This window comes from Dipodomys merriami, unplaced genomic scaffold (genome assembly GCF_024711535.1).
Source record: "Dipodomys merriami isolate MVZ:Mamm:240054 unplaced genomic scaffold, mDipMer1.0.p SCAF_33, whole genome shotgun sequence".
Taxonomy (NCBI): domain Eukaryota; kingdom Metazoa; phylum Chordata; class Mammalia; order Rodentia; family Heteromyidae; genus Dipodomys; species Dipodomys merriami.
In genome coordinates this window covers 14,632,244-14,692,470 of record NW_027204826.1, presented here as the reverse complement: position 1 = coordinate 14,692,470, position 60,227 = coordinate 14,632,244, and the positions used below count along the sequence as shown (strand labels likewise).

General features: G+C 51.3%; 1 protein-coding gene across 1 annotated transcript; it reads left to right on the top strand.

The window, feature by feature from the left end:
* Window positions 1-1,514: 1,514 nt before the first annotated feature.
* St8sia2 (ST8 alpha-N-acetyl-neuraminide alpha-2,8-sialyltransferase 2) lies at window positions 1,515-46,392 on the top strand. Its single transcript, XM_070043186.1, has 6 exons — window positions 1,515-1,612; window positions 21,204-21,266; window positions 24,300-24,428; window positions 28,350-28,607; window positions 32,374-32,667; window positions 42,033-46,392. Exons 1-6 carry the CDS (start codon window positions 1,515-1,517, stop codon window positions 42,316-42,318), a joined length of 1,128 nt encoding a protein of 375 aa, XP_069899287.1. The 3' UTR covers window positions 42,319-46,392.
* The last annotated feature ends 13,835 nt before the right edge of the window (window positions 46,393-60,227 follow it).

Genomic DNA, 60,227 nt, shown 5'->3' with positions numbered 1-60,227 from the left:
CTCGGCAAAACCGTAGCACAAAACCAAACAAAAAGCAAAACCAACAAAAATGCACCAGGCGGTTGGGTGCTGGTGGGTCACGCCTGTAATCCTAGCTACCTAACTCAGGAGGCCGAGATCCCAGGATCGTGGTTTAAAAAGCCAGCCAGGGGAAGGAATGAAACTCTGACCTCCAATTAACCAGCAAAAAAGCCCTAAGTGGAGGTATGGTGCAGGTGGTAGAGCACCGGCCTTGAGCAAAAAACAAAAAAACCCTAAGAGAGCTGGCGGCCACCAGAATAAATACCACGCATAGACACACAAATGTATTATTTTTTGGAAAGTTAATTGTCTAATTCCAGTTAAACTCAATGGGGCCCTTCCAGCCCTAGGCTAATGGTTGGTGTAAAATGTAATCTGAGCTAAATGGTCTGACAGCTGAAGGGCGTGGTGGGAGTGCTCCTGCATTACCTCTGTTGAGTTTTATTTTTCTAGAAGGCTCTTTGACCACAGGACAGGACTGGCAGGGAGGGGAGCGGGTGATGGGTCATTCTAGAAGAGGAGAGCTGCAGAGATGAAGCTCACCTAGAGTCGTCCCCAGCGGGGCCAGGACAGATGGACGCTGAGCGGGTCAGGCAGAACCGCTGTTCCAGAGAGAGCCACAGGTTCTAGTCCCTTCCCCGGGGGGGTGGGGGGGTGGAGAGAACCCGGACCATGGGCTCCCAGCCTTGGTCTACCCGTGGGGGAGAAGATGGCACCTCTCCCGTGCAATCCTCTCTCCCAAAGATGGCCTGCCTTGGACCTTGATCCGCATCTTTCTTCCCCCTCACCCCCCCCCACCCCAATCCATCAGCGGCCCTGGGATTACGGTTTTGTGTTAGGGAAACTTTGAGCAGCGGCCCAGGGCACTGGACAGAAGGAGGGCGGGCGGGTGTGCGCTCGGGTCCCTTCCGGGGCGGGGGTGGGGCCTTCCCGGGCCTGGCCTCTGCGCTCTGGGGTGCTGGGGGTGGCGGGGACCGGAGAGGCCAGGGGGGCCCGGAGGGAGAGGCAAGGGGTCCAGAGGAGAGGCCAGGGGGGCCCGGAGGGAGAGGCAAGGGGTCCAGAGGAGAGGCCAGGGGGGCCCGGAGGGAGAGGCAAGGGGTCCAGAGGAGAGGCCCAGGGGTCCGGAGGGAGAGGCCGGGGGGGGGGGGGCCGGCTGGACGTTGGAGTTGGTGGGAGGAGGCGATCCGAGGCGCAGCAGCGCAAAGCTGTCAAAGTGCGCGCGGGGCTGGGGAGGGAGGGAGGGAGGGGAGGGGCCGGGGAGGGGTCGGGGAGGGGGGAGGGAGGGAGGGCGGGGCGCGGAGCGCGGGGCGGGCGCGCGGGCTCTCAGCCGCGGCGGAGCAGCCCCAGCGGCCGGCGGCGGCCGCCAGCTCCGGGCCGGCGCGCGGGGAGTCGGCGGGCGGCGGCGCGCGGCGCGTGGCGCGTGGCGCGGTCCCCGCCGGCCGCTCGGCCCCCGCGGGTCCCCGCCGGCCGCGCACCCCCCCCCCCGCCCCACCATGCAGCTGCAGCTCCGGAGCTGGGTCCTGGCCGCGCTCGCGCTGCTCGTGGTGCTCCTCCTGTTCGCGGACATCGCGGAGATCGAAGAGGAGATCGGGTAAGCCGCTCGCGGGGCCGGGGACCCCCGCCCCGGCGCCCCCGCGGCTGCACCCCGGAGGCCCCCCCCCCCGCGGCCCGGGACGGTTTGGAGAGCGGGCGGAGGGGGCGCGGCTGCCTGCGGGGTGGGGTGCGGGGGGGTGCGGCGCCCGGGCCCCCCCCTCCCTCGCCCGGCGGGGACCCCACGCGGGGCGCCGTGGGGGGGCCGGGCGCGGGCGGCGCCGGGGCCGGGCGCGGGGCGAGGCAGGAGTTTCTTTGTCTCGGCTCGGCCGCTTTCTCGCCTCGGCAAAGTGGGCAGGGGGCGCGCGGGGACCTCGGGGCCGGGGGGGGGCTCCCGGGCGAGCGCCGGGGTCGGGGGGGGGACCGCGGCACGGGACCCCGGCCCCCCTCTCCGCACGCCGCCGCCGGGGATCGGGGCGTGGGGACCGAGAGGCGGGGCGGTCGGGGTGGGCGCGAGACCCCGCGGAGCCGCCCCTGCCCGCGCGTGCGTGCGCTGGGGGGGGGGGGGGGAGAGGGGGAGTCGGTGCCCCCGCCCGGGGGGGGGGGACCTCGGAGCTCTGCCCCCACCCAGGAGCAGCGCGATCGCGGCTCGCGGTCTCTCCACGCGTGGGGCGGGGCCGGGAGCTACACACACGCACCTGGTCCCGGCCCCGGACTTGCAGCGCGGGACCGGACGGGGCGGGACGGGACGGGACGGGATGGGACGCGGGTCCCGGGGGTCCCGGGGGTCCTGCGGGCCGAGCCGCGCGCCCCACCCGGCCGCGCCCCCCTCCCCACGCGCGCCCCGCCCCCCTCTCCGGGGAGGAAGGGGGAGGAGCACCCCGAGTGGGGCGGGCGGACCGTCGGGGTGCCTGGCCCGGCCCGGCCTGGCCGGGGGGAGAGGGCGGGGAGACCCTGTGCGCCGCCGGAGCCGTGGCCGGAGCGTCCCGCGCGCGCGCGCCTCCTTTGTCCTGCCCGGTCGTTCGGCGGCGATCCCGCGGACCGGAGCCGGGGCCCCCCACCCCCGGCCGGGTCCCCCCACCCCTGGCCGGTCCCCTCCGGAGCGCACCCCCCCAGCCGTACCCGCTCCCCCCTCTCCGCCCCCCCTGCCCCCCCACCCCCCCAAACTCCGCAAACTTTCACCGGCGCGGCGCACGCGGCAGTCCGGGCGGGTCGGGTGCGGGGTGCTGCGCCCGGGTGCGCTCAGTGCGGCGGCTCCCGCACAGGTGCCCCGCGTGCCCGGGTCCCGCTCACACTTGGGGGGGAGGGGGTGTTTGTGGGGGGAGGCATCCTTCCTAGCCCAACGTTGGGGCGCCCTCTTTGATCCCTGGCTGGGACAGTTTGCTCTCGGGGAGACACAGCCCCACAAGGGGCCTGGCAGGAAGGCTGGCCCTGCACCCCAAGCCCCGGGCTGGGGAAGGGAAAGGCCCCGAAACCCTTACTCCAATCAGTCCCCCCACAAAGGCCCAGAGTGAAGATGGGGCAGAGCACCAGGTTTGAGGGGAGAGGGAAAAAAAACAACAGCTCAGGAACAATGCTCAGGCCCTGAGTTCAAGCCCCAGGACAGGTACCAAGGGATGTGGGGAGGCTTTTGATCTTTGGATGTGGTCCTGACCTGCCTGAGGAATCCATAACCCGAACCCCTGAGGGCTTTTCCTCACTGCTCTCTCCCGACTGTCCTTTCACTCATTTAGACAAGGCTGTGAGTGAGGGGAAAAAAGCAAACTCAGGAAAACCAGTTCTCTGCAAAGCACCCCCCCCCCCAAGAGCCCTGCCTGGAAGCCAAGGAGCGAACTCCAAGGTCAAGGCCAAAGGCCCTGGGCAGGGTGCACAGCTCTTGCATTTTAGAAGCAGTTTGGCCCAGGTGGTCAGCTGAGGGCTGGCAAGTGCCCTACTGGGCTTTAGATTCTGGGTGTCACCTTGGGGGGTCTACGCTACCGCAGTGCTCCCAGAACTGGCTCGCAGGAGTTTTCAGTAAGTGCCTGGTGGATGGGTGTCCTGCCCGTCTGGCACAGTCCAGGGCACCTTGGGGAGACACAGCGGCATCCGTGAAAAAGGATAGGAAGGAGAGCTGTGGCTCACAGTGGTAGGGTCCCAGCCTGGAGCTAAAGGCTCAGGGACAGCGCCCAGACCCTGAGTTCAAGTCCCACAACCAAAAAGAAAGAAAGAAACAGGATAAAACCGGGCTCTGGTGGCTCACACCTCTCATCCTAGCTACTCAGGAGGCTGAGATCTGAGGTTCCATTGAAGTTCCAAGCCAGCCCTGGGCAGGAAAGTCTGTGAGATGCCCATCTCCAATGAACACCAAAAAACCAGAAGTGGTGCTGTGGCTCAAAGTGGTAGAGCACTGGCCTTGAGCTGAAGAGCTGAGGGACAGCGCCCAGGCCCTGAGTTCAAGCCCCATGACAAGAAAGAAAGAAAGGAAAGAAAGAAAGAAAGAAAGAAAGAAAGAAAGAAAGAAAGAAAGAAAGAAAGAAAGAAAGAAAGAAAGAGAGAAAGAGAGAAAGAATGAGAGTGAGAAAGAGAGAGAGAAAAGAAGGAAAGAACAAAAGAAAGAAAGAAAGAGAGAAAGAAAGAAAGAAAGAAAGAAAGAGAGAAAAAGAAAGAGAGAAAGAATGAGAGAGAAAGAAAGAGAAAAGAAGGAAAGAACAAAAGAAAGAAAGAAGGGAAGAAAGGAAGGAAAGAGAAAAGAAAAAGAAAAAAGAGAAAGAAAGAGAAAGAAAGAAAGATCCTGAGGACAGGAAGGATTCTCCAACCTCCCCTATCCTGTCAGAGTTTGACCATGAGATGTCACAGCATTATCTGGGACATTCTATGGGCCCAGGCCCCTGGGTTGGTGACTGCAGGGCAGCTTCTACAGGTGTCCTCTGTCCCCTAAGGTCCTAGTCCCCAGTGAGCTTGTTGTGAAAGAGGCGAGGCGGGCCTTACAACCCCCATCACCACCGCCACTGACCGCACGTGACCACACGGCCAGCCCGCACTTCCGTGTGCTCCCCGGAGATGCCCACACGTGTCACCCTCATGGCCACCCAATGGCCCACTACGGGCAACACCAAGAAACGTCTGTTGAGCCTCAAGCTCCACACGCTGTGGTAACCACTGCGAAACACCCGCTCACTGACCCCTTTCCAGACCCTTCCAAGCTGGCACCACTGCTGTTTTACAAGGAAACTGAGGCTCAGAGAGGTCGTTCAGCTGCCCAGGGATGAAGCTTGACCCCAGCTCTATGGGGCACAAAGCCTGTAGCCCTGAACACCATGCTAGGCTGCCAGGTCCTTTTGAGTCGTGTCCCCCTGCCCTGTGCTAGAAGCAAGGCTGAACTCTCCTGCTGCCCCGCTTAGTCATTTCCAAAGAGAGGCAGTGAATGAGGAAGGAGGAGGAGGACTCGGGGACCTGGTCTCCCTAAGAGGTCTGCATGTTGCTGGTGGACACAGGGACCAACTCCAGCCTGCCACACAAAGTCCCCTGCCCTGGGCGTGAGCATGCTGGATGCAGAGAGAGCATGCTGGATGCACGCAGGGAGGACAGATGGCAGACATGCAGAGAACCATCCCGCACCATCCCCAGGCTGATTCCTGCTCCCTTGTTTCCACACGCCCCGATCATTGACATCCGGGCACCTAGAACAGGGGTGGGCCTTAGCAAAGACATTCCACAACAACTTGTCCCACTTCAGCTGGGTCTTTGAAACGCTCATCTCCAATGACCCACCAGAACACCGGAAGCCACGCTGTGGCTCAAGTGGTAGAGCGCTCCGCCTTGAGCAAAAGAAGCTCAGGGACGGCGCCCAGGCCCTGAGTTCAAGCCCCAGAATGGGCGTGTGGTGTCAGTTATTTCACAATGCCAGAGGGTCCGGATGTATCTTTGCAAACACACTGTGCCCGATCTGGAAAAGTACAGACAGGGGCCAGTGGGGGGGGGGGCGGGGGAATCTCTGTGACCACCAGCTGGGACTAGACTTGGGAGCAGGCAGTCTCCACTGCCATCGGCCATCAGCAAGGTGAGCTGGGCCTCTAAATGGAGGAAGGGGTCCAGGCAGAAGTGAGAAGAAAACAAATGATCTTCACCCATCAGGTTGCAGTCCAGGCACTAAAGAAAACCCGGGTCGTGCCCAGGTGATCACAACTCTTATCATTTGGGAAAGGCCAGTGCCCTTGCCCAGGCTGGTGTATTCCACTCAGGTATACCCACAATCGCAGGATAAACTCAGAGAGCAGGAAGGGCCAGCATCAAATTTAAATTGTAAATAGATATCCACCCTAGAAACAAACTCCACACGGAGGGACCGTCTCCTCTCGTAAAACAGGGTTGCTAGGTTTTTTGAATTGTTTAGTTGTTGCTTTAAAAAAAAAAAAAAAACAACGAATTGTGAATGTTGTAAATGGCAAACTATAAATACTTCTCCAAGAGCGTAGACTTCCACAAAGGCTCCTTCAAGCAGAACGTACAGCGCCATAACTCCCCTCCTCTCTTCAGCCTCCCTGGCCTTTTGCCACTCAGTATCACAGATTATGTCATGATTCCCTACCTGGGGGCATTTGCATGTGCTCTTTCCCCTTCCCCTGCCCCCCACCTCCTCCTGGCACATGCTGTCCTTTCTGTCCATTCCCACCTCCATCCCCAGTCCCTTTGTCCCCCCCCCCCGCAATCCTGCATGTGTATGGCATTCCCAGACCCCAGCCTTGTCCCCTCACAGCCCCAGTTAGTCTCCCCTCCCATGTGTGAGTGTGACATCCACTGCTTTTGGGCTTTCCAGGAAAAGCGCCCAGCCAACCCACCTCCAGAAGCTCTACACCCAGGTAGATAAGAGCTAAACACCTCCCGCTTGTTCAAGTCAGTCGGGGCTTTCTTTTGCACCTCCACTGTGGAGGCCACAGCCTGGGCTTGATGCTGTTCTTTGTCTCAGCCGTGGGAGGCTGGCTAATGGGGGAAGGCATTGCTATCCTCACTGTACCACAGTGGAGTCCACGGAGAAGCTTGCGAGAAGGCAAAGGCACCAGAGCCTCCAAGCTTCTGTTGGCTCATCTCTTTGCTTTCCAACAAGCCCTCTCTCCCCAGGCGGCCATCCAGAGCTCCACATCTCTACCTCCTCCTTCCTCCTAGTCTCTAGGAGGACGCCTTCAAGCTTTTCTCTCTTGTGCAGGTGCCAGTGTTTGAACTCAGGGCCTGGAGCTCTCCCTTCACTCGTTTGCTTGGCCAGTGCTCTACCACTTGAGCCACACCTCCAGCCCAGTGCTGGTCCATTAGAGAGAGAGTTTTATGGATGTTTCTGCCCAGGCTGACTTTGAACCACGATCCTCTGGACTTTAGCCTCTTAAGTGGCCATGATTACAGGCATGAGCCACACTGGCTTTCATTTTAAAACACTGGTCCACATGGAATTGTGGTGTGAGATCAAGAGGCGGACAGCTGTGCGGATCTAGATACACTCAGGAGAATCTGATCGTTCAGCTAACTCCAGGAGAAAAAGAAAAAGAAAACAAAAAGAGACAGATGGCAGGAGGTAGAGAATAGAGAATCAGGAAGCCACCAGCTGGGGGAGTCCGTGGGTGTCTCTTGCTGAGGTGGAGACAGGTACCACCCAGGGCTTGCCAGGGTGAGGCACTATCTTCTGTAGCTTCCTGCCTGCTAGTAAGGCTTGCTTCCTGCCTTGTCAGTGCTGAAGCCTGGGGGGGAGGGGTGTGTGTGTGTGTGTGTGTGTGTGTGTGTGTGTGTGTGTGTGTGTGTGTGTGTGTGTGTGTGTGTGTGTGTGTGTGTGTGTGTGTGTGTGTGTGTGTGTGTGTGTGTGTGTGTGTGTGTGTGTGTGTGTGTGTGTGTGTGTGTGTGTGTGTATGCTTACATGTAAAATCCTAGGGCTCGAACTTAGGGGGCTGTCCCTGAGCTTTTTTGCTCAAGGCCAATACTCTACTACCTCACCCACCACTCCATGTGTGGCTTTTTGCTGGTTAGTTGGCGATAAGAGTCTCACTGACCTTCCCGCCCAGGCTGGCTTGAGCCAAGATCCTCCAATCTCAGCCCCCTACATAGCTAAGGTGGCAGGTGAGAGCCATGGGGCACTTGAGGTCCCTCAGTCTCCTGAGTGGTACTGAGATGGTTTTAACTTCTCCCCAGTCGCTCACAATTCCTCAGCCAGCTAGGACGCTGCCTGGCGTCCTGGCTAGGCCAGCCCGGGCAGGAAAGTCTGTGAGTCTTTATTTCCAATTAACTACCAAAAAGAAGAGGAGGAGGGGGAGGGGAAGGGGAAGGGGGTAAGGAGGAGGTGGCTCAAGTGGTAGATGTACCCAGGCCCTGAGTTCAAGCCCAAGAACTGGCACACACAGAAGAGGAGAGGAGAAGAGAGGAGAGGGGGAAAGAGAGAGAGAAGATGCTACCAGTTCTTGAGACCAAGTCGCCTGAGGTGCTCAGGAATCTGGGGCACAGCCTTGTCACTCACACAGTTTTTGTTCCCACAGAGGCCCCAGGCCTTCTGTCTGCATGGAATAAGTTCTCCCCAGAGCTGTTCCCAGTGGCAGACATTGGGTCACACGTTTGGACCTATTACTGGGAGATGGAAACGTTTATTGGCAACTGGCCTTAGACTAAGTGTCCTGGCCTTTCTGAGCCTTGGTTTCCTAATCTGCATAAAGGTTTATCCCTGAGGATGAGGCAAAGTGCAAGTGACCAGAAAGAAAGAAAGCAGGGTAGGCTTTGGAAAACAGTAGGACATTCCCTCCAAAAAAAATCACAACTCATTGTCCTTGGGTCTAACCATCTAACTCCCAGCTGTGTGTCTGAACAAATGGAAAGCAAGCACTCGAACAGACCCTGTACAACCCTGCAGCCACTGTCAAAAACCAAAAGGTGAGACTTGCTGACAGACAAAGAGGGAAACAATGGGGTCCATGGTTCAGTGGAAGATTCACTGGGCACCGGTGGATCATGCCTGGAATCCTAGCTCCTCAGGAGGCCGAGATGTGAGGATCGTGGTTTGAAGCCAACCTGGGCAGACAAGTCCGTGAAACTCTTATCTCCAGTTGGCAGAGAAAAGCAGGAAATGGAGATGTGACTCAAGTAGCAGAGGGCCAGCCTTGAGCAAAAAGCTAATAAGAAGGAGAGGCCCCGAGTTCAAGCCCTAGTACTGGCACACGCATGCACATGCGCATGCGCAAACACATACAAATATACAAATACAATGGGATGTCACTCAGCCTGCCATGTTGCTAGGATTACAGACGTGAGCTGCGGGTTCCTGGCTCACCCAATATTTTTACTGTAACATGTCCATGCTTAAACATGTTTAGTCACACAGTACTTCCCATCGCAGTAGCTAGTCCAATAAGATGGATACAGCTTCATTCTAGAAGCACTAGGCTGCAGCAGACTAGAGGGTCTGGGTGTGGAGGGGTAAGCACCATCTAAGCTTGAGTATTAGTCACACAACCATGAAATCCCTTCACAATGTATTTCTCAGAGCTTGTCCCGTGTGACAGGGGACCGTGTACTTGCTCTGCCGGCCTTCTCCGGGCCTTAGTGGCTCACACCTAATCATCCTAGCTACTCAGGAGGCTGAGATCTGAGGATCATGGTTCAAAGCCAGCCCAGGCAGAAAAGTCCCCAAGAGACTCTTATCTCCAGTTAACCACTCAAAAACCAGAGGTAGCACTGTGGCTCAAAGTGGTGGAGTGCTAGCCTTGAGCAAAAGAACTCAAGGACAGGCCCTGAGTTCAAGCCCCACGACCAACAAAACAAAACAAAACACCCTACAGACCCATTGTGGGGAACAGGTAAACCACAATGAAGGTAGAATACCTGCTTCAAAAAGCCAGAACAAAAGACCTGACATCTCCACCGCTGGGCTGGTGAGGTCTTGGGAACCAGAGTCCGGCCACATCAGCTGACTCGCTTCCTTCCCTCTCTCGGTCCTCCGAAATGAGGCTGAAGGAAGGCACGAGACCAGGCTGGGAGAAACCTTAGCCAAACATCGAATGGTCTTCAAAGACTCAACGAAGGCTGCAATGTGTCTAGAAATAGCGCTGACCCAGGCCTGCCATGCCTGGTAGAAATTTCCAGAAACGCTGGACTACCAAGCCCTTCTCCAAAGTGTCATTAAGCCCCTGCCCGCCCGGGGAACACACACAGTAACAGTTTCCCAGAGTTCTGGTTGTTCCCGAGCAGGCTTGGTGGCCTGTCCAGCCCATCATCCAATTCCACACTGGTTCTCTCCTCAAACCCATCCACCAGGCACCGGTGGCTCACGCCTGTCATCCTAGCCGAGGTCTGAGAATCACAGTTCACAGCAGACCCAGGCAGGAAAGTCCATGAGACTCTTATCTCCAGTAAACTACTCATAAGCCAGAAGTGAGTGGCTCTGTGGCTCAAGTGGTAGAGCTCTCGCATTGGGCAAAAGAAACTCAAGGACACTACCCAGGCCCAGAGTTCAAGTCCCAGGACCAGCAAAACAACAACAACAACAACAAAAACAACCATCTGGGGCTGGGAAGGTGGCTCAGTGGTAGAGCGCTTGCCTTGCATGCGTGAGGCCCTGGGTTTGATTCCTCAGCACCACATACGCAGAAAAAGCCAGAAGTGGCACTGTGGCTCAAGTGGTAGAGCACTAGCCTTGAGCTGAAGAGCTGAGAGAAAGCACCCAGGCCCAGAGTTCAGCCCCCACAACCAACAAAACCAAAACTAACCATCTGCCTTTCCTGATAGAAAAGGCCTTTGGACAGGCCAGCCACTTCAAATGTAATTCTGTGTATTCCTGTTCTTACCTTGCATTTAGAGCAAGGGATATCGGTATTCCATTTATGGTCGTGACATAAAGATGCCTTCTGTGATAAATCCGTTTACCTGTTTTTAAGCAAATCAATTTCCAGCCGTGGATTAAGTCGGGAAAGTTTGAGTTCGGGAACTGCACGAAGATAGAGCCAGCAAAGGATGGACAGGTATGCAGGAACGGCTCAGTGCTTGCTTGTCCCCCGTGGGGCTTATCCACGGAGAATAGTACGGAGCTCACGGAAACCATCCGCCCCTCTGTCAGGGAGATGGCCTTGCATGCAACAAAAGAATCCCAGGATAAAAAAAACAACCCCACGTGGCGATTTAGCGTGTCAAGACTCTTCTGGGAGAAGAGGACAGCCCAGCCACAAGCCAAGAGGCCCACCTGCCCCGAACCATCTCCCAGCCTTCCAGATTGCTCTGTCTCTCAAGCATCCCTACATTTGTTTGGTCCCGCCTGCTAACCTGTAGCTGACTAAGGGCTAGGACCACGGCAGATGTGTACCGCGATGGATTTCTGTCTCCTTGCTTTGTGTCTGCAAGAGAGTCAATGCTTAGGGGGAAAATCAAGGAAAGAGGAAGGAGAAAGCAAAGGAAGAAGTTAGATCTTTGGTCCAGGGCTGGGAGAGAGGGCCCTGTCACCAGCAATCTAGAATCATTTACAGATTTCTTTCTACAGCCACAGGACAGGAAATCTGTCGGCGTGAGAAGGATTTACAGCTCCCTAAAATCTATCGAGTTCCCTCTTATTTCTAAAGGCAGCTTGATTCTGGGAAGAAAGGCCGGTTTGGGCAGAACTGCATATTCCTAGCATGCTGACCCAGGGGTCTAGACAGACCCCCCTGCACACAGAAAGCAGAGACACAGACAGAAGGGTGTGGGAAGCGTAAGCAAACGGGCGGGTTGGCCCCCAGCAGGCTGAGATGGGGCGGGGAGCTAGGAGGAGGACAGAGCTGTGGGACTTGTGAGTGTACCTTCAACCCCCTGCTCCCTGGGACCCCCGGGACCTCAGCCCAGCACCCGTGCATTGTCACCCAGTAGGCACTGGGCGAGCGCATGCTGACGAGATCGGAAGTGAGGGCTCCAGCTCCGGCTGCCTGGCTTCTCAGGAGAGTTTTAATAAGAACCACACCAAAAACGAAACGCAGACAGGAGGAGCAGCTGCCGGCCCGAAGCCGCGCTCATTATCTCTCTCCTGCCTCACAGTTTACTCATTTTTGAGGCGCGAGGAGAGCCAGCTTTGCATACTCGGCTCGTGAAGCTAGCACTTGGGGAATCACACCGAAGCTCCTGTGCGGGGTTCTCTCTCGGCTTTGTTTTGTTTTTCACAATATTGGATCGACAAAGCATTTCTGTCAAGGAAACAGAGTCTAGGTCCTGTGCCTCCCAGCCAGGTGGTCAGAAAGCTTCTGTACACACACACACACACACACACACACACACACACACACACACACACACACACACACACACACACACACACACACACACACACACACACACACACACACACACACACACACACACACACACACACACACACACACACACACACACACACACACACACACACACACACACACACACACACACACACACACACACACCCCCAACAGCCTGGGCCTAATGCAACCTTGTGAAGCCCTTCCTGGAGACAGTGTTTCTCAAGGACACAGGGTTTCAGCCAGGCATGGGGGCTCACTCCTGCAACCCTAACTGCTACTCAGGAGGCTGAGATCCAGAGGGTCGCAGTACAAAATCAACCCGGGTAGAGAAGTCTGTGAGACTGGATTTCCAAAATAACCAGCAACACACCAGGATGGAGGCATGGTTCAAGAGGTAGAGTACCAGGCGAGCAGGCAGGAGACCCTGAGCTCAAACCCTGATATCACATACATATTTACATGCATACCAAAAGAGAAAGAAGAAAAGAAGGGAGGGGGGAAGGATGGAAGGAAGGAAGGAAAGAAGGAAGGAAGGAAGGAAGGAAAGAAGGAAGGAAGGAAGGAAGCAAGGAAGGAAACAGCATTAAATCCTCACCCTCTAACGGCTCTCACTCTTGAAAAGCAACCACCCCGCGGTCAGCCAGGCTGGCAAGGATCAACCGGTTTGTTCCATTCTGAGGACAGTAGCCAGCACTTCAACAACACTTCAATTAATATCCACCTCCGTGCAGGGTTTCCCATGCTAATCCTACCAAAGTCCTGGCCCACAGGGAGTGATATCGAGACCTAGCGAGGTCTGGGGCTGCAAAACAGGCTATTGGGGACCAGAACCCTGTCCCCCGACCCGGAGCAGAAGGAGCAGACAGGGCCCCCAAAGACACCTTAGATACCCAGAAGCAAAGCAACTGCAAAGTGTTCCTCATCCGGGCACTGCCCCGGGCTTTTCTCCAGAAAGGCGTTAATAGGGATGGCATGTGTATGAATGCAGCCCATCACAAAAGGAACAAAAGGGAGGAAAGAGGGGCCAGGTTGGATGCGGACAGAGTGCCTTTCAAGCGCAGGTTCAAGAGCAAAGGCTGCCCCGGCAGGCAGGCGCTCCGGCTCTCTTTAAAGAGCATGGATTATCTGTGCCAGGCGACATGAATGAAATGAGACGTCTCCAAGGCTAACGTCCGTGCCGTTGAGGTTTTGTAGTAGCGTGTGTCTCTCCACAGCCAACCCAGGGCAGTGGAGAGGGATACTGTCCCTGCTACGTGGGGCCTAAATGACCATCAAGGAGGGATGCTAAGGAACTGGGCAGGGGAACGACTGAACTGCCCCGTAGACAACTTTTCCTAAGCATCATGTTTGTTTGTGTGTTGGTGGTATTGGAGTGCGAACTCTGGGCCTTGGGCTTGCTGGTCGGGTACTCGACTGCTGAGCCACGGCTCCAGCTCTGTCTCTTGCTGGTGTAGACGTTGCTTCCCGCCTCAGCGTGACCCCAACCTTGATCCACCTGTGCTAAGGCCCGTGCTAATGACAGGGGTAACAGGCAACAGTGGCCAAGATCGCTCCATGGAGAGCAAGTCTCTGTTTTCTGCGCATGCTGACACTAAGACACGCACCCCCAGCTCTTTTATGCACCGGTTCTTTTGAAATGAGGTCTTGGCACAGGTGCATGTCTGGACTGCCATCAGCCCATGCCACCAGTTCCCATGTAGATGGGATGGCAGGCGTGTGTCACCACGCCCAGATTCCCCCATGGAAATGGAGCCTCACAGACAGATCCTGGAACTATGATCCTTTCCATCTTAGCCTCCCCCCCACCCCCCAGACAGAGGCCACCGTGCCCAGCTATAGATTGAGGAGAGGAGGGTGATGTCTCCCAAACTCTTCCGTGAGGACTAGCCTGGAATCTTGATTCTCACCTTCCTGATAGACAAGATTACAGGCCAGAGCCATCTTACACTCGGCTCCTAAGCATAGCTTTTAATGTCTGGGTCACATTTTTGTCCTTTTTGGGGGGAGTGGAGTGAGCGGCGTCTCTGTTAGCTCCCCAGGTGCGGCAGGTGACACGCAGGTGCAGGAAGCAGCTGTGTCCTTCCTCGGACACATGAGGATTGATGACAATAATGCAACCATAAGCTGAATCTCTCCGTTGGTCGGCTCTCAAGAAAAGTCCTGAAACCTTTTATTTTTGAGCCTTGGGGGTCCTAGCTTTACAGCCAAGTAAGGATTTTTTTTTTTTTTGAAAAAAGCAACTCTACCAGGGCGCTAGTCTTATTACTGGCAACTGGTAGGCTCAAACAAAGGAAATCGTGGCGTAGGTGACTCGTCTCTTGGAGTCTCCAGCTCCTCCTTGGGCAGTACCTCGGCCATGTGGCTACCTGGGAGAAGGGAATCAGGGAGTGCCCTGTAGCAGGGGTGACTGGGACAAGAGACCCTGGCCCACAGTAGAACAAAGGTCTGCAGAGTGAACGCAAAGAGGGTGCAGAAAGGCCTGGCGGTCCAGAACTCCTCAGAGAAGTCATCTGAGTCAGGCAGTCTCCTCTGCTCCAGGGCAAACACCTTTGAGCCTTAAAAGGCTCTGGTTCCTGGGTTTTGGAGGGTAGGGAGTTTAGATGCAGCGTTATCATGGACATTTCTATGTCGAGTCTGTCTCCTTTATACAATGGGTGTGGGTGGGAGGGCACATCCCATGTGGATTGATAGCCCTGCTTTATATCTCTTCTCTGATCCGTGCCACCATTCACCCTGATCTAGATGATAAACTGTATTGCCCCCCCCCCGCCCCCGGCTATAGGTGATGCACCGTTTCACAGCAAGAGAGAGAAAGCCTCCAGGAGTGAGCATGGTGAGAAGGGCTTGGCGTCCGAGTGACTTGTTTACTGGCATTTTTCGATGTACAGATGCCGAGGAGTACTTCTGTAGAAAGCCCAGGAAAATTGGCTGGAACGTAATCAAAGCCTTAGGTTCTCCGAGATGTTTTCTGAACTTGAGCAAAAAGGAGAGCCAGGAATGAAGCCGCTGCCTTTCTCACACACCAACGAAAACTGATTAACAAGCAAAAGTTTGCCGAAATAAAAGCAAACGGATAAATCACATCAAGCTAGTCTTTAAGGTGAAAGAAGTAGGGATGGCAAGAAAAGTGCTGAGCAGTCTGAGAAAGGCACAGGGATGCGAATGGCAGGCAGCCTGGTCCCCCGGACATCGTGAAAGCCCAGTGCCCAGAGCTCTCACAGCCCTCCCATCCATACTGCTGTGCCTCTGTCTCCACATGGCCCAAGAGCTTTGGTACAGGAATAAGGTGTCCCATCTAGAAAAGGTCTGTTTCCAGGGCTGCGAAGCATACCGGACAACTGGTAGACCTGTCGTGAGCAAGCACCGGAACTGAAGAAGAGAAACTGCACATTGCCCTCGGTGCCATTGAGAATAAATCTGGATTTGGTGCTAACCGTATATGGAAATGTCACTTGTTGCCAGGTGCCGGTGGCTCACAGCCTGTCATCCTAGTTACTCAGGAGGCTGAGATCTGAGGATCGAGGTTCAAAGCCAGCTCAGGTAGGAAAAGCTAGGAGACTCTTATCTCCAATAAGCAACTCTGAAAACGCTGAAGTGGTACTGTGGCTCAAGTGGTAGAGCTAACTAGCCTTGAGCAAAAGAAGCTCAGTGTCCAGGCCCTGAGTTCAAGTCCCAGGATTGGCACAAAAAGAAGGACGGAAGGAAGGAAGGAAGGAAGGAAGGAAGGAAGGAAGGAAGGAAGGAAGGAAGGAAGGAAGGAAGGAGGGGAGGAAGGAAAAGAAATGTCACTTGTTCATTGTAAAACTGCGGGGTATGAGAGAGATCTGCTGTCACACTTGGTCCCGATTTGCAATCTAGAAGGAACTGTCCATTTCCAGCTTTCAGCCTGACCCCTGATTGTCCTCACACTGGTAATGGATTGACTGTGTGAGAGTTCACAGTTCTCTGTCATGGTTCCAGAAAATTCTGCATCATCCCAAGGATATCCTCTGGGAGGAATATGGCACAGATGTCTCCTATGTGGAAAACCAGAGTCATCTTGCCCCTTGTATTCTAAAACAAGACCTGCACTGTGCTGTTGCTCACAGGTCAAATCCAGCCCTGTTAACTCATGGTAACAAATAACATCCATGTGGAGTGAACAGCCAAAAGTGTTCTATACCGTTCTAAATCTTTGCACTTACTAGCTCATGCAATCTCTCCAGCAGCTGGTATGAAGTCAATAGTCTTACTCATTCTACAGAGGAGGAAAACAAATGGAAGCTTCTAGATGGTTTAAGGAATCGGCTAAGATCAAGAGCCAGTGATTAGTTCAGCTCGAATTCAGTCACGAGGACTCTCCCCCCATAGAAAGTTCCCCAGCACTCTAAGGGTAAGAAAATTGCAAAAGAAAAGATTCAGGCAACACATGAATTCACCGGAGGGAAGATCACAGTGTCTCAGAAAATCAAGGCCAGGCCGCGTGGGAGACGGAGATTGTCTGTGCATCACGGTGGCAGGAATACTAACTTTGAGCCCCAGTTAAACAAAACTGTATTTTCACTGCCCCCTCACCTCCCCAAAAAAAATTAAACCTTTCTTATTAGCAGACTTGATGAAATCTGAGTACAAAAGAAAATGTACTGAACTGTTTTCTTTTTAAGGTCATCAGTAAAACATTTGTGGAAATTTTTCTCCTTTGCCCCTTAAGGACATGTGTGAATGTCTTCAAGTTTCTCCCCTTGGCAGATAAAGCCTAAAATAACTACTGTCTGGCTTTTTAAAGGAAAAAGTACTGCCACTCATAAACCAGAGCATACAGAACCTTGCATGTGTCATGGACTAGGATTGGGGAGGGGGCGGAAATCCAGCTATGTGGTGAATGACGTGAACACCTGTGATGCTTATCTCTTAATTAAACCACCAAAAAAGAAAAGCCAGAAGTAGAGCTGTGGTTCAAGTGGTAGAGTGCTAGCCTTGAGCAAGAAAGCAAGAAAGCTCAGGGGCAGCACTCAGGCCCTGAGTTAAAGCCCCAGGATAAGGAGAGGGGGAGGGGGGGGAAAGAAGGGGGTAGGGAGGGAGGCAGCAGAGGAAGAGGGAGGGAGAGGGAATCAAGCTTTCTAATTGGATGAGGAAAGCATGCTGGAGATGGGTGATGGCAAAGATTGTGCAATATTATGAATGTATTTATACCTCTGTATGTCACTCTTCTGATGATTGAGGTCAGTTGTGCATCTATAGTTTTTTAAGGGAAAACTCTTGAAACTAACCAAAGCCTTCAGCTTCTAGTCCTGCCTAGGAAACTCACCCCAAATCATCCTGTTCCTCACTTTTTATTTTCTTCCCATGGAGTCATACTGTGGCCACCGGGGGTGGGGGTCCAGCCATCAGGCACCCAGAGATCTTTATGCACACATCGGAAAAAAATATACATTGGAGATCCAGAAAACGTGAAGGGAAATAAAATACCCTTGACTACACATTCCCAAGCTGTGGCTTCAGTTTAATCTTGTTACTCTCAAGACTGATCAACTGTTTGAATCGGGTCCAGACTCTTAATTAAAGCCGTCAGCTCCTGAGCGTTTGTTTTCTTGGAGCCCACCCCTCTGGTGAGAAACTACAACTGTGGGAAATTCTAACAGCTAGACATTGAACGTGACCTTGCCCAGAAACAACTGGCCCTTGGTGTGCGTGTATCAAAACCAACACGTTGTAGACGAAAGCATGATATGTTTGTCGTGTGTTGGTAGAAAAATAATAAAATTTCAGTATTTCACATATTCATTAAATAATTAGATGAAGAGGCGGTGCCAATTCCATTTTTTTAGGTTTCCTAATTGCTTTTCACTGAAACATCTAAAGGTATGTGGCTTTGTTGTTGTTGTTATGGGGCTTGAACCCTGGGCCCAGGCACTGTCCCTGAGCTCTTCAGCTCGAGGCGAGCACTCTACCACTTAAGCCACAGTGCCACTTCCAGTTCTTCTGGTGGTTTATTGGAGATGAACAGTCTCATGGGCTTTTCTGCACCGGGTGGTTTAGATCCACAATCCTCAGATCTCAACCTCCTGAGTGGCTAGGATTAGAGGTGTAAGCACAGGCACTCAGTGAAAATGTAGACTTTGGAAGTCTACATTACTATGGCTGAGAAAAGTCAAGTGGGCCACTGTCCGTACTGACGTGAGACCTTGCTTCACAGAGTTCTTTCGAGTGCCTTCTAGTTTCTCATTTGAACAATCTAAGCGTCCATGTTGCCATTATTTCCACCTTGTCTCAATTATCTTTAGCAAATTTTTCTCACCTGATCATTCTTCCTCTGTCCCTCTACCAAACAGGTGTCCACTTATTTGAGTAGCATTTGTGGCACAAAAAACCCTAATTAGCAAAAACAGCAGCAATGAATCCCTCACTGATCCCTGTAACTCTTTCTAGAGCCAAACATCTACAGTCTTTTTTTTTAAAGTGATCCTCCCATGGATGATAGACAGGCAAAGCAGCATCATACGCAGACGTCATTAACACAGAGGAAGAGGGGCACACGCTCCTGGAGAGATTTTAGGAGAGAAGTCTCATTTAATGGTGAAGTTTGATTTCCTCAGCCCCAGTTGGCAAGGTACCAGGCAAGCGAAGGAAATGAGCAAGACAGAGAACCAGCCTGTTTCAGTATTATCCAGGTCGGGGAAGCCAACAGAGCAAGAGCTGCGTGCTTTTGGAAAGACGATTTGTCATACAGATGCCAGAAGGAGTAGCTATACCACACCACGCCAGGGGCTGAGGGAGGGGAGGGGACAGACAGCAGTCATTACTGTGGATTCCCTAAGCAGAGGAAAGCAAGGCAAACAGGCTCAAGCTTGGCTGCTACTTTATACCGTTTCTGTGGGCCCCGGGGAGTAGAGCCGTCCCTGTTCCTATGGTTTCTGGCCTTGGGGTGTCTGGGTAGAACAGTGGCCCTGAGACCTCGCAAAGGGTTGTGTGGTGCCTGGTTTGTACTCGAAGAGCACGTTCCCAGGCAAGTCCTTTGCTAACTCTGGAACTGATTAACTTCGGGAAGGACAAGTCCCTTCAGGGTCAGCAAAGCCCCTGATGTCAAAACAACATCAGCACATAGGAAATAAAGCATAGGAAAAAATACATGATTCATGCCCACCCCCAGGGGGCTTGCACTGAACTGGGTAGCTCAGCTCAGGAAGCTGGAACTGGGAAACAAAACCAAGCCTCAGTCCTTCCACTGTGAGAGGAAGAGCGTCACCCATATGAAAGTCAAGATTTCTCCAAAGCATCCGACCTGTACTCCCATGAAATAATCAGGAAGCCGGGTGCTGGTGGCTCACACCCGTAATCCTAGCTCCTCAAGAGTTATGAGGATCCTGGTTCAAAGCCAACCCCGGCAAGAGAATCTGTGAGATTCTTGTCTGCAATTAACCTCCCAAAAACTGGAAGTGGCGCTGTGGCTCAAAGTGGTAGAGCACTCGCCTTGAGCAAAAGAAGCTAGGGGACAGCACCAAGAGCCTGAGTTCAAGCCCCATGACAGACAAAGATAAAAATAAAACAAGTTTAGGGATTTGTGGTCAGCAGGACTCAGCGTTCCCTAGGACCTAGCCTAGAGGTGGGAGAGAGAAGTTTGCAGGGCAGGCGGGCAAGGGCCTAGGTGTATGGGTAGATGTACAGGGTACAAGGTGACAGTTAGACTGGAGGAATAAGTACTGTAGCTCTTGTGTGCGGTGTAAGGCCTCTGGTTAATGGGACTGGGTATACCAGGGACACCTGTCAGGTGCTGTCACTGCACAAACATGACAAGTAGGTGAGGCGATGGATGTGCTAATTGGCCTAATCATTTCACAATGTACGTATCTATCAAAACATCACGTTGACTATCATCATAATCCTTGGTCTCTGTGGGTGATTGGTTACAGGACGCCCTACAGATACCAAAATCCACATAAAAGAGTGTAGCATTTCATGCATGCGCATACGTTAGGTCATGTCTACTTAGAATACATGGCATTGTTCATGCTAAGGGGTAACTCATGGTTACCTCTTACTGCTTAGGGAATGATGTCCACACACACACACACACACACACACACACACACACACACACACACACACACACACACACACACACACACACACACACACACACACACACACACACACACACACACACACACACACACACACACACACACACACACACACACACACACACACACACACACACACACACAGAGAGATATACTCTTTACCTGACTTATGTAACTATAACCTCTTTGTTCATCACCTTTATAATAACAATAAGAAAAACTTTTTAAAAAAAATTTTATCTGAAGTTAGCTGAATCCATAGAAGTAGAAACCACAATTGCTGACTATATATTTTATTTCAACTTGTCAATTATACTTTATAAAGCTGATAGGGAATTAAGGACTCAAAAAAAAAGAAAGAAAAAGAATTGGCTTGGGCGCTGTCCCTCAGCAGTTCAGGATAGCATTCTGCCACTTGAGCCACAGTGCCACTTCCAGCTTTTTCTGCTTATGTGGTGCTGAGGAATCAAACCCAGGGCCTCATGCATGGAAGGCAAGCACTCTACCACTGAGCCACCTTCCCAGCCCCAAGAATGAATTCTTGTATTGTCCTTTAAACTGTATTCCATGAAGACAGTAACTAGGATGTGTGTGTGTGTGTGTCAATATCCCAATAAATTTTTGTTTAATGAATAATTTTTTTATTTTTAAAAAGCAAATTTCAGTTGGTGGTTCACATCTATAATCCTAGTTACTAAGGAAGCTGAAATCTGGGGATCTCAGTTCAAAGCCAACCCAGGCAGGAAAGTCTGATTCCATCGTGAGGCTGGCCGGGCTTTAGAACACATGGGGCCCGCATTGACTGACTGTCTCCCGCTCTCCACCCACCACAAAGTGATCCTGTGCTTAAAAAAAAGTTACCACATTTGGTTAGAGGCACGGTGGACTTCCTCTTATTCCTTCTATTGAACTTTCTGGTGTGTCGTTTGGAGTGAATGTAGACAACGTCTCCCATGCATCAATGAAAGCAAGGGGAGACTTAGTACGGAGTCATACTGCGTCATACCAGACCCAATGCTTAGTCAGTCGCGCCACCGCATGGCTAATACCAAGGGAGGTGACTTCTACTCTCTCAACTTGGCTGAGAGAAACTGTTCAAAAAGGGGGTGGGGCAGGACCTGGGCTGGGGGTGAGGGGGTCTTCCAGTTCCCTATAAAATGCCTGGCTCCTGCTGAGAGCCAAATATTGTCCGTTCTAGAGAATGTCGAGTGAGTTCTCATCCTCCATCTGGGAGCTGGGAGCCCAGCAGAGAGGAGAGGGGAGGGGAAGGGGGAGGGGTCTCCTGGTGATTGAAGATGGCTTTGAGAAGAAGAGCTGAGTTTATAAATAATGCATTTCCTTTGTCTTGCAGGAATTCTGGAGGCCGAGGTACAATCAGATCAGCTGTGAACAGCTTACATAGCAAATCTAATAGGTTTGTAAATTAGATTTTGTGTTCATTTGTTTTTGCTGTGAGGCAGCTATTAATCTGCTTCTCCTCTTTGCTGGATGGTGCCCGTCTTACTTAGCAAATAGATCTGTTTCATTTCACTTTGGTTTTGCATTTCCCTAATCGCTTTTGGGAAGAACTGTCGATGATGGAAAGATCACATGATACGGTCCAAGGTCTAGAAGCTTCCAAGATAGAAAATGCAGATGGCTAAGAGTTACTTTCTGGAAAGAGCCCACCCCCCTTCGTAGAACTTACTGGTCACTTCCATTTTTGCTGAGCAGTGGAGAGCCTGCAGGGTTCCAGGACTTTTAAGACAATATCGTTGTGGTTGATGGCTCGAGTAGGAGGTTAAGATAGAAATAAAGCATTTGAGAACATTGCTGAGACCTCTTAATATACGCAAGAAGTCAACTCAGCAATGTGAACCCTGACCAATGAATGTGAGTCCTGAAACTGCATGATTGCCTTTTGTGACTAGAAGCCATTGGTACAGCCCTGGGGGGACTAAAGAGACATTGTCAAGTAACAGCCCATCCTCTTAATTGTACAAAGGCCAGAATGATTTTCCTGTGTTTCCAGCAAGATAGTAACACAGCCAGATGATTGAAGTCCTAAGGCTGTTTCAGATCCTATTCAAGGCTGGGCACCGGTGATTCACACCTATAATCCTAGCTCTTCAGGAGGCCTAGATCTAAGGACTTAGTTCAAACCCGGCTAAGTCCATAAGACTCTTATCTCCCATTAACCCCAAAAAAACAAAAACAAAAACAAAAAACACCAAGTGGTGCTGTGGCTCAAGTGGTAGAGCACTCACCTTGAACACAAAAGCTCTGGGATGGTGTCCAGGCACAGAGTTCAAGCCCTAGGACAGCCAAAAACAAAAATAAAATCCCATCTGAGACTACAGTAGGAAGCAGAGGAACAAATAGAATGTTACCACCATCAATGCAGCATTTATCTCCTACCCTTTCCTGTTTCCACCAAGAGAATTCTAGAAACCTCTTCTGGAAGCTTCCAAGCAGGTCTTCCACGGTTGCGTAGGTCTACAAGCCCTTCCTTCCTGAGAGCCATACACCTCAGTCTCCATAGAGCCATAGGCTGTCAGACCCAGTCACTAAACACAGAGGTCAGCCTCAACTAGGGAAGATGACGCCTCCCACATTAAAGCAGTGAGAACTGCAGTCAGGGTCAGGGTCAGCTAGCTCACAGCCCTAAGGTGGCTGCACCTGCCTATAGACACACTGAAGCGGGCACGTGTGCAGAAGGGTGCGGTATCCATGTGCACTCTTCCTGGATCCTCACAAGATGACGCACACATCGGTGGCTGGAGATCTCTAGGATCTCAGAGCTCTCCTCTTCTTCTTTGTTTTCTAGTCCTGGAGCTTGCACTCAGGGTCTGGGCACTGTCCCTGAGCTCCTTTTGCTCAAGGCTAGCACTCTACCACTTGAGCCACGGAGCCACTTCCAGCTTTTTCTATGTATGTGGTACTGGGGAATGGAACCCCCAGGGCTTCATGCATGCTAGGCGAGCACTCTGCGGCCAAGCCACATTCCCAGCCCCTGGCTTCCTCTTCTCTATCCTCTTTCTAGACATAGAAAAGCTGTGTCTCAGAGCGGTAGAGCAATCTTTTTCCCACAGATACACAGCTTACAGAACCTTTCCCATTCTACTCTCTGCCTCCTCCATGAAAATAGTAAAAATTCCAAAGAGGGCAGCTTTTCTCAGAGCGCCGTTCAGCTAAGATGTCCATCTGTCTTACTCCAGAGAGACAGGACAGGTTCGGGAATGGAGATGGACAAGCCCGCATGTGACAATGTGCTCCCATTTCGTTTTGTTTTTAATCTTCTCTACCTACAAATGGGAGCATTGGACTCAGACCTCGCTAACAGGATTCCATCTGTTTTGAACTTGACTATCCTAAGATAAATGCACAGGACAGCGACGTTTGGTTTGAGCTCTGTAAAACTCCAGAATCGAGCAGCACAAATCCACTTTATCATTCTAATGGGGAGAAGCTGCTGTCAGGGCAGAAATTAAAAAAAGAACCTCAGAGGTGACCCACATACATCTGCAGAAGGCAGACTGGCTGGTCGACGCCTGGGAAGGCATCCTTGTAACCCAGTTTCTTAGAAACCTACTAGCATAGATTCCAAGCCTCTGCAGTGGAGCAAGTCTTCTAATGCCTGGTGTCGGGTGGAAAATATGGTTTATACTCAGAACCACCACAGTCACACACACACAGCCAGCCAGCACCTCTGTCCATGCCAGGCCCTTCCAGGATCAATGCCAAAGTCAAATTCCACAAACACTTATTTATTGAGCATCTGCTATGTTCGACCATTCTGGAATACAGAAGCAAGTGGAAATCCTTTATTTAGCATCTAGAAGGAGAAGGTGGGAGAAAAGGAAGGGAGAAAAGAGAGAGGAAGGGAGGGAAGGAGAGAGCGACCAAGAAACAGACGGAGGGAGGGAGAATAACTCTGGAAAGAGTAGACGTTTCTATGTCAACAAGAGAGGAATGGAAATGCATAGAGAAAGAAAGAAGGCACAGGTTCCAAAGGCACTGTCCTGCTTGGGAGGCTTTGTTTTGTCTTTATTAAGTTTGCCAGCCTGCATAGCACACACTGGGCGGCTGAAAGAATGGCTGCTTGGAGCTTCCCACTACTGCCGCCCCTTCCCGGCGCCCCCCCACCCCCCGCCCAGCTTGGAAAGGCAGCCCCATGTCAGGTTTCCCTGGGCCCAAACAGTGAGGGTGCAGGAGGAGATAAAGAAGTTCCCTCACCCCTCTTCCTGTTTCCAAGAACATCTATAGCAGGGGTACCTCGGGGAGGGTTTGTGCATTCTAGAAGATAAATAGACTCCCTTCCCTTCTCAGGTAATCACTGCAATTTCGCTCTTCTGAAGTTTACATTCAAACCCGAGCAAAAACAGAGCGATTCGGCTTGTCGTTGGCATGCTAACAGAACACATCTAACCTTCGTGTTGTGGTTTTTTTTTTTTAATCTCCCGCCCAGAGCTGAAGTTGTAATAAATGGCTCCTTGCCTCCAGCTGTTGTTGACAGAGGTAATGAAAGCATGAAGCACAGCCTCCATCCTGCCACCTCCACGTGGAGACACAACCAGACCCTGTCGCTGAGGATCAGGTACTGGTAACTGCCATGAGGACAAGGCAGACCTGGTTGGTTTTGGTTTTTGGTTTTGTTTTGTTTTTGCGGGGGGAGGGGGGGGCGGGCGCCACAGTTGGCAAACGGCCACCACCCATCATCTTCAAGAAGTTAGGAGAGAAATGAATGCTTACCTCCCTGGGGCGGCGGGCACCATCTATTAAACTATCACTGGGACACCAGAACCTGAGGAGAGCCTGCTACTGGGGGCTCACGCCTGTCACCCTCGCCCACTCAGGAGACTGAGAGCTGAGGATCGTGGTTCAAAGCCAGCCCAGGCAGGAAAAATCTGTGAGACTCTTATCTCCAATTCACCATCAAAGAAAGCCAGGAAGTGGAGCTGTGGCTAGAGCTCTAGCTTTGAGGAAAGAAGGAAGGAAGGAAGGAAGGAAGGAAGGAAGGAAGGAAGGAAGGAAGGAAGGAAGGAAGGAAGGAGAAAGAAAGGAAGGAGAAAGGAAGGAAAGAAAGAAGGAAAGAAAGAAAGAAAAGAAAGAAAGAAGCTCAGGAACAGCTCCCAGGCCCTGAGTACAAGCCCCAGGACTGGCACAAAACCAACCAACCAACCTAGGGGCCCTGCAGCCTGGTATGCATTTGCAGACAGGGGAGGCGGTGGTCCTGACTCAAGTCAGGGGCAGGGGACCCCTGGGTGGGAGGGGGGGTTGTCCACAGATGACCTCCTCTTCCTGGAGCCCAAGGCATCACTTCCTGGGTGGCCTGCCTGGTATCCACGTCCCCTGTCACTGTCCCCCCCCCATTTATCCACAGAGCAAAGTCCCCTCCTGCAGGCCTTGGGGCTCTAAAGTCCCCTCTCCCCAGGTGATGATGAGCTCCAGATGTGGCCCAACACCTGTCCTTAAAGAGACAGGTCGGTGTGACCTGGGGAAGCGTGTCCCTGACCTTCTCAGAATGGGATTCCTCAGACCACAGCCATCCCCGCCTCTTCCGGCTTTGGCAGCCCAGCCCCTGCTGTGGCTGTGGCTGTGGGCCCCACGCCTCTCTCTTTGCAGGGCCCTTCCCCTCCTCTGGGTCTGTGGAGTCCCCTCCGCTGTCTCTGACAGGACAGCGTGATTGGATTTAGGGCCCTCTGGGGAACTCAGGATGATCTCATGGAAAGATTATTAATTTCATTACATCTAGAGAGATGCCATTTCCAAATAAGGTCATAGTCTCAGATTCCAGGGGCTAAAGGGTGGACATAAATTTGGGGAGGTGCCACCACTACCCCCACTCTTCTACCCATGGTGAAATCTTCCCTCCTGCAGTTCCTCCTTGTTCTTTCCTTTGCCATAAGGTAGAAATGCACACACACACACACACACACACACACACACACACACACACACACACACACACACACACACACACACACACACACACACACACACACACACACACACACACACACACACACACACACACACACACACACACACACACACACACACACACACACACACACACACACACACCACACCCCTTACCACTTTTGAAGAAGACTTGATTTTGGCCTCCGTAATGACCCTTACTGAGACAGGACCATAACAAGCCTTTAGTCACAGGGGGGAAAAATAATGTCCCTCCACCTCAGCGACTCAATCACCAAAATGATTCGGAAGAAAAGATTCTGTAAGTAAATTGGAATGAGACTCAATAATTGATAGCAATTGCTCATAATTAGTTAGAAATTAATTCCTTCACAGAGGTATTTATTTATGAGCTTTCTGGGGACTTACTCTGCCTTTAAATACTTCAGCATAAGTAATTGTAAGGAAAGGGTAGCAATTTCCAACAAATATAAGCAGTGTTTAAGTCGCTCAGGACTTAGGAAAGCCAAGAGAATGAAACAGTGGCTTTGTTTTCCATCATAAGGTATGAGGGAGGATCACAGACCAAAATAAAATATTTTTTTTTTAGAATCCCCTGCATGTCAACAGCTAAAAGCTGGTGTGTGAAATGTAAGGAGGATCACAGTCCAGGCTGGCCCAAGCAAAGAGCACAATCCTATCTCAAAACTAACCAGAGGAAGAAAGGCTAGCGGCATGGCTCAATGGTAGAACCCAGTCTTAATAAACACAAAGTCCAGAGTTAAAACCCTAGTCACATGGGGGGAAAACATTTTTATAGAGGTATGAAACTGTTCAGCAAGAATGAGTTCCCTTGCATTGTAACAATGGAATGAAGTGTGACTGAAAAGCAGCAAGAATTCTCACTGCCCTGTAGCTACACCAGTCTTCCAACCGCAGACAGACATCAGTCACCTGACAGGGATTTCCCCCAAGATCAGGACCTCTGAAGTTGCCAGCAGAGTATCTGCACTCTGGGGGCAGGAGACCAGAACCTGCCAGTTCTGATGGGGGTTCACTACAGGACACAAAATGAATGTTAATTGATCTGAGCATCCAGTTCCTTTCTCTTCATGACTTGAATCATTTCTAAAAGTCTTTGGAGCCTGGAGCTGGTGGCTCACACCTATAATCCTAGCTACTCAGCAGGCTGAGATCTGAGGATCACAGTTTGAAGCTAGTCAGGGCAAGAAAGTCTGTAAGACTCTTATCTCCAGTCAACCACCAGAAAACTGGAAGTGGCACTGTGGCTCAAAGTGATAGAGCATTAACCTTGAACAAAATAAGCTCAGGGACAGCACCCAGGCCCTGAGTTCAAGCCCCAAGTCTAGCAAAAAAAAAAGTCTTTAGGGTACTTAGTAACCCCAGCTGAAATGCTCTGAATCCTTAGGCAGCTGTGTGTTGGGGTCAAACTATCCTAGTAATTCTATGAAGACAACAGTTCATCTCCTCCAGATTGTGCTTTTCTAGATTGTGCCAGAGCCTTTCCTCTAAGTCAAAGTTAGCCCGCACTTAGAGAGCTGTCCTTTAGTCACTTTGGTCTAAAGCATCACAGAGGAGGCCCTTTCCCATAAGACCAGAAATGTCAACATTTACTAACTCCACAGTAAACAACAAATCAGGGAACAAAGATCACACCCAACCAATTGGACCACCCTATGGATGGCAGGCCATGATGCTGTCAGAGCCTCAGAGATGGATAGAAGACACCTCTCAGTCCCACAAGCCCGTCTGCCCCTAGGGAAGGGAGCCTCTGCTCAGAGATGCTTTCCGTGGAAGACAGTTGGCCAATGAGATGCTTTCCATGAAGACAACTGGCCAATGAGGAATGAGCGCATGTGTCATGCTGGTTCACTGGAGATTCCTTGTCCTATGGTGGCCCTGAGTTCCCTAAAAAAGGAGCCAAGATGCAGGGAGACCAGATGTCTGTATTTTCCCCAGACTGGGACAAGAAACCAAATGTCTGGGTTTGTCCTTGTGACAAGGGGCTGGGACATTCACCCCTCGGTGAGGTATCCTCTGTAAAGCCTAGGCGTCCGCATGTTCTACCTGTTGGCTGCCCTACACAGTCCTACACAGTGATCCGGGGCAAGCAAGTTTGAGTGAAGCTGGGCTTGGCGGCCCTCTCACAGAAGCCCAGCTACTCAGGAGGTAGAAACTGGTAGGATCAAGTCTGGGAGGCCAGTGTAGATAGAAAGTTAGCCAGATAGTATCTCAACAAACAGGCTGGATATAGTGGTACATCTCTGTGATCAGAGCTATGGGAGAATTGGAGATAAGAGGACTGTGGTCCAAGATCAGATCCCATACCAAAACACAAGACCTCATCTGAAAAATAACTAAAGCGAAAAAAGGGGAGGAATGAGGGGGAGGGGTATAGATGGCTTCTAGCCCTGGATCCCTGCCTACCAAGCTCAAGTCCCTAAGTTTGAACTCTACTACTGTCCCCCACAAATGAATGAATGAATGAATGAATGAATAAACAAACCAAGGTTGAGTTGGCAAAGAATAGCTGGTAACATGAAAACTGTCCTCATATACATTTGGTTTATCCTAGAAAACAAATCTTAAAGTTCTTGGATGCCGAGAAGGATATTTCTGTCCTCAAGGGGACGCTGAAGCCAGGAGATATCATCCATTACATCTTTGACCGGGACAGCACGATGAACGTGTCTCAGAACCTCTACGAGCTCCTCCCCAGAACGTCCCCTCTGAAGAACAAACACTTCCGGACTTGTGCCATCGTGGGCAACTCGGGGGTCTTGCTGAACAGCGGCTGTGGCCAGGAGATTGACACACACAGCTTTGTCATAAGGTAACCACCCCGGGAAGGTGCCCTGGCCCTAAGTGGCTGACATCAGATTGAAAGGTAGCATTGCCCACCTGTCCCTGTTTTCAATATTTACTACACATCAGAATTGTGTAAGAACATCTCCCTCTCTCCCTCTCCCCAGCCTTCAGATTGTACCTTTAACCAGTTAAAGCAATCTGCTGTCTGGTGGTGGGGAAGGAGAAAGCAACCTCAGAAGCTCAGGTGATTCTGGCACATACCCCAAGTTGACACTTATTGATCCAAACCAGAAGCAAGCAGTCTACAACCCTCGAGCCTATTCTTTTATAAATAAAGTTTTATTGGAACACAGCCACTCTGGCTTATTTTCACGTGGTAAATGTCTGCTTGCTCACTCCAGTGCAGAACTGAGTGAAGTCACACGGAGACAATACAGCCTGCAAAGCTGAACAATTCACTGGCTCTTCACAAGCTTGGTACTAAAGGTTGCCAAGAATATCTATCCTGGGCTGACTCATTTGTCTGTTCAAGTTTGCAAATCTCTTTCCAGTGTCCTAGAAGATAGCACTCTACTAGTACCTGCATTCTTCTACCGTGCATATCTTAGAAGTGAAGCTGTGACTTGAATCTTGTATTTGATCCTCATTTTCTCTAACATATCAGCTCTCTCTCTCTCCCTCTCTCTCTGTCTCTCTGTCTCTGTCTCTGTCTCTGTCTCTGTCTCTGTCTCTGTCTCTGTCTCTGTCTCTCTCTCTCTCTCTCTCTCTCTCTCTCTCTCTCTCTCTCTCTCTCTCTCTCTCTCCTCCCTCCCTCTCTCTCTCTCTCTTGCCACAAGGATATTTAGACAGTTACTCACGGTCCTGACACCTGGTCCCTTAGACATACAATCTGAGGAATAAGGCTTTTCTGTCTCCTGGTCGAAAGTAGGCCACACAGAGCCTCAAGTTTCATTCGGCCTAGCTGTCAGCCCTGGCACAAGTGCAGACCTTGTCTCACATTTCCACTGGGCCTGATCTGGTGCAAAGAGAGCCTTGTCCCCGCGCTTGGGAACAGCATGATCGTCCAACTCCCAGAACCCAAGGATGTGGGAAGACATGGGTGTGACTCTTCTTGTATCCTCTGGGATTCGAGAGCAACCATCACCTGGGGACCAAGGGTCCTTAGCCTCGGCCAGGTCTTTGTACCTGGTAGAACCAGTGGGCCCGCCCGTGTCCTTTGAAGCCCTCTAGTCTAAAGATGGACTGAGAGAATGCTGGGGAGGGAAAGGAAGGAAGGAACTGCAGCAGGCTTGTCTGATGGAAGCTGAAGACATTAGAGATGGGTCATGGGCAGTAAGAAGAGAAAGGAAACCTTTTAATCCTGGGCAAACCCAGATGTCTGGTTTCTTGTCCCATTCTTGGGGAAATGCAGGCATTGGATCTTCTTGGAAGGGGGTCACATCTCTTAAGGGTCTTGGGGCCACCATAGGACCAGGAGCCTCCAACTAGGAGCAGCAAACCAGCATGATGCATGCACTCATTCCTCATTGTCTTCCATGGCAAGCATCTCATTGGCCATTTGTCTTCCATGGCAAGCATTTCATTGGCCATTTGTCTTCCATGGAAAGCGTCTCATTGGCCAATTGTCTTCCATGGCAAGCATCTCATTGGCCATTTGTCTTCCATGGAAAGCGTCTCATTGGCCATTTGTCTTCCATGGAAAGCGTCTCATTGGCCAATTGTCTTCCATGGCAAGCGTCTCATTGGCCAATTGTCTTCCATAGAAAGCATCTTTGAGCAGAGGGTAGTTGGGAATGTATGATGCCATGTTGTCCTTCTATCCACTTTTGAGGCTACACAGAAACTGTGCTGCTGAACCAAGGCTAGAAAGGAAAGCCAGTGAGCCCCAAGAAAAGAAAAAGGAGCTTGCAAGGGTAGCATGAAGAGATGGTGCCTGATTCAGGATTGTGTGTATGAAGTACGTTCCCAGACATTTAGGGGCCAAAGCACACAGATAGGTACATATCCCAGGTACCTTCCCTGGCAGAAACTAGCAAAATAGAGACTAAAACAAAAATAAAAAACCAAAAGCAGAGCCCAGTGCTGATGGCTCACACCTGTCATCCTAGCTACTCAGGAGGCTGAAATCTGAGAATTGCAGTTCTAATCCAGTTCAGGCATTGAAGTCCTTGAGATTCTAATCTCCAATTAAACACCAAAAAGCCAGAAGTGAAGCTGTAACTCAAGTGATTGAACACAAAAGTTCAAGGAGAATGCCCAGGCCCAGAGTTAAAGCATGCGCACACACACACGTGCACGCGTGCGCACACACACACACACACACACAAAAAATTAGAGATGAAAATATCACAACAAATACCAAGGAAAGCCAAGAGGGTCATTGGGGAATATTTTTAAAACTTACATTCTAACAAAGGGGAAAAATCTAAAAGAAATAAATACATTTCTAGATTCAGCCAAGAGGATATAAATCACTTAGCTAGATCAATAACAAGCAATGAAACTGAAGCAAGAATGTCTCCCAACAAAGAAAAGCCCAGGTCTAGATGAATTCACTGCCAACTTCTACCAGACCATCAAAGAAGAATTAACGCCAAAGCTCCTCAGAGTATTCTATGAAATAAAAGGGTAAGGAACACTCACAAGCCCATTCTATGAAGCCAGTATCACACTCCTAGCAAAACCAGACACAGACACATCAAATATATATATATATATATATACATAAAATACATATATATAAACAAATTTCCCTCGTGAGCATAAATATAGAAATCCTTTTAAAACGTATTTGTGAACCAAATTCAGCAACGTATTAAAAACACCACATACTGTGATCACGTTGATTTCACTCCAAGGATTCAAGAATGGTTCAACGTATACAAATCAGTGAGTGTAATACACAACACAATCGGTTCAAGGGATGCAGGGGGGAAAAAAATCACATGATAAGAACCAAGGACAAAAATTAAATTACATGATCAGCTCAATGGATGCAGAAAAGGCCTTGGGTACGTTTTTTTGTGCCTAGAATGTCATGGGTTTGGTCTGTCTTTTTTTTCTTTCTCTTTCTTTCTGCACTAGGCATTGAATCTAGGGCCTTGTACATGCTAGACAAACATTCTACCTCATGAGCCTTGACTCCAACCCCAAGAGACTGCCAGAACAGGAACATGAACCCTTGGATTTACTCTTTCTTAAACTGTTTAGTACCAGAAAAGGACTAGCTTAAAACACACTCTCTCTCTCCCTCCCTCCCTCTCTCTGTCTCTCTGTCTCTCTCTCTCACACACATACACACACACATACATACATGCTCTCTCGTGCTCTCTTGCTCTCTCTGTCTCTCTCCGTCACATACACACACACATATTCTCCTCTCTCTCCCTTTCCCTATCTCTCTCTCTCTCTCTCTCTCTCTCTCTCTCTCTCTCTCTCTCTCTCTCTCTCTCCCCCCCCCCCTCTGTCTCTCTGTGTCGTCCATGCCTCTCACCCACTCCCATCTTTCACCTGAACCTAGATCTGCAGGTAAGGAACCCCCGGATCTTGGCGGTTTAAACAAGTTCCCGGAGGGGTTCTTCTGGGTTAACAGATGGGAGAGGCAGGCTCTCTGTGCACCTGTCCACCAATCCATCCTTCCGACTCCCTCTGTGGTCACCGCCTGGAGCCCCGTGACTTCAGCAGTGCCTAGGGTTGCTCTCTGGGGATGAGCAGAAAGCAAGGAGAGGGACAGGATGAGAGGGGGATGCCCTTTTCCCCCCAAAGGACCACATCGCTGTTTTCTCCGGCAGGTGCAACCTGGCCCCGGTGCAGGAATACGCCCAGGACGTGGGGCTCAAGACGGACCTAGTGACCATGAACCCCTCGGTCATCCAGCGGGCCTTTGAAGACCTGGTCAACGCCACGTGGAGGGAGAAGCTCCTGCAGCGGCTGCGCGGCCTCAACGGCAGCATCCTGTGGATCCCGGCCTTCATGGCCCGGGGAGGCAAGGAGCGAGTGGAGTGGGTGAACACCCTCATCCTGAAGCACCACGTCAACGTGCGCACCGCCTACCCGTCCCTGCGCCTGCTTCACGCCGTGCGAGGGTGAGCACCTCCCGGGACTGGGGGGGGCGGGGATCCGCCCCGCCCCACCCCACCCTGCCCCGGGGTACGATGGCTACCATCCCGACTCCCAGGGCCTGGATGACCCTCCCAAGCCACCTGAGCCTCTGTGCTTCAGGGGTGGGGGCCGGCGTGCCGGGTTGAACCCGTTGGCAATGCCTACCTGCAGTCTGTACTGAGAGTCTGGGAAAGCAGAGAACACGGAGGGGAGACGGTGGCTGTCGGGGTCACGCAGCTGCCTTCCCAGCTAGCAAGAACGGTCCTGGCATAGGTGATGGGGGCTGTTGCCAATCGCCCAGACAGAAGGAAGGCAAGGCGGTGATGGCGTAGAGGAGGCTGGTGGCGGGGGTGGCGTAGCCGCTGGGTCGGCGGGCCGTGGCCCAGCTGCACCGGCAGCCAGGTTTGATGAGGGGCGCTATGGAGGGCGTACCCGTGGGTGAGAGAAAGAGGAAAACCCAGGATGACTCTGAGGATGAAAGGGGTGTGGTGGGTGGCGAGTCTCTCCGGTAAGAAGAGGTCTGCCCAAAGCCTGTGTGTGTTTGGGAGCATAGAAGAAGAGAGTTCATTCTTCAGTTGTAAGTGTGAGCTACCCCTTACAAGTAGATAATGTAATCCCCATATGTATATATGAGATGTTACATAATTCTCTGCCATAGGTATTAATTATATAGGTATTATATACTACATAGGATAAATACTATATGTGTCATATATGTGATGCAGTTATAGATTATATATATTGGAAGTGGCGCTGTAGCTCAAGTGGTAGAGCGCTCGCCTTGAGTTGAAGAGCTGAGGGAAAACGCCCAGGCCCAGAGTTCAAGCCCCACACCCGACAAAAAAAACAAAAAGTGTATAGATTATATATATTATGTATTTTATATCTTCTAGAGGATAAATCTTATATGTGGCATATATATTATATAATGGTATGATATGTATATGTATGTACATATAATATATACATATATTGTTATGTTATGTACATATAATATATACATATATTGTACATATATATATCTATGTGCTCTGATCTCTGAGTCTACATCCAGTTCCACTCAAACACATGGCAGATCGCAGCTGTGCCCTAAGGATATGGGAAGCTCAGGGCACAATCTGCTCACCAATCAGGGGACATTAGAAGGTCCCTCCAATGGGGCCTGAGAGGCTCCCGGAGTCACTCACTCTGAGGTACCCAAGCCTGTGATGAATGCTGGACTCGTTTTGGTAGGGCTTGTCACAGGCAACTCATGCGAAAGACCTAAGGAGAACCTGAAGGGGAAAAAAAAAAAAAGGAGGGGCAGCCAGGCTCCACCAATGGCTCACGCCTGTAATCCCAGCCACTCAGGAGGCTGAGATCTGAGGATCACGATTCAAAGCCAGCCCTGGAAGAAAAGTCAGCGAGGCTCTTATCTCCAATGAACTGCCCAAAAAGAAGCCTGAAGCTGTAGCTCAAGTGGTAGAGCGCTAGCCTTGAGATCAAAAACCCTGGGCTGTGAGTTCAAGCCCCAGGACTGGCACCGGAGGGGGAGGGGAAGGACATCAGCATCTACACTCATGGCTGATGGAGTCCAAGTGGGCCCTGTTCAGATTCGAGCCTGGCTGGCCGCAGCCCTTACCTTTCCAGGGCCTCTTTTCACTTGATGCCATCATAAAATAGACCTGCCACAGCAACCCGCATCTCCACGCTTTAAATATCATTGCTCCCTGGAAGAAGGAGACTTGTAAGACGGTTTAAGAGTTCAAAGGGATAAGAGAAGACTAAGAGCTGCCCCTGGATACTGAGAGCAAAAAGCCAATGGATGGAGACCAGGCAGCCCGCCACCTGGAAGAAATCTCTGCAAGCCAGAGCTATTTCCAGCAATAATTGACTCGCTTTCATGTGTCAAAATAGCATTAAGCCCCAGTAATGAGCCCTTTAAACAAACAGACTGTTCATCCTGAGAACGCAGCACCCCCCCCTCCTGCAGGAGCTCTGGGAAGCTGCAGGAGCTGCTGCAGAGCAACAAGTGGGGCGTCCCTGCTTGTAGTGGGGGAAGAGGACCATCAGGGCCTTCACATGGTCTTGCATGGTATCCTGGTCCCTCCAACTTCGTGAGGCTCTGAGTGCAATGGAAAGGGCTGACACAGCGGCCGGAGGGGAGGGGCAGGACAGGGCCACGTGAAGAAAAGACCAAGGGACTGGCAGGGCATTGGTGGATGGTGTCTGTAATCCTCGGGGTGGGGGGGGATGAAGAGGTGGGGGGGCGGGTGGATGGCAGTTGCAGACAAGAAAGCAGGGGGCAAAAAATACTTCCCAAGACTCCATCTCAACAGAACAACAAAACCCTCAGCACAGTGGTGCACACCTGTCACCCCAGATATGTGTGGAATGTAAGTGGAGGGCTGCAGTCCAGGCCAGCCAAGGTTAAAAAAAATTTTTTTTTAAGCAAAACTGCTGGGCGCCGGTGGCTCATGCCTGTACTCCTAGCTACTCAGGAAGCTGAGATCTGAGGATCGCAGTTCAAGGCCAGCCCAGGCAGGAAAGTCTGTGAGACTTTTATCTCCAATGAACCACCAGACGACCAGAAGTGGCGCTGTGGCTCAAGTGGTAGAGCTTGAGCTGAAAAGCTCAAGAGCTGAAGAGCTGAGGGACAGTGCCCAGGCCCAGAGTTCAGGCCCAACGACCAACAAAAAAGAAAAACCTTACCTCAAAAATAACCAAAACAAGGAAGGAAGGAAGGAAGGAAGGAAGGAAGGAAGGAAGGAAGGAAGGAAGGAAGGGAAAAAGAAAAAAGATCTTGACAAAACATAAGGTCCCCTATCAAGATACTGGAAGTGAAGATTTGAACCAATTCATCTGGGAAGGACATCTTCTCAGCCTGTAACAATGGGGTTGGATGCCTTCCCGTTGTACTCCAGCACTTCTCTACGCCAGCTGACGCCGTGTGATCTGCGGTGCCACCACCAGATTCCAGGGCCTCTGAATCAGTGACTGCCATCGCAAAGAGCAAGGGACACAGCACGGAAGCCATGTGCTGGCGCTATCTGGTGCCAGCACAGCGCTGGCCTCCGTGGCTCTCCCAGGAAGCCCCGGGCTCCGCCATCCTGCAGAGCAGCCAGAAGCCCTGGCTGGAGGTGGGCCAGAGAGGAGAGAAACCAAGAGGAAGGACAACAAGCAGTCAAACCCGGCACAGGAAACGGGAATGTGGTCGGCAGCTGGTCATGAATGGCGCTAATTCAATTACAACAACTGGAGAGGCTGTGCACCCCGTGGAGAGGGCCGCCCCGTCGAGCAGGACAGCTGCCCGCTGGCCCAGCAGGCGAGCCTCGAGGACTGGTGACTAATGAGGCCCGAGGAAAGCCCTGTGTTGGCCTGGGGAGGCCCTGGTTCAGGGCCAGGGGGAGGGCCAGTGAGCAGAGCAGGCCCGGCTGCCCATCAGTGGGGACAGAAGCCCAGGGCTGTCCACTGAAGGGGAGGCCAGGTGCCCAAACTCTGGCAAGAAGCACGTGGACGGGAAGCGCAGTGAACCTGAGGCAGGGAGAGGGATTTGCAGGCTGAGATCTGGAGTGCATCCCCAGTCCCACTGGGCCACTGGATGTTTGCCCTATAAACAACTAGAGTCTCTGGGACACTCTGGGGAGGGCCTGGAGGACATGACCATATTAGAGGTAGTCTGGTGTAGCAGAACTCGAACACCAACGGAGACCCAGGGAGGCAGAAATCAGCCTCCAGCCTTCCCACAGCGTAACCAGCTCCCCAAGACAACCCCGAATCCCGAGACTGAAGCCACGTCTCTCCACCAAGGCAAAGCTGGGAAGATTCAACCCGAGAGAGATTTCGCACAGTCCCAGTTGCCCTCCAGGAGCCGTCTCTGCTCTGTCCAACAGTGTCATTAACTTCTCTGCAGAAAACGCTCTCCCTCGCTTTTCCAGCAGCCACAATGGCCACGCGCCACGAATCCAGGAGACCGCGGGGCATGTGTTTTAAAACAATTCTGGCAATCCCCCCTCGATTGATGTCCGCACCATAAACTATAACGCCCAATCGTCACACCCAGGGAGGTGGCCAATTTGAAAAAGAAAAATAATTACTGCCTGCTTTGAGATGACTTTGCCTTCTAATTAAAATCTCAAGACTGGTAGAGGAGATGGGGCATTGTCAATTCACCCAGCTAACCCCCGTAGGGAAGGCAAAATTAATTAGTTTGTGTTTTTACACCCAGCTGATATCCCAAGGAAAGAAGTAGATCACAAGTCAGGCACACACACACACCTACACACACCTACACACACCTACACACACACACACACACACACACACACCACACACACCCCCGAGTCTGTAAATTGGCCAGAGTGACTGAGGAGATGGAAAGGAAAGTCGAGAGTGATTTGTTCCCATATAACTCAGTCCGGTTCTATTGCAAGCTATTTATTAAGTGGTGCCCTCATGGCCCGGCCAGAACCGAGGAGACAGAATAGGAAACAGACTGGTCCCTCCATTCATTCATTCATTCATTCATTCATTCATTACGGAGTCTCACACTGGCTGTTAACACCTTTTCCCTTCCCGCTGAGCAATCCTGGGTGGTACCTGACCTCACCCCTCCCCAGCCACAGGGCTACATGCTCAGCTGGCTTCCCACTTCTCCTTTTCCACAGCTTTCCATTTTTCATCTCCCAGATGAATATTTGCCAAGCATAACCAGACTGGGGATCCTCAACATGGGGTAGCGGGGGGGCTCCTCTAACAGACCCCACAACCAGGGCTCTGGCACAATGGAGGCAGGTTCCTCACCTTGCCCCCCAATTGTGATGCGCTGACACTGACTCTCTTCCAGCCAGGGATTTGGGGATCTAGGATGCAATTGTTTTTCTTATTCCTGTCTTCACAGAAGGCCTTGAAGTTCTGCAAGTCAGGGAACAAGAAAATGGCATGGGGTGGGGGCGGGAACTAGGGGCAGGTGGCTCACACCTGTTAGCTACTGAGGAGGCTGAGATTCGAGGATCACGGTTCAGAGCCAGCCTGGTCAGAAAAGTCCCAGTGAGACTTTTATCTCCAACTAACCACCCAGAAACCAGAAGTGGTGCCGTAGCTCAAAGGGGTAGAGCGCTCACCTTGAGCAAAAGACTGACAAAAAAAAGAAAAAGTGGGGAAAGCCACTTTTATTGTCCCCCGGGAGCCAGAATGGGCCACATGACCGCAACTCAATCACAGATATCCTGAGAGATGTGAGGGGAGCCCGCGGGGTCAAATGTCAAAGGCTTCGAGACCCGCCCTGGGCCTGCGGATGTCTCTGAATTGTACCCAGGAGTGTGGGCCGCAGCCCCAGGAGACGTGGGAGTGTGGGGGAGATCAGCCCATCCTGTGACAAATTCCCATCCCGACCCAGGTCGCTTGGCACAGGGAGGAAAGGAAGAACAAAAGCTCATGGTAATCAGGCAGGGTGACTGACAGCATGAGCGGGAGAAGAGCAGGAACAAAGGGAGTATTTCAAGGAGGCTGGGGGGGGGGGGGGGGGCAGTTCACCAGCGGGGCAGGTGTGTGCTTGGCTTCAAAATGGCTCACCACTGCTTCTCCCTCCCTCTCCCCCCCCACCAATCGAGGCACGGCTTTGGCTAGCCTGAACAGAAATCCATTTCTGAAAGCCGACCCCTGGCAAAGGCCTCTCGACCAGCAGATAAACAAAGTCCTCATCCCCAGCGTGGCATTTGGCTGGTATGCGGCCTACAATCCACTCAGGGAGCCAGCCGCTGAGGTCTCAGGCAGGGACCAGGCCCTGGCTTGACAGCCAATGCATGGAGTCCGCTGCAGCCCCCTTGGGGGGTGCGGGAAGGCAGGGTTCGGGGGAGAGGCAGGGGTCCCGAGGCTGGCACATCGTATCTAACCAGGTGCTCACGCAGCTTGCTTGATCTCAGGATGTTCATCATAGAACCTGGGATGCTCTGGAGAGAAATGTCCAGAGGGCTCCGGGGAGGAGGAGGAGAAGGAGGAGGAGCAGCAGGGGTCCACTCGGACCATGCAGGGTTTTATTGGGGGTGTACATGATGAGGCCTGGCACTGAGTTTGTGGTGGCCAGACCGGCTGGCCTGTGCTCTGCCTCCGTCCTGATTCCCTGCTGGAAACCCCAGGCCCTGGGGAAATTTCCAGAATGAACCAGGAGGAGGAGGAGGGGGTCAAGTGACAGGCTTACGGGACAACTGTGGCTGTCTGCAGGGCCATCCACGAGGCTGGCACGGTGCCCTGCTGTGGCCCTGTGGGACACGGCCACCCCCACGGTGGCGAGAGGGAGGGGAGGCTCCTCAGGTCACACCAGGAGCAAGGTTCTCCTCAGTCAGAGGGCTGGAAAGCCTTCCAGGGCATTCTCCTTGCTTGAATATGGATGGCATGATTAGATGGAATTAAATGGATTATTAGGCAATCTTTCTCCTATTCTGACTCAAAGAGTAATGTACACTCTAAACAAGGTGATGCAATGCGTCTTCTGAGCTCCTTCTTTTTCTTCTTCTTCTTCTTTGGTGCCATTCTTAATTAAGGCTTGGACTCAGGGCCTCGGTGCTGTCCCTGAGCTTTGTCAAGTGTTCTACCACTTGAACCACAGCTGCACTTCTGGCTTTTTGGTGGTTAATTGGAGATAAGAGTCTTAGGAGCTGGGCACCGGTGGCTCACGCCTGTAATCCTAGCTGCTCAGGAAGCTGAGATCTGAGGATGACAGTTGGAAGCCAGACCTGGCAGGAAAGTCCCTGAGACACTTATCTCCCGCTAAATCACAGAAAAAGCCAGGTACGGCTCTGTGGCTCAAGTGGTAGAGTGCTAAAATTGAACAAAAGGAGCTCAGAGACGGCACTTAGGCCCAGAGCTCAAGCTTCAGGACCAGCAAAAAACTAAATATAAAAAAATAAAATGTAAAAAGGCTTTCGCAGACTTTCCTGCTGGGGCTGGCTTTGAACCGCAATCCTCATCTCAGCCTTCTGAGTAGCTGGGATTATGGGCGTGAGCCACCAGCACCTGGCTGGGTTCCCCTTAGTTTTGAAATGCCCCTTTTGGGTTTCTGGGGAGCCTGCCCCTCCCTTGCACACACCCCCAACCAGCCTTTTGGCTTTTAGCTTTTTAGCTCAAAGCATGGTGAATAACACAGAACAGTTCCATCCTTCAGTGGTATGTAACTGCTCATGCCTGGCATACGCTCACACTTGGCATGAATGTAGTCGGTGTGCTTGATTATAAAACGAGACCCACCCTGGTGATACTCACAAGGTGAGCATCGGCACAGAAGCTGCACTGTGCTGGTCCTTGCTTTCGGTGGTGAGCAGACATTTGTTCCATTAGCAAGCATGAACCTCCGGAATGGGGTCCCACCAAGGTTAAGGACATAAAAATGTGAACAATATTTAGTGTAGAGTCACAGCAGTCAGGAATGTGTAGTGGAGAAATATATCTTTCTATCTGTAACCCCCCCTTTGTACGACTACTTAATAACATAGTAAAGTAAAATCAAAAAGGATTACATCTCTGTACATCACCTTCATAATAAAAACAATTAAAAAAAAAAAGGATTACATCTGTCATATACCAGGCTTCATGGCTCATTCCTATCATACCAGCTATTCACAAAGCAGAGACTGAGATTCACTGTTTAAGAATATCCCAGCATGGGGAGCGGGGGGGGGGGGGGGGGGGGGCAGGGAGTAAGACCCTATCTTAACCAATAAGCTGGGCACAAAAGACATCAATAGAAGGTTTGTGGTCCAGGCTGGTCTGATTTCCTATTTTAAAAATAACCAAAGCAAAATAGGCTGGAAGTGTGACTCAAGTGGTAGAGCACCTGCCTAGCAAGCATAAAGCCCTGAGTTCAAACCCTGAGTTCAAAGAAAAGAAAAGACAGAGAGGAATTACATCTTTCAACCAGGGTAAATACATTGCTTTTAAAGGGAGTAAGGTAAGTAGGGTAAGGGGAAGCTTTTATTAGAAAAAGAGGTTAGGCCACACAGTCTGGTAAGTCTGGGTTAGCAGATGTAATGAGACCTGGAATTCGTTCTCTTGGAATACTAGACCCTGAGGGTTTCTTAGAGATCATCTGGGCTGTTTTCCATCCATGTGTAAGAGAGAAAACTCAGGTCCCACAGAAAGAGGTTTCACAGAACAGCGGTGACCAAACCATCTGTTCAGTCAAGCCGTCTGGCAGCTGGTTTCCTGTCTGTGGGAGGGGCCGCCTCTTCCTCTCTATGTACCCATGGTACACCAAGGACCCTGCGTCCACGCCGCGCAGAGCGCCCAGGGACTAACACTGTTTTCTCACTTGTCTGTGTTTCCTTTCATGACCCTTTCTTCACTTGTGTGCCAGTCCTGGGACTTGAACTCAGGCCCTGGGTGCTTTTAAGCTTAAGGCTAAGCTTGTGCTATACCATTTGAGCCACAGCTTTGCTTCCAGCATTTTGAGGGTTCATTGGAGATAAGAGTCTCATGGACTTTCTGGCCCAGGCTGGCTTTGAACCATGATCCTCAGATCTCAGCCTCTTGAGTAGCGGGGGAAGTTCCTTTGTGTCTGTGTGTCCCCTTTGAGCTCAGGACAGTCTGGTAGACTCCTTTGTGAGAAAGCACACAGCCAAGGTTGGTCCAGTTGTCTAATAAATTGCCAGTCCTCTAGGGAGTGAGCCTGAGACCTGTCAGCTGCAATGTGAGGGAACGCTGGGCGGGATACACTTTCCCTCTTCCTGAGGGTGAACAAATGCAGTCATAGAGTTCAGCAGACACTCTGTGGAAAATGAACTATGCAACTTGTGGGTGGGGATGGGAGGGGAAAACCAGGGGAAAGGAAACAAAAGAGGGGGTGACATTGTCCCCCCCAAAAAAAGTCTTCAAGACTCCATATCCAAAATTTCACCAGCAAAAAGCTGGACTACTGGTGTGGTCCAAGTGGTAGAACCCCTGCCTACAAAGCTCAAGATGCTTGAGTTCAAACCAAAGGGTTGACATTGTCAAAAAAAAAAAAAATGTATTTATAGCCAGGTGTCGGTGGCTCACGCCTGTCATCCTAGCTACTCAAGAGGCTGAGATCTGAGGATCTCAGTTCAAAGCCAGCCCAGGTAGAAAAGTCCTGGAGGCTCTTATCTCCAGTAAACCACTAGAAAATCAGAAGTGGTGCTGTGGCTCAAGTGGTAGAGTGCTTGCCTTGACTTGAGCTGAGGGAGAACGCCCAGGCCCAGAGTTCAAGCCCCACAACCGACAAAAAAAAAAATGCATTTATTAACTGATATAACCCCGCTGGACAACACCTTAATAATAAACAACAACAACAAATTATTAATTTCCCTCTTTCTGAGAAAGATGATTCGTCAACAGATTTCTTTTTTTTTTCTTTCAGATACTGGCTAACTAACAAAGTCCACATCAAAAGACCCACCACCGGGCTCTTAATGTACACGCTGGCCACACGCTTCTGTAATCAAATCTACCTCTACGGCTTCTGGCCCTTCCCACTCGATCAGAACCAGAACCCCGTCAAGTATCACTATTACGACACGCTCAAGTATGGCTACACCTCGCAGGCCAGCCCCCACACCATGCCCTTGGAGTTCAAGGCCCTCAAGCATCTGCACGAGCAGGGAGCGTTGAAACTGACCGTGGGCCAATGTGATGGGGCCACGTAGAGCCGGAGCCGCGCGGGACTCGGTGGCTCACATTTCAGGCCAGATGGGAGTCGGGAGTGGCACAAACAAACATAGCAACAAGCAGGCTAGTGGTTTTCTTTGTTTAAAAAAAAAAAAAAGTGTAAAACAGTGACCAGAATATATATATCTCTCTAAACCTGCATATATATATTGACCTGAGTATTTATAATTGTGTGGTGTTCATCTAGCGGTAGGCAGATAAGCCACAGGAAGTGGGTGTGAAGAACTCGCCCAAGCCAGACGGAGACTCAGTCCAGCTTTGGGGGACAAAGGACTTGCTATCAAGAGAAGCCAGTCGGTCCCATGACGTGGGTGACAACCTGGTCTCCAGGGTCGGAGGGGACTCTTAAGTTCTTGGATGAATGGACAGACACCTGTTGCCAACTTCCCCAGACCTCGGGGAGATGTTGGAAAGTTCTGGGCAGCAGATGCCCAAAGAGGACAGCTTGAGTCAGTCAGGAGCGGTGCTCTGCATAGAGGAGAGAGGTTGAGTTCGGTTGGACTGGGAAGCACAAGAAAAGCGGGGAGCAGAGGCCACGGCGGAATGAAGGCCTCGCGCCATGAACTTGGAGTTTTGTTGCCCAGGGGCTACGCCACAGGCGATACACGCGTCCCAGATGAGTATCTACCGCGGTGGGGAGATTCAGGGAGCCGTGAGGGACTGTCCAGCGAGACCGACAGACTGATCAGCACCAGGGATTTCGGATGGAGCAGAAGACGGTCCTGAAGAGGCCGCAGGTCCTAGAGGACGTTTTGGAAAATTTGAGACCCTCCTCTGAAGGTTCATTTTACCTCCAGAATGAGGCAGAAGAGCGTTGAACATGTGGTGGCGTGGGGATGTGCTCCAAAGCCAGGAAGCGATCCTGGGACTTCGCTGCCAGGGTAGTTTCCCTCTGCCACCAGGCAGACCCAGCAAAAGCTTGAAAAGGGCACTGGTGAGAGAAATGTCATCCTTTTGAAGACACACACTGGTGTCTTTCTAGGTGCCTTGCAGATTCCCGGCAAGGGAGCGCTGACAGAGCGGGAAGCATCTGTCTCCACGGCTCTGCAGCTGTTCTCTGATTGCTTTCTGCAAACCTGCACTCTGGGGTCCCTGCAGCCACACTGCTGTGCCCATGTCACTTTCTTGTCACTTTCCCATCCTGATGGTCACACTCGCCCGCACGGAGCTCCAAAGCTGAGATTTTTTTTTTTTTTTTCTTCCAATCCTTTCAGGAGAGGCCCCAGAGTGGTCCCACCCCCTCCCACTGTCCCCTCCCACTGTCCCCTCCCACTGTCCCCTCCCGTCTACTCGGAAGATTCACATCCAAGACTGCTTTTCTCCTACAAACCCAAGGCCAAATTCGGTTCCAAACACTACATGCACTTCTCCAGGGGGCATCTGGGCTGGAGGCCAATAACTTAGGAGCTGGGATCACGGGTCAGGCCGGGGAGGACAAGCACTAGCTAGCTTGATTTGTTAGATGGACTCTCTTTCCCGATAAATAATAGTGTCTTAAAACATATTTGAAAGATAAGTAAAAAAACCATTATCTTGAAGGTGAAGAGAGTTAAGAGAAGTAATCAAGATCTGCTCCTGAGCAGATGAGGCTGGACGCAGTGAATCCGTGGCAATTCAGAACGGGACATCTTTGCTTTAAATTAATGGCTGATGGGAGGAGAAGAGAGGCAATAGAAATCTATCCAGAATCACACACACACACACACACACACACACACACACACACACACACACAGACTCACGCACTCATTCCCCAGCTTCAACCCGAGAGGCAACAATGCATCACTACATTTTTTTTAATCCCTTTGTTCTTATTGTTGCTAGACATCTGAGATTTGGGATTTGCACCACAAAATGAATATTTTATAAAAAAAAAAAAAAAAGCAATAGTCCACTAACAGCCTCAGTGGGGACTGAGTGATCCCACCTTCTCCCAAGCTGGGGGGAAATAATTAGTCTCATATTTTATGTGTCCCTAGAGCCTTTCATCCTGAGGATCTCAAAGGCTTCGGAAGACAATTTCTCCAGCCTGCAGCGCCCTGAGAGAGCGGGCAGATGTATCAGCTGGGCCTTTGATGGATGACCCAAAATGCTAGATTCCAGAACATTCCATAGTGAAGCCTAGAGGTCAGGGCCTGGAGTGAATCCTGAGCTCTGGGCCTGCCACCACCAGCACCTTTTTCCTGTGGGGAGTTTTGAAGCCCGAACTCTTTGGAGAGTATGGTCTCAGAGGTAGGTTGTAGTCTGCCTTCGGGTCCCTGCAGAGAAAGGCAGGAAGCCCGCGACCATACACCTGCGTGGCATTTCCTAACCCAGAGAGTTCCACGCCGCCACACCACCTAATCATCTGAGCACGCACTGGCCGCTGGCCTTCGGTGGCCCTGGCTACGGCCACCCTGTTATGGTCAGTCCCATCCCCGCTGAATCCTGCAGACCTTCATCTGCCTCGAGACCTTAACTCACCCCCACCCGCGGCCTCCTTCACTGGAGAAATGGAGCCGCCTGACCGGAGGTCTGGCCTCATCATCTCTTGTCCATTTCCCTCATCTTCCCCTTCCATCTTTGAGGAAATGAGAGCCCTTCCCCAGGCTGAAAGCATTCTCCCCCACACACACACCCAGTGTCTCTTTCTCTGTCCCTTTGATGCCCCCTGCATGCCATGTTCTCGTAGTTTCTCTCCTCTCCCAACAGCCTCACGCCATGTATTTATATATTTATTTATCTATTTATCAGTTATTTATTGACATTTCCTACCTTGATCTTAAAGCCTGGGTGAATCTGTCCTTTATTTTCCTCTCCTCTGGCCCCTTCTTCCCCTAGGATTCTCCGTGCCGCCCCCCCCCCGCCCCCCACTGCAAACCACCCATCCAGCGCCCCTACACATACACCGAATTTCCCACCAGCAGCCTCATGCCGACCTTCAAATCCAGCCACCACCTCCCCTGGGACACCCTCCACGCCTCCTCAGCTTCTGGCTCAGATGGTGCGTGTGGCATGGTGACACACTCCACCTGCTGTGGTAGCCGCATCCTGAGCCCCACACATCCGAGGCTGAGTGCCTCCCCTGTCCCGCCATCTTGGTTTTTCTGTTACAAGACTCAAACTCATCTCAACCACACAGAGTGAGATCTTAAAGTCACTTTTTTCTTTTTTTAACATACTGGTACTAGGGCTTGAACTCGGGGCCTAGGCACTGATCCTTAGCTTTTGCACTCAAGGCTGGTCCTCTACCACTAAAACCACCTCTTCACTTCTGGATTTTTTTTGTGGTTAATTGGAGATAAGTGTGTCATGGACTTTCCTGCCCGGGCTGGCTTCAAACTACAGGTCTTAGATCTCGGCCCCCTGAGTAGCTGGGATGTCAGGCATAGGCCGCAGTGCCTGGCTCCCTAGAATCATCTCTGACTCTTCTTCCACATGCTCCCTCATCACCCTTCCCAGTACTTCACCCTCGACTGTCCTCCAGACCACTCCTTAGCATAGCAGTCTCCTCTCCCACAATGCCTTGTGTGTGCGCCCACACTCCCAGCCCCCCCCCCCCCACAAGAGTGCAGTGACTTCCATTTCCAGCTCTTCACAAGCCGTCGATAAGTTCCCCCTGGCCCATGAACAAATGTTCAAGTCTTCATCCTGGCATTTACAAACCACCCAATCAGATCCCTGTTCTTCCTACATGCCCTGCACTGGCCAATCAGGAAGCGGCGTGCTTCCTGGAAGGGGCACCATGTTTTCCTTGTCTCTGTGCCTTTGGCCTTACAGTTTTCATTTCCTGGATTGCTTCTGAGTTCCATGCAGAGAGCGCATCCTTCATCCAAATCCTTCCTGATCCACCAACCGCTGGGGTCTCTCCCTCTGCTGAAACACCATAGCACTTTATTTGTACCTTTCTCATGGCACTGACCATACCCCAACTTGTATGATAGTGATTTGTGCACTCGTCCAATGACTGTCCTTAGACTGTAAGCCTGCCGAGGGCAGGGACTGTTTTCTTCATCTGTATTCATCGCAGCACTAGGTGTGGTGCATAGCACACAGCAGTTGATCAATAAATGTTTGTTGGATCCAATGCCAGACGCCTGGAGGGGCCTTCATAATTAATGAACTTATTTTGCATTTCCATCCCCTCCCAAAAAAATGTCATAAAACACCCAAAAACTATAATCATCCATAGTAGAGGAGACAAAGTGGAGGCTGTAGCTCACTGGTGGCCTTTTACCAGGTTTTGTCTTCACTCCAGGGCATTTCTGTACATTCCTGCGGTTGGGTCATTGTACGCTGAATGCTGACCGCTCCCCACAGGCCTGGCTGGCCCAAGTCTGGTCACCTCCTTTACAGGGTCAAAGCAAACCCCGCCGGGTGAGCCGCGCACGCACACAGGGAGAACAAAGGGCATTTGGACCTTCACAGGCCCGGGGCGTGGGGCCGGAGGAACTCATCAGTCATCGTGGCTGCTGGTGTCCCAGATTAGGAAAGCATCCGTCCGGATGGCAGCGGGACCGGCAGCTCCAAAGGGGCGGCTGTCTGATACATCTCTTCATGCCTAATTAAGGCTCCCCTTCCGGAATGAATGGAACAGGGGTGTTTATGGATGCTGGTCAGATGGGACTCCAGACGTGTGTACTGCCTCATGAACGCCCTTAATAGAAGCCCCGGTGACACAGACAGCCTGTGCTGTCTGCCCGCCCACTGTCTCACCAGCCCTTCTGAACGCCCTCCCTTTCGGTCTTCCCAGCCATTTACTATGTACCTCCCTCCTCCCTCCTCCTCCCCCTCCCCCTGCCCCCTTGGCAGGGTGATTCCCAGGCTGTCTGAGCCTTGATGCGTCAGGGAAACAGGCCTCTCAGTGCCAGCCCCCCGGGGAGGGACGGAAAAACAAACAGGCGTCTGTTCTGGTGGTGGGCCATCCACAACGGTGGAAAGTTTCCATGGTGACAGCCTAGAAGTGACATCCGGGGTCCTGGGGGTGCTTTCTGATGGTGGAGGTCCTGTCATCTGCACTCTCAGCAGCCCAGGTGGTGGAGCAATTTCCACATACGGTGCGGATGGCACTGCCCGCCCCAAGCATTAAGTTGATCTGTGGAATCACCCCTAAAATGGCCTTCTGGCCCACACCCTGTAAGCCATCCCATCCTCCCCAAGGACACGACCCCCCCTCAAGTGACCTCACTTCCTCCCACTAAGTCCCACCTCCTAAAAGGTCATTGGCCAAGCCTTTAACACCTAAGCCTTTCCAAATGCTTGGCTTTTCTATAGCCCTGGGCGCTTCTTGTTCCCATTTCCCAGGTTACCTAGCAAATCTCCCAGGCAGAAAGCTGAGCTGCGATGCCAAAGCCAACATGGCGAATCCCTGAGCCCTCTGAAGTCCACTGAATGCTCATGCAGTGCCACGAGCCAGACCTCCACACGCTGTGCCCTGGGCGACTGTCTCAGAAGACAAGCTGATGAAGAGCCACCTGCGCAGCAGTGTTCTGAGCCTCCATGAGCCCTGGTTCCAGCCCTCAGCCACCGTCCATCTTCGTGGCCAGGGCTCCTCTGGGCTGTGAAGTACTTTGCATCCCTCCCAGACCCTCTAGGCCAGAAACAAGGGACCAAGAGGCTGTCCTGGTGTGTGGACCACTGAGCAGAACTCCAGAGCCCCCCCTCATTTGGGTCTCTGTGGGGGCTGGGGGAGGCACTGGTTTCCTCCCTCTCCTCCCCTGTGGCGCGTCCTTGACTGGAGGCAGATGTGTGTGGCTCGTGTGGACGCGAACTGCAAACTCAATTATGAGGGCGTCAAGAGGGGAGGAGGGGAGGCGTCTCCTGCCAGTGTGTCAGGACTGATAACGGGCGAATGATCGGCTCCAGGAGTGCCTGCAGCCCGCAGGGAAGGGCTGGACGGTGAACAGAGACCAGCAGAGTGACGGAAGGGAACAGGCCATCGTGACTGTACGCTGTACACCGACAGACACCTTCCCAAGGCCAACTCCCTCGCTCCTCAGAGCCATCCCATGGAGAGTGACCAGGATTAGCAAGGCCTGTTCCCTAGACACTCGATCCGCACATGGAGTTCTGTGAACTAGCCCAAGGCCAAAATCCCCATGAAGAAGCTGACATGGGATTTAAACCCAAACCCTCAGCGGTCCAGAGGGATGCCGGAAGCCCTGAACTTCATCTTGACCTCGTTCCGCCAGGCCCCAGGGGCTGCGTCAGCCTCGGCCAACAAATGATGCAGTCAGTTCCCCTGCTTGTCATCCCCCACCAGACTGGACTTCCAGCTCCAGTTCCTCCAACCCCAGGCCCACCAAGTTCATGAGCTCCATGTCAGCGGCAGCCCCAGACCTGGTGGCCAGCGCTGCTGTCTTTCCGTCTTGGCAGAGAGCTGAGTGCCCTCCTCCCATGCATGCTGGCCCTGTGGCTCTGTGTCTTGGAATAAGATATGGCAGGGAGGCACTGATGGCCCATCCTAGCTACTCAGGAGGCTAAGGATTCTGGTTCAAAGCCAGGCCGGGCAGGAAAGCCCATGAGACTCCTATGTCCAAGTAACCACCAAAGAAGCCACAGGTGGAGCTGTGGCTCAATGGTAGAGTGTTAACTTTGAGCATAAAAGCTCAAGGACAGAGCCCTGGCCCTGAGTTCAAACCTCAAGACTGGCAAAAAAAAAAAAAAAAAAGGAGGAGGAAAAGGAGGAGGAGGAAGGAGGGGAGGAGGGAGGAGGAAGGAAGGAAGGAAGGAAGGAAGGAAGGAAGGAAGGAGAAGAAGAAGGAGAAGGAGGAGGAGGAAGAAGAGGAGGAGGAGGAAGGAGAAGAGGGGGAGGAGGGGGAGGGGAGGAGGAAGGAAGCAGAAGAGGAGGAGGAGGAAGAAGAAGAGGAAGAAGAGAAGGAGAAGGAGGACAACAGTGATGAAAGGGGGAGGAAAACAAGGCAAACTTCAGGCTGCTAGGAAAATGTGGACTGCTTGCTGGAAGAAGTAAAACAGGAAAGCAACAAAGCAGAGAACAGAGGCAGTAAGTGAAGACCTGCCCTAGACTGGATGCTTGCTCCACCAGATAGCTGAATGATTCTCTCCCATGGACAAGAGAGGCCAGAACAAATGAAAGATGGAAATCTTAAGGGGCAGCGGTAGTGTCAGACTACCAGCACCAATCTCAGTGAATTCGAAGATGATGTTTCTCTCAAGCCACAAGAATTTCATGTAAGCCGAGCAACAATGGCTCACGCCTGTCATCCTAGCCACTCAGGAGGCTGAGATCTGAGGACTGCAGTTCAAAGCCAGCCCAGGCAGGAAAGTCCATGAGACTTATCTCCAATGAACCACCAGAAAACCAGAAGTGGCGCTGTGGCTCAAAGTGGTAGAGCCCTAGCCTTGAGCAAAAGAGCTCAGGAACAGTGCCCAGGCCCTGAATTCAAACCCCACCACACACACACACACACACACACACGCACATGCACACACACACACGCACATACACACACTCTCACACATACACTCTCTCTCTCTCTCTCTCTCTCTCTCTCTCTCTCTCTCTCTCTCTCTCTCTCTCTCTCTCTCTCTCTCTCTCTCTCTCTCTCTCTCTCATTGTTAGCCAGGCACTGGTGGCTCATGCCTATCATCCTAGCTACTCAGGAGGCTGAGATCTGAGGATCACAGTTTGAAGTTAGCCAGGGCAGAAAAACCCATGAGACTCTCCTCTCCAGTTAGCCACCAAAAATCCAGAAGTGGAGGTGTGGCTCAACTGGTAGAGCACCAGCCTTGAGCAAAAAAAAGCCAAGAGAAGGCCCAGAACCAATAGGAAGAAAAAAAAAGTCTAGTGTTATATTTTGGAGGGAAAAGCTTAGCAGGTTTCTGAAGAGTAAACGTAGAATCCTTGCACCTGTCCAGCCCCGGGATGCACCAGTTACAGTGCTGTCCTTGAGGCTGGAGGGAGCAGATGCTCGGCGTCTTCCTGGATCTTGCTCTTGATGAACTTGCCTACTTCCATGCACCCTGGAAAGAGCTCGTGGGTTAGAGGTGACTGGGAGGGAACAGGGACGTGGAGAAACGGCGCTTTCTATTCCTGGACTGCTTCTCACTGCCCCGGGGTGGGGGTGAGCCCAAACATATGGCAGTCCATCTGCAGGACGGGACTGGCTGGGTCTTGTGAATGGCTTTGGCTGCAAGGGGAGGCAGCCTGATTTGGTCTGCCTCCAAAGGAAAAGAAAAGCCAGCGATTCAAATGTTGTGTAAAACCATCGAAGTGAATGGCACAAAACAAGACTCATTTGTATTCAGACTAATTGAAAAAGACGGCTGCGTGGTGTAAAGTAATGAATTGCGTACGGGGGTGTTTGGACTGAGGATTTAATAGGCTCTTTGAAGGAACAACACAGTCCTTCTTTGAGCTCACTGTTAACTTGTTTGGAGTCACTGGCCCAGGAAACCCACTGGGAACTCTGGCTTCTAGAGCAGGCCAGCCTGGGAGAGGCTGACCCCAGAAAACACAGCTGGTCCTGCATCAGCCCCAGAAGATGATCTTTAGCAAATATAGTGAGTGACTGGGTGCTGGTAACTCATGCCTAGCTGCTCAGGAGGCTGAGATCCGATGATCACTGTTCAAAGCCAGCTGGGGAAGGAAAGTCCGGGAGACTCTTATCTCCAATGAACTGCCAGAAAACCAGAAGTGACACTGTGGCTCAAAGTGGTAGAGCCCTAGCCTTGAGCAAAAAGAGTTCAAGGACAGTACCCAGGCCCTGAGTTCAAGCCCCACAAAAAGAGTAGGGGGAAAAGCCGGGTGCCGTGGCTCACGCCTGTCATCCTAACTACTCAGGAGGCTGAGATCTGAGGATTGCGGTTCAAAGCCAGCCTGGGCAAGAAAGTCTGTGAAACTCTTATCTCCAATAAACCATCAGAAAACCGAAAGTGGCGCTGTAGCTCAAGTGGTAGAGCACTAGCCTTGAGCTGAAGAGCTGAGGGACAGCGCCCAGGCCCAGAGTTCAAGCCCCACGACCGACAAAAAAAAAAAAAAAAAAGAAAAGAGTGGGGGAGAGGGAGGGGAGGAGAAGGGAGGAGAGAGGAGGAGAGGGGAAGGAAGGGAAGAGGGGGGAGGGGAGAGGGGAGGAGATTGTGTAGGTAGGTGTGAGTGGCAGTCACACCTGTAATCCTAGCTACTCAGGAGGCTGAGATCTGAACTTTACCGCTAAAAGCTAGCCTTGGTAGGAAAGTACATGAGACTCTTATCTTTAACCACCAAAAAGCAGGAAGTGGAGCTATAGATCAAGTGGTAAAATGCTAGCATTGAGCAAAAGCAGCTCAGGGACAGAGCCCAAGCCCTAAGTTCAAGCCCTAGTATCAGCATGCACACACACAGAAATTTAGTGAGTGTGGTCACCTTGCCCATGGGAAAGATGTTCACATCCTTCCAGTAAATCATAAATCTCTAAGGATGACTTGTTGGCCACAGACCCAGTGGGCCAGGAGGCCATTTCTCTCCTGAATGCAACAAGTCCTTTAAGTTCAGCCGGGCACCAGTAGCTCACGCCTATGATCCTAGCTATTCAGGAAACTGAGGTCTGATGATCAAGATTTAAAGCCAACCCAGAGAGAAAAGTTCCTGAGACTATCTCTAATTAACCAGCCAAAAAAATTCAGAAGTGGGGGCGAGGCTTAAGTGGTAGAGCACCAGCCTGAGTGAAAAAGCTAAGGGACTATATTCATGTCCTGAGTTCACGCCCCCGGTTCTGGCACATGCATGCATGCATGCACGCATGCATGCATGCACGCACGCACGCATGCACGCACGCACGCACGCACGCACGCACGCACACACACACACACGCACACACACAGAGGACTTGGGGCCTTGGAGTTCATCCCTGAAGCATTCATTGCACTTGGCCTCCATACAATCCTGTGTAGCCCAGCTACTGCTCAGCTCCAGGACTCTACTGTGGTAACTCCATCCATACTGCAAATCCCTGCTCTCTACCAGGCATTACACACCAATGGGTCCAAGTTCATTCTTTTAGTCTCCTTGGGTGGGGGGTACCATCCTCCCTTCCAATAGAGCCTAGTGTTTTCTTGGAGCCAGCTCAGACCTCCATTTTCCCTCCATGTCCTCCCATGTAGCTGTAAACACAGAGAGATACCACCAGCTCCAGCTTCATGGTTGAGATGGGGGTCTCACTTGCTTTTATTTCCCCCTGACCGGTCTTGAACTTGTCCAAGAGGACCCGCAACTTCTGCCACCCTGTCTTCCTTTTTGCTTGCATGACTGTCGTCAGAGCACTGAGTTTCTGAGACGCCTTCTTGGGGTCCTGAGAGAGCCACACATGTCTGTCTTCCTCCCTCCTCCTCTTCTAATGAGGGGCGAATACAGGACAGTCTCCCTCTTCCAAGTGGCCAGCAGTGATTTTTGCATTCCTGCCTCTCTCTCGAGCATTTGGAGTCAGGGGCACAGAGCTGGCCTGGCTGTTTATAAAGGAGATTATCCCCATGGATTTAACAAGAGCTCCTGTGCAGGGGGGGGGGGGGGGGAACACCATAAAACAAAGGAGAAGAAAAGAATCTCCATCCAATTAGTGCCTTTGGCGCAGGCTGGTTCCATACGCTTCTCGTGGCATTTGCCAGAGGTGTTAGCGCTAAGCTAATCTCTTCTTTTTTTATGTTATTCTCTTTATCATAATTATTAACCTTAAATAGGGGTACAAAGGGGTTGCAACCCCGCATGTCCGTTTGTAGTAAGTACACAGCATCTTGAGTGACATTACCCCTTTCATGAAACATCTGTCCAGAGGCAGATTGACATTTTGCCATGCTTTCCCCTCCCCCCCCAGTACCACCCCCCCCCCCCCCCGCCCCACAACTGAAGCCTTTATCAGGACCGGACTGAGCCCTGAAGCAGCAGAGCCAGAGGGCCCGCCCAGTCAGCTCCAGGCTGGCAATTTGGGAGGGGGACAGGGCCACAGGGCCCTGTTTTTTGCTCCATGAGAAGGTCCCTCACCTTTCAAGCCACCATGGTGTAATCTTCCTCTTTTACATTTAATAAGATACAAGAGCCAGATTCGGAGGAGCCGCAGAGAGTCACCATGGCAACCTTCCTCTGGAGGGTATCCAAGTCAGGTAGCAGCAGCAGCAAAGGCAGCGAGAGGTCACCGGGCTGAGGAAGGCGGCCATTGATAACGTATTTTAACAAGGCCCAGAGGAGCTGGTATTTGAACGCTCGCCTTGCTCTAGGAGAAGGGAAGCAAGGGGGATTGGGGGCAGAGGGGGTCCTGTGTGGTCTGGGACAGCCTGCAGCTGGCAACACCTGTCTCCCCCCCGAAAGCTACGTCCAGAAGCAACATTTGCAATAGCTCACAGGGAGGGTCCTCAACCATTGTAACTAGGCTTCTAGTGGAGAAAGAAATAAACATGAGTGCTCTGGGCCCTGGGAAATTCCAAACAAGTCATACGCCTGGACCTTGGCTTTCTTCCTTGCTCTGGAGATGCTGTGTTTAATCCCTGCCCTGTGACCACATTGCTTGAACACTTGGGAGGTAAGAAGGCCTTTCTCCACAGGCTGCCGATACCAAAGCTTTTGAGGGGGCCAGGGAAAGCATAAAAATAAGTAGCCTTACAGCCAGTTCTCCAAAAAATGCCATGAACTTGACACACAAATTTAAGAGGTGACCAGCCTTTCCCATAAACAACTTTAAATGACAAGTGAACCAATGTATTTGGCCATCTGATAAGGAAAGGATCTAGAAGAGGATGGAACCTAAGCAGGATAAGGTGTGGGCAATGAGGAGGCGAGAACCCTCAGAGGCTCTTGGAAGGAGAAGGAGAAAGACCTGGGGACAGATCTGCAAACCTGAGTCGGGATTTCCCATGGCCCTCCCTTACGCTGGAATCCACTTACTCCATCCTCCCCCACATGAAACTAGGCAGACGTCGATGGTCACTGCATTGTCTGCCAGGCAGTAATTGTGGGTCATGGTCATGAGAAAGATGTCAAAGAGCCAGGCACCGGAGGTGGCTCACGCCTGTCATCCAAGCTACTCAGGAGGCTGAGATCTGAGCACCATGATTCAAAGCCAGCCCAGGTAGGAAAGCCCCCCTGGGACTGTTACCTCCAAAACCAGAAGTGGTGCTGTGGCTCAAGTGGCAGAGTGCCAGCCTTGAGCAAAACGAGTTCAGGGACAGAGCCCAGGCCTTGAATTCAAGTCCCCTCAACTGATAGAAAAACAAATAAATAATAACTATATGCTCTCCATCTCCACATTCAGGAGTACGATTGTGTGTGTGCTGTTGTTGTTGTTACTGGGGTTTGAACTGAGGTCTCTTGCACTCTTGCTTGGCTCTCCCACTCAGGGCTGGCCCTCTAGTGTGTGAGCCACACCTCTACTTCCAGCTTTTTGCTGGTTCATTGGCGATGAGAGTCTCGGGGAATTTTCTGCCGGGGCTGGCTGCGCACTGCAATCCTCAGCTCTGGGCTAGGATCGCACAGGCGTGTGCCACCAGCTCCTGAGCACCGACCTCCAAGTTCTAACGGTCACTGGGGACCGTGATAGGAATTGAGGTCGTGGAGAGGAGGCCTGGGTGGTTCCTAAGGCAGCATTTCCCGGCCAAACACCATCCTGACCCCGCCAAGGCGCCACGGGCAAAGCCACGGTGGGTTTGAAGGACGCATTCATTGCCTGGCGCCATGGCCTGGCGTGGCCTGGTCGCTTCCTGCTTCTGGGCCAATGCCACCCCACAGTCAAGTTCACGGAGTCCAGGCCCTGAGAGCCCATCAACCTCGGCTTGGCTCAGAATCTGTTCAATGAGATGAAGGAAACAGCTCCTCAGAAATCTCTCACAAAAGCGGGCGATCGGCGCACGGCACCCAGAGATTCATCTTTGGGAGTGGCGGGCGGGGTGCAGGCTTTGCCATGGGCAATGGATTTTCTTTCTTTTTTTTTTAATCTGCTAAAGAAGCTGCCAGTGGGAAAATTCTTCTCTTCCAGGAAAACAAACACAGCCAGGATACTCGTTTTTCTTCTACCATTAAATATGGCCAGTTTGATTTGGGGAGGCTTGTGTGTAGAGGATCTTTTTGATGCCCCAGGACTTGCCTTTTCTCCCTCCCTCTCTTTTCCTCTCCACCTTTGATGGCGCTCGGCACCTTCACACACCGTGGAGACCAACAGCGTTTCATCTCCCTTTTCTATAGCTGGAAATGTAGGTCACGGATCGTAGACGTGGCCTACTTTCACAGCCCTAAATAGAAATCTTTTCCCAGTTTGAGGCTTTTTCCCCCTTGGTTTATGTCTAATAAAAGCACAACCTGCTTCGCCCAGCTACATGAGCCAAGCTCTGACCTCCTCCCCACCCAGCTTTGACCAGGAGCCGGGAAGATCCCCGCCAGGCTCGTGGCCCAAGAACTCAGCTTTCCTTGAAGAGCAACTTGAGGCCAAACATGGACCGGAGCGCGCATGCCATGCTGGGGGGGGGGGGGGGAGGGAGGGCCGCACGGGAGACTGTGAGTCATCAATTAATTTCTCCTGAGCCTCAGAAATGAGAAGAACCCCATGCTCACTGTGAAACGGAGCATTCAAGAATCAAAGCACAAGCACCAGGACAGAGGAAAGGAGGAGGGGAGGGATGGAGGAAGAGAAGGGAAGGGGAGGGGTGGGGAGAGGAGGGAAGAAGAGAGGGAGGGGGGAAAGAAAAGAAGGGGAAAGAGCAGGAAGGAAAAGAGAGGGAGAGAGGTAGGAAGGGAAATGAAGGAAGGGAAGGGGAAGGAATGAAAAGAAAGAGGGAGGGAGGGGAAGAAAGGAAGGAAGGAAGGAAGGAAGGAAGGAAGGAAGGAAGGAAGGAAGGAAGGAAGGAAGGAAGGAAATTCTGCCATCTGCAGGAAGATGGATAGAACGGGACAGTAGCATATGGAGGGAGATAAGCCAAACTCAGAAAGACAACTCTGCATGTTATCTCTCATTTTCAGAATCTGGATCTAAAAACAACAATAACAACAGTGGTAGGCTGTGATTCTAAAAAGGGAGCCATTGGGTGGGGGAATCAACAGAAGGGAGGAGGAGAGTGGCCAGGGGATAAATATCATCAAAGACCATGACCCGTTCATATGAAGAGAACAGGCAAAAGCCCACCAAAACCACAGAAACCGGGAGCGGTGGGAGGGAGCCCATGAAAGAGGAATGAGGGGTGAATTTGGCCAAGAGTCCACTGTACATAGACATGTGTGGAACTCTCACCAGGAAACCCCTTGGTACAAGGTCTTTACACTAAGGGTTTTGTTTTTGTGGGGGGTTTTTGTTGTTGTTCTTTGTCAGTCATAGATGGGGCTTGAACGCAGGGCCTGGGCGCTGTCCCTGAGCTCTTCAGCTCAAGGCGAGCGCTCAACCACCTTGAGCCACAGCGGCACCTCCGGTTTTCTGGTGGTTCACTGGGGATAAGTCTCATGGACTTTAATGCTTCTCAGATCTCCTGAGTAGCTAGGATTACAGGCATGAGCTACCAGGAAAGAGTTCTCTACCCTGCCCACATGGAGTCATGGTTCCCACAGGTGACTGATGAGACTGAGGAGCTGATGGTTTTCATTTTTTCTTCTCAGTTTAAGTAATTTATGATTTACACCACCCTATTGGTCCGTGTGGGGCTGAGGGGGCGGGTTGATGGGCACCACCCAGATCCTAGCCCCAGCTAGGGTCACTGGAGCAGAGAGAGGCCTGCACTCTTCATGTGCCTTCGAACGCCAGGGTGTCCCTGAGACATAGCTGTGAAGCAAATAAAGTACTCATTTGATCTCCGAGATGGCCCATTAACATATACCGAAGTGTTTATAAATATGCAAAACACACAATTAGTCCATGCTGCCGAATCTCTGAGATGGAAAGCTTGAAGGAAGCCTTAGAGGGGAGAGTGGAGGGATGCACATAAATTCTGCCTCTCTTTAAGCCCTACAAGCAATGCATGCGGAATGATTCACTTCTGAGAGTCGCAACACAAAGGCGAGCCATTTACAGGCTCCTCTGAACACGCCACACATCCGAACTTCATTCCAAGCTGCGGAGCCCATTATAAAAAGTAAATGAGTTACCGACGAGAGCAATGGCGGACGGCAGCTGTTTGCGCGCGACTTTATGGATCCTGAATTGCTCTAATCATCGTTTTATTTAAGCTCAGAAGGCCATAAGAAGTGACTGACTGCTGAAAAGACAGCGCCCTTCAGCAGATACACAGGCACTGGCACCGGGGCCCGTGTTCACACCTGTCTCACAGCAACAGGTGCCAAACCACACGACAAAGCGGAGATCCCTCAACTCTCCTGGGCTCTGGCGAGGACCCCTTCCTAAGACACTCTAGAAAAATCCCTCACTAGCAAATGAGATGTTCTCCAGCCCAGTGAGTGACTGCCTTTTGCCAGAATCCTGCCGACACCATCTACTCACGTTCTCTTCCCCGCGGCCATCATTCACCCCCAGCAAATGCCAGCATGGCGTCCAAATGGCTCTGGGTCACCCAGGCCACAAATCTTCACCCTGGTGATGCCAATCTGGTTCTCACTGGACTATGAGGGCCTCGTACTGGGTCTCTGTTGCACACCCCTCCCACCGCAGTCCTGTGTCAAGAAAGGCGCCTCGCACACAGTAGGTTCTTATTGGCATTTCTTGCAGTGAGTGGGTGTTTTTTTTCTGAATCACAGACAGAGCCAGAAGAGCTGAGTGAATACAAGGAGTGAAGGACCCCGTTGGGTTTCCAGCAGGAAGGTGTCTTAACATGAGTTGCATCTCGTGATGACCTTCGGGCCAAGGTCACCAAGTCACACTGTTGGATACCTCAGCAGGAAAGTGTAAAAAAAAAAAAAAAAAAAAAAACAGGATTTGGGCTTAAGTTGGTTGACTGCGAAGAAAGTTCAAAGAAGTGTAGTTGGGTTCAATGATACCAAGACGCAGGGGCATCTGATTCCTATTTTTTGACATTATGGGGATTTGAACTCAGGACTGAACTGAGCTCCTGGGCTAAGCAGATACTCTATCACTTAGGACACTTCTACCCAGCCCCCTTTTGCCTTGGTTGGTTTTGAGAAAGGATCTCACTTTATACCTGCACTGTGTTCTTCCTATGTGTGTCATTGGTTGAGATGGAGTCTTGCAAGCTTTCACTCCTGGACTGACCTTGAATCACAACAGTAATCTCTACCTCCCAACTACCTTGAGCCCCCACAGCCAGCTTGCAAACTGTTCATTTCATTAGGTCCCGTTTGGGCACTACTAGGGTTTGAACTCAGGGCCTCACACTTGCTAGGCTGGCACTCCACCACTTGAGTCATGCCCCCAGCCCAACATTTAACTGGTTATTTTAGAGATGGAGTCTTACAGACTTTTCTGTACCTTCTGGTTTAAAACCATGATCCTCAGGTCTTAATCTCCTAAGAAGCTAGGGCTACAGGTGGGCAGAGTGAGGGTTCAACTGACAGCTAAATTTTTACAATAACATGACACGTTAAAACCCAATCTGATGCTCTCTAGGACTAAAAATAGGTATATAGACATAGATATACAGACATGAATATTCCTCTGTTTGGTCATATTTCCCACAATAGAGTTTGTTGGGTTTGTTTTAATTTTTGCTAGTAAATATAATGACTAGTAGAGTAAGGGTAATTTGATCAAGTTGTATTGTACACATACCTGACTTTGTATAACTACTTGATAAAAAAAAATAATAATAAAAATGAAGGGTGACATTGTCCAAAAACAGAAACATACTAATGAAATGGTAACCCCTCTGTACAATAGCTTAATAATAAAATTATATTTAAAAAAAATAGAAAAGAGCTGGGCACCGGTGGTTCACGCCTGTCATCCTAGCTACTCAGGAGGCTAAGATCTGAGGATCGAGGTTCAAAGCCAGCCCGAGCAGGAAAGTTCGTGAGACTCTTATCTCCAATTAACTACTAGAAAACAGGAAGTGGCGCTGTGGCCCAAGCAGTAGAGCACTTGCTTTGAGCTGAAGAGCTCAGGGACAGCACCCAAGCCCAGAGTTCAAGCCCTACGACCAACAAAAAAAAAAAAAATTAGAAAAGATGTATTTTACTCAGAAACTGACATGCCTTTGTACAACTAAAGATCATTTTTACAATTCACAAAAAAAAATGACTAGTGTAAAGTACAAATATGATAAATAGAAAAAATTTAAACCAAATCTTCTCTTATCATCCAGTGAGAGCCTTGTTATTTTGGAGCATATTTCTTATCATTTTTCTTTATAGGTATTGTTTAAATTTGCTTAAAGAATATGTGTACACTCACATCAACATATGTGTGTGTTCAAACGCCTGTCGCTTTGAGCCTTTGTTCCCTGTTTTAATCATGAACGTAGTGGCAAAGACAGGAGAAGTTCTTTTAACCATATTTCAAGGACTTTGGAGCACTTTGCCACGTAAGTCCCGGTTTCCTTCTCATTCACTTCTCCCCCTTCTCTCCTACCTACAAAACAGGTACGGCTCTCAAGAATTGTTCCCAACTGCTTTGTTCTTACTCAGAGGCCATCCCAGGAAGCAGCAGGTGGAATGGGAACAGCTCACAGGGCTGTGGTGGCTTCTGGGTGTGTGGGGGGGGGGGGTAGAGACAGACATCAGTAGGCTGGACAGTCAAGGGTGAGGATATTCTGTGGTCAGATACATTCAGTCATGGTTACTGCGCAAGTATCAATCCCAGCTGGAGACCCGTGGCTCATGCCCGTAATTTGAGCTAATCAAGAGGCTGAGATCTGAGGATTGTGGTTCAAAGCCAGCCCAGGCATGAAAGTCCATGAGACTCTTACCGCCAATTAATCACTAAAAAGCCAGAAGCTCAAGTGGTAGAGTGCTAGCCTTGAGCAAAAGAAGCTCAGGGAGCTGGGTGCCAGTGGCTCCTGCCTGTCATCCTAGCTACTCAGGAGGATGAGATCTGAG

Bases quoted from the DNA above. Each gene is read 5' to 3' on its own strand.
- St8sia2 (XM_070043186.1), top strand. From the start codon at position 1,515: ATGCAGCTGCAGCTCCGGAGCTGGGTCCTGGCCGCGCTCGCGCTGCTC. The intron at 1,613-21,203 runs GTAAGCCGCTCG...TTTGTCTTGCAG, and splicing joins GAGATCGAAGAGGAGATCGG to GAATTCTGGAGGCCGAGGTA. The intron at 21,267-24,299 runs GTTTGTAAATTA...TCTCCCGCCCAG, and splicing joins TTACATAGCAAATCTAATAG to AGCTGAAGTTGTAATAAATG.